This window comes from Mastacembelus armatus, chromosome 14 (assembly GCF_900324485.2).
Source record: "Mastacembelus armatus chromosome 14, fMasArm1.2, whole genome shotgun sequence".
Lineage (NCBI taxonomy): Eukaryota > Metazoa > Chordata > Actinopteri > Synbranchiformes > Mastacembelidae > Mastacembelus > Mastacembelus armatus.
In genome coordinates, this window is record NC_046646.1 from 8,114,092 (window position 1) to 8,167,715 (window position 53,624).

The following is a 53,624-nucleotide window of genomic DNA, read 5'->3' on the forward strand; positions in this document are numbered from 1 at the left end:
TGTAAACAACAATTTGGCTGTCCTCCATGGGAATTGAAAGGACAGAGTTGGTGGATTAAGCTGCCGTTTTGGCTGAAAGGCACCTAGTTTGTGGTAGCATGGACACAAATCCAAGAGCTGATTACCGGAGGCACAACCATTTGACACCATATACCATTTCACTTCAAACACCCAATTTCAGCCTAACAAATACATACCTAATGTGTGAACAATCTGCAATAATTGGGGAAAAGATTTTGTTGCCAATAGTAGGTTACAGGATAGGTGTTAATGAAGCTGCATCATAAACAATTTGGAACGTCAAGGTGGGTCAGTGATTTGCTCTCTTGCTTCACAGCATGAAGGTGTTGTTTCCTCAGAGGTGAGAATGTGACTGTGATTGTGTTAATCTGTGTAAGTCATGTGATGAGCTGCCTACCTGTCCAGTGCCTGCTGGGATACGCTCTTGCCTCTGTGAGGTAAAGTTAAAGCATGTCATGATCTCATTTTTAAACACATTTTCTTAGATGAAAAACAGTAAATGAAGTCAGGGTTTTTTTTGGCTTTACCTTGGCTGCTCTGCAGACCCAAGACTGATTCATCCAAAATGTATTCTCTAAGTAAATTACATGACAGATTTGGCACAGGTCTCTACCAAATACACACAGACACACACATACACACACACAGGCAAGTTCAATTTGGGCCCTGGCTTACACCTCAATACACCTAAAGCTGGATTTAAAGTTGGCTCACGTGAGATAAACAGCCTGCTCTGACCACTAAATTAAACTTACCCCACACTACTCCTGTGCAGTGCAAATCTCTAAAAACAGCACTCAGTGCAGCACGGATGGTGAGCTCTGACAAAAATTTGAAATAAACCCCCAGCACTTAATTCGTGATCAAAAAGATTTCTAACTAATCTCAAACCGTGCAGGCTTAAGACCCACAAAACAGACCTCAGCAAAACAACCAAACATAAAAGCAATCATCTCTCTGAAATTCTCCACTTAATATGTCAGGGGAGAAGACAAGAGTTTGCTTTCCTGATTTGTAGTGACAGTTACAGTGCTTTGAAAAAGTATTTGCCCCCTTACATTTTTTTATTTTTTTTGCATACTTACATACATAATTTTAACATTACAAAAAATACAATAATGGTTTTTAAATTATCATTTCATTTATTAATGCCATTTCTAAGGCTTTGGGACCATGATGAGAGCATGATGGAACCATTATCCACAAATACAGAAAACAGTGGTGAACCTCAGGAGTGGCTGGCCTACCAAAATTACTCAAGAAGCACAACAACAACTCATCCAAGAGCTCATAATAGAACCCAGAACAGCATCTACAGAACGTCAGGCCTCACTTGCCTCAGTTAAGGTCAGTATTCATGTTTCAACAATAAAAAAGACACTGGGCAAACATGGCATCCATGGGAGAGTTCCAAGGCAAAAGCCACTACTGACTAAAAACACACAAAGGCTTGTCTCAGATTTGCCAAAAAACATCGGGTTATCCTTATGTAATATTAAAATTTGCTTGATGATCTGAATCAGTAGTATAATTCAGACAGTACGACAAATATGCAAAAAAATAAAAAAAGTCAGGAAGGGGGCAGATACTTTTCACAGCACTGTATTAAGCTTCCTTTCACATGCTATTTAATTGTGCTTCACAGGTGGGACAGTGCTTGTTCAGTGACCTGCTAGGTGTGTCTGACAGAGCAAACAGGAAATAATTTTTACCACAGCCTGGATCTATGTGTGTGTGTGTGTGTGTGTGTGTGAGAGAGAGCATGTGTGCTTCTCTTCATATCACAGCAGGCGATGAATTATCATATGCCATCCAATTTGTGTTTGAACACACATGCTTCCTTGGTGTCAGTATTTCAGATTTTCAGTCTTCCAAAACATGACATAAAAATGGACCCAACCTGAATGAACGCAAAGAGGAGGCAGGTTGTGTCTGCTGTACATTATGTCTATAATCAATTCCACCAAAAGACATACAGTAAAAAAACTGGTGTTTACTTACTATTGCCATTTGTATTACAACTCCACTGGCCACGTGGACTCAGGCAATGAACATTTTCATGGGGTCTGGAACATGAATAACTGTGTCCTGCTGTTAACAGTTGCCCTAAGTATAGCCATATCATAACAACCCTTCCTTTACATCAGTAAAACAAACATAAGAGCCCATGGCACTGCCTCTGACTGGGCCATATGCAGGGCACGTAAGTTGATAATAACAAAGATCTGCATGGTCCGCTTACAATAGCACAAGCAAGCCCCCAGCAAGAGACTTGACTGAAATATCCATTAATCCGCTGCAGTTTCCCACTGGTTCAAAGACTGTCTTGCAGCAGAGCTCTATAACATCAAAGAGTATTCTCTCATGAAGGGAAGCAGTGAAATGTGGAACTGAGTTCAGAGACGTACCAGGCTGCAGAAAAGTCACTGGGATTCACTCATTTCGACTTGTTTGATTCAATTGACCTCTGTAATCATGATTTGCAAAAGGTGAAAAGAAACAGACAGCTGCTTCTAGTATCTAATAAAGTCACCAGTCTTTTAAGGGCACTAAATAGAAGTAGTGTCATTCAAATAATCTATGTTGTTAGCCAACTTAGCAGAGAGATGAGGTTCTCCTGGATAATGTAATGATCATAGACAACAGATTTCTGTTGAAAACCCAACCTTTCCTTTTTTTTAGCTTCTTGTCATCTTCTGTGGTAAATATCAGCTGCTGAATGCTCCACTACATTTACTACCTGTGTCTGTCTGATGTTTGGTGTTGGGCAGGTAATTCACAATGGATTTATGAGAACTTTTCCACTGCAAAGAGGTGCCTGCTGAAGCTGAAAATGAAGTTGCAGTAAGTGGTGAACCTAAATAGTAAAGCTGCGGGCTGGAGAGCTAAACAATCAGATGAAACTTAATATAAAGCTGAGGGGAGCTGCAGATTCGGCGTATAATTCTCACTAAGCTCAGAGTGACCCCTTTCACATTGTTTTCACATTGTCACTTAAGAAATTGGTACGCTAAAATAATGCAGATTATGGCTGCTTTGAGCTGCTAGTTTTCTAAAGGCATAATCTTTATCTTGTCATCAGTAGTGCATATAACAGAAATTTTAAGCTCAGTGGCAGGATGTTTCTGGAGAAAAAAGCAGATTTTTTATGTACAATTTTGTAAGAACAGTTGAACAGAATTTGTCCTGATGATTCAGCTGGGACAGTTTCATGCCCGTCTTAGATGTGCTCCAACTGTGAGTCACAGAACATTGACTACGGAGAAAATGAATCTGACTTTTTAACACCCAAAATAACTCCTCCCACCTTGCAACTCTATTTATGATCAGACCAAACATACTTTGTAATCTCATGCGGGTTTTCACAATTTTCTCTTATATGAGAAACATCAAGATCCATAGTATGTTTTGTAAAATATCAAACATGTCATAGAACTCGTCTCCTTGGCATTTGTTTTACAGTGTCTGCAACCTAAAAATGAAAAAATAGTGTCCTTCAACCCTTTGTACTTTGAAACCAAAATAATAATAATCATGTTTGCTTAGACACTTGAGGACTGTGATAACGAGACCCTAATTTAATAGACTGTTGATGCTATCCATTCAACAGATGATTATCTTGTCTTGTCTTGTAAAAGGTCAAACCTTCTCACTTTCCTCTTGGCTTCATCTCCTCCTTTCATTGCCTCACGCTTATAACTCCCCACATCTGCAAAGGTCATGTTTGTTTCATGAAAAGTCTTCCAATCTGTTTACACCGCTGTGCTGTACCGTAATCCTGCATGTGCTGCCTCACTGTGAAAACATTATGTCTCCAACTGTAATCTGACTAAAAAATGCCCATTGCTCTAAGCCTTGCAACCACTAATGCCTTTATATAAACCTTTCAATATATATTTAATAAAAAGATCAATTTAAAGAATGCTTCAGGACTTTTGCTAAAACACAGTATATAAACTGACGTGTTATTTTTAAAGAATACGTTGTGCTCTTGTTGAGAGAACAATCATTACACACTTATTTATAACAAAAGTGTAGACTAGTGCTGGTTTAATCAGGGTCACTGACCCCGGATGGAAAGGGAAAAAACAGCATTTGCCATGTTCACATTACAACCATCGAGGTGCCCTTGAACAAGGCCCTAGCTGCTCCATTAAGACTGCTTGGTGGCCAACACATCAGACAGGGCAGCCTCCAGGTGTAAATCTATGTAGCTGTGTGAATGTGAGCTGGGTATTCCTGCAAAAAAGAGCACCACTCTCAGTGAAACTACCATTGAAACATACAGGTGGAAAACTAAATAGCAAACATGCTTTGACCTCTCCTCACCTGCCTGTGATTCCACCCTGGGGACATCAAGAGTAGCACTAGAAATAATTACACGGGTGTGGAGACTCAAGTGGATTTGTTCAAACTCTGCTGTGACCACCTGATAAGAGTGACAGATGAGAAAGACAGCTGGAAATAGACTCTGTAGTGACCATAACAGAAACTCACATCAGCAGTATCAGTGACAGAGGAGCTGAGATCAGGGGTGTTAATGGGCACGTCATGGTGAACTGGGCAAAAGTTTTTCATCTTTTAGTATCATGACAATTGATCATTGCACACAATAAATCTGGAAACAATTCAGTGCAACTAATAGTAAAAAAACATCATTATTTTTATTAGATCTCTTTTTTGTTTAGGTGGTGGATGAATTGTTTCTATATCAAAGCTTGCCAGTTTTGACAGAATTAGATTAAATACAATAAATCATCGATAAAAATTTACCGTATTTTCCGGACTATAAGTCGCAGTAGTTGTAGTTGCTTTAAGCAAAAACAGCCTTGAACAGAAAATAACATAGTCTAAATTAAAACAACAAGAACAAAAAACAGTTAATGATCATACATATTCATTTCATTACTCTAGGCATTTCTTAGTGAATACAATGTCATAATACAGTGACATAACACATTTTTACCATGAGAAATGCAGTGTTCAGGTGCTTCTGTATATTTTACTCCATTGGCAGTTTCAGTTGTTTTAGGTTGAAGTGTTAAAGGAGGTTTATAATGATGTGGAAGTCACACCAGGATATTTCATCCAAATGCATTTACATATCTGAACAAAATGTGATCCCTCAATTACTCCAGCTGTTGAGATTTTTCAGTCTGGACCAAAGTGATGGACTAACTAACCAACAGACCACCACTGGCATCCCTAAAACCACATTGTTACCTGTATTCTGAGGTAAACTGCTACAAGAGCAATAACATATCTTTTCCTGACTTTGTTACATGTTAAGAGGTGTTTTACTGACTTACTAAGCCACACTATTCTGTCACAGATTTGGGAAGTGAATGCCCTTGTTTAAAAAATGTTAATGCTAAGCTAATTAGTAAAAAGACCCACAACATTGGAAAGAGCATGTCTAAACATGTGTGAGGACTAATGCATGAATTGAGTAAAGCTACACTGCTCTTACTGATCAACATAAGTTTTAAACAGGAGACATCGGGAGCACATTCTTGAGATTGCCTGACTCTAAACTGAGAGACAAATTTGTAAAATAACAGCAACAATCCAAAATAACTGCTCAATGTTGAGAGCAGCTGGGGTGGTTTTTGTGCCAGAAGTTTTCATTTTTGAGCTTTCTAGAGGTGTTATGATCCTAATTCAGCAGAACATCTGTGATGGGAGGTGTCTATCTGATAACCCCAAGGACATGCCAGCTTTTATCTACCACCTCTTTCCTCCAAATATGCATCTCTGCATCAGCCTCCCACCCCAAAATGGAATATTATTAGTTATATTACACCGTATGTAAACAACTACCAACAGCATGCACATACAGTACTGTAATATTAGCAGTATTTTATAGTTGCACTAAATTTGATATGGTTCGATGCCTGAGCTGTCAGTGGTATCACTGAAATGAGAAAAATAAGATTCATCAAGACAATATGAAATGATATGCCCTGAATCCTAAAGTAGTTATTCTGAATGAGTTATTCTTATAACTTATTGGTCTAGTAGTCAATTGCCAAAAAACTGTTGGAATACTTGAGAGGTCTCCAGAAACACAAAATCAATATTTATATTGAATCCACAGCCAATCTCAAAACCCACTTATGTGACCTCATTTTGCTGGCATTAAAACTGTTTCTGCATTCTGGCTTAGCTCTGATTCTCTGTGGATCCTCTTCTTATATGCATGAATACACCATTAAAGAAATCTGCAGTGATACAATATATTTGTGCATGCACACAAACACACATACACACACACACACACACACACTTTGATTTCTACATTTCGGTGCTGTTTGTGTTTACTGGGAACATTCTGGACGGATGATGAGATTTGATTCTAGCTAGTAGTTCATAAATCAGGAGTCATTATTTGAAGCCTAATACTTCTTTTTCATTCCTAATCCATGAAATGAAAGGTCATCCTAATCTGACATAGGCCTATTTCTGTTTTCATTCAGATTTAGAGAAATGATGGATGAAGATTGCGGAGCAGGGCAAAAGAGATTGAGGATTGAACAGCAGAGATCATCCCTGGCTTGTATTAATCAGACTAAACATGTTGCATCTGACTCGGTAGTTAAGCTTGTCTTCTACACTCAGCCGGTGGATTCAAACAAAACAGATGAAAGCATTTAGAAGTTTAGAGACAGTTTTGTAAGGCATAGTAAAGTGCTTCAAAAATGGCTACGATTAAACTGAATTCAACAATCCCTAATACTGACTGACATAACATAACAATTTCTTTTAGAGGACAAAGAATGCAACACTTGACATCATGCAGACCATGGTGTTAGGTCCTGGCTGGGGACTGAAACCCACTGGGAACCACTGGGAACCGCCTTCCAGTCGGTGTTAATTTAATAAGTACCTAAAGAGCAGAATTTTAATTCCCTGTTTTACTATAATTTAAACCAGTTTACAGTGTGCATGCAGGCCAAGGTGAGAAAAACTCCACATGAGCAGATCAGCAGGCATCACAGCAATAGCTGCCAGGTCATACAGGAGAGCGTAAAGGGGGTTAGGGTGGTGCTGATTCAACTAGCTGAGGTGACAATCGGCTTTAACAGTCTTCCAAAATCTGCATTCAGCAAGCAATCCATACATTCACCAATGAAAGGCAAGTTTAATCCTACAGAATTACTTGTTGAGACTTTACCTCAGGCAACAGAGAAGATGAAGGCACTGAGACAAGACAAGTTCCTGCTTGCAAAGAGAATGTGGAAGATCTCTTTTTTGATTTTATGATTAAAAAAAGCAGTGTTAGAAAACCTAATGTAAGAATGCTTTATGTTTTTAGCACTTCTATGTATGTAAATGCAAAATGTGGCTCATTTTGGGTATGCTGGGTACTTTGCTTTCTTCATGTTTGCCATATGGTTGTGTGTAGCACGTGTGCACTTTGTATGTAGTAGACGGTGGTGGTGGTGGTAGTTAAAGAGAAAGGGGATCAACAAAGTCATGGTAATATCCAGTAGATGTATCCAGAAATATTTCAGTCTGGACCAGATGAACCAATTGAAAGACAGAACAAAAGACGAACCAACCTACCAATGCTAAACATAAAGGACTAGTGACACTTTAATCAACTATGGAAACTTATATTTCATTATATAACATGCAGCTTCACTGGAGTAAAGTTCCCAAAAATTGGTATGACCTATTACCAGGAGAGACAGAGAACCATCATAAAATACCACTTTTTATTCAAACCCAGAAATACAGGTGGTTTGGAATACAAACAAAACTTAAAACTCTGCTTATCAAACAAATAAGCATTGATGTGTGTGAGTTGGAAATGGGAGAAAACACTGCAAAAAAAGAGTAAAACTAACTGGCTATAGGTTACTATGTTTGACTTTCCCTACACAGCTGGACAACATAAAATGGCATTGATAAAAAAAAAAAACAACAGCATAACCAACTTTACTTCAAGCATTTCAGTCATACATTATGGTACAAAAGTTTCATCAGGATGAGCTGCGTACAGACAAACAGCATCACACATCATACATCAAGTAATTCTCACAATTAAAAACTAAATTACCAGAGACTGATCTGCAAAGGGCTGAATAAAAAATGAAACGGAGAAGATGGTGCTGCTCATGGATGAGCAACTCACCCATGGGTCATGGACACTGGACATATTATTTCTGTATGCAAGAAGCGGGCCTCAGATTCCACATGGTCACATAATGGAAGGGGATTAACGAAGAATACCTCCTGTCATCTGTGGACAGCGTGATGAGCTGAGAGGGGATTGAAGGAGAGAGAGAAGCGAGAGGGAGAGTGATAAAGAGAGGAGCGAGAAAGAGACAGAACTAGGCCAATTGTTTTGATGCGCTTAACTCTTTTTGGCTGTGTGTGTGTGTCTGTGTGTGTTTACATAAACATGACTGTGTGTATAAACTAACTATTGAGTACAGCTACTTGCTGCAAAGACACTGTGTACATTGCTTGTAGTGAGTGAGTATGATAAAGCTAAACAAACAATTCTGCTACATTGGTTTTTGTCCTCATCAGTTCTGCAACCAGTTTTTCCATTATGAATTAACCTGTCAATGCTTAATCAATTAACTTGATCACCTACTGTCTACTTGACAGTTCACTTGACGGTGTAGGACAGTTTGTGAAATATCACAATTGTTACAAAATCCATTAATACTCAACTATATTATGAGAGAGAAAAACGAAGTAAATTATCACGTGAGCAGCTTGATAAGCAAAATATTTGCCTTTTTCCCAATAATTAATTTTCCACATAATTAGCTTTTAAATTATAAATCATGAAATTAAAAAAGGCTTCAATATTTTTTTTTAATTGGCCATTTGATTAATAGGTAAATTATACATTGGCTGTTCTTGTGACAGATGGATCAGTGGGGAATTTCGCTTTGCTGAGTCAAAGTGCCAACACAAAACTGTAAAAATATTCCATTATTTAAACCTCTCAGATGCTTTCATTTAAATAATTGTTTGAGGCATTAAAAATGAAATAATATTTCACATAAGCAAGGATTAAAAATTTCACAACCCCTCCGTTTTGTCTTGGGACTCTCTGGGACTAAACTAGCTAACTGTACAAAGCCTGCTAAACCTTAACCAGCAATCTACAATGCACTTTTACATAAGTAGATTACAGACTTAAATAGAAGTTCACTTGTTTGTAAGTGACAAAGAAAAACACGACAACAGACCTAATTAGAAACTGTATTTATTTAAGTGATCAAAAGCCAAAATCACTGTAAATAACTTGTTCAAACAATGTATTTTGTGGAGTAAAACATGCAATATGAAGTGGAAGTAGCATAAAACGGACATTGTACTCAGGTACAGCATATGAGTAAGTAGTTACCTGCATGCATGCAAGATGCACACAATTCTGTGTGTCTATGTAATATAGTACATAGACTTATAAGCATAAAAAGGCATGTTAGGCAACATAACATTTCAAAACAAAGCACTTCAAAGAGGATATAGCCTTCATATTCTCAGCTTCCATGTAAACTAATATTTAAACATGAACTGATAACTGATATGGGTTGTTTTCAGTAAAACATTTGCTTTGAATCCCATTGTACAATACTGAAATGATGAAAATGAATATAGATATATAACAGACTTTTGTACTATTTTAACATTTTTTATTTTTCATTTTGATTCATCCAATATTTTTTTCTCCTTTTAACAGAAAGATTTCAATAATGACAGTAGGGCTGAAGCCCACACTGTAAATCCTGAATGTGATTAAGCGTGAGTTTAACAACCTTATTGAAAAGTGAGAAAATAACTAATGGAAGTAACATAGAGCCCTGACATAATGGGTGCTTAGTTTGTAGTTGGGCTGTGTTCATAGAGATGAAGAAAGAAATGAAAAGTGGTTTTAGTCTTAATGAATGCACTTTGTCTTTGGCAGAAAATTTCATTAGAATGATGGAAACATTTCTTAACCTTGAGTCTGCATCGTATCTCAAGATTTCCCACTTAGCTTTCTTTTGGTATAACTTGGCAGGTGCTTGCGACAGGAGAGAGCAAAAAGGAGAACAACCTTTGCCAATGTGTGTAAAGCAATGTCCATTAGGAGATTGATTCTTAAACTAGAGTAAGTAGAGGAGTGCATGGCTGAGGATGGCTGGAGAATGAGGGGGGGACAACTCATTAGAAAAGGAGAAAAATATCTTTTCTGTTTTCTCATCAATACAAACTGTATTATCTCGTGTGTGGGTCCCTCCCCGCTTTGCCCTCGTCTCTCAGTGGACACCAGACATCCGCTGTCACCTGCCAGTCAAACCCCAACAATGTCCTTGCTCTGCATTGTTCAAAACAATCTGCACTGACCTTGCATTTTCAAGTTGCTTCTCCTATTGGCTTCCCTGGCTTGTGAAAGAAGTGCTATGCCAAATAAAATTGCGTTGATCGTCTCTGAGATAAGTTGATTTATTGGGTTTGAGTCTGAGGGGCCAAGCCAGATATGCTCATTGTGTTGTAATATAGGATACAGCTCTACTGCAGTCTCTACATCCACAATGATGAGCTTTTCACATTATGGCCATGATTGATCAAGCTAAGCTATGCATTTTATAAACACATGTTTTAGCAGAACTGCCTCTTATTCTGTTCTTCCAAACAAACTGTTTGTCTTTAAGCAGTCCTCTGTTTTGCAGAATGAGAATGGTAAGCATAAACCTTGTTTTTCTTCCAACTCTACAAGATGAGAAATGCTTAACTGCAGGGCACTGTCATTTACCAGCACCCGCTATTTTGTGCAAAAGTATGTCAGCATGATGTGTGCTCTCAACTGATACTTGTGGAAGTTTGTTTTGTGCCAAATTATTGAAAGAAATCTCTTATGCCAGCCCCTGAAATTGTATCTAAATCAAAGTAACACAAATGAAGGAGCTGCATGTAATCAACAAAATGTGTATTTGTTGTTTATATATGAGCAATTTTAAGTAGGGGTGGCTGAGTGAGAGTATAAGTGATGTGAGTGTGTGTGTGTGTGTGTGTGTGCGTGTGTGTGTGTGTGTCTCTCTCTCTGTTGGCAGCGTTCACTGTCTAACTCAATCTGTCCAAGCTCATGTTTCTGTCAGGGGTTAGCGTAAGCCAACAGTGAGCTATGTCAGACACTAAATGCCAATTTCAGGGAACAAAGTCCCATTTTTGCCTTCATTTCATATGTAGAGCTCCGAGAGACAAATCAGAGGAAGGTTACTGCTGTATGAGCAGATGTCAGGGGGGAGATGAAGAAAAATAGTGACGAGACACACAATTAGAGCACGGGAGACTACAAAATATGCTGATGTGCTGCATGTATGTGTGTGTGGCTGTGTGGGTGCGTGTGACGGGAAGGCAGCACATGGATGATGCTGTTGCTCTCAAAGAGACAACTGTCACAGGCTGCACCTTAAGAAGTCTTTCTTTCTCTGTCTGGTGCAGTCTCTCTGTTTCAGGAAGGCAGTCAAAATGAAGGGTTTTTTGCTGTAGAATAACAAAACTGTAGCCTGTGTTACCCGTTTCTCTCGCACAATTTCCTGCCTTTCCCAAGTCAAGCTCATTCTCACACAGCCTCTATACCTCCCTCCCTCTTGCTCTCTCTCTCGCTCTCTCTCTCTCATGAATGTCACCTCTACTGATGTGGTGCCTGCTGGAATTCACACACACATACTCTCACAGCCACTCGCTGACTTTGGATGGGAGGAGGGGGAAGAGAAGGGGGGAGGAGGGGGCTCGGTGAGGGCTGTGGGAAAGGAGCGTGCCATCGGAGGCAGAAGAGGAATCTCTGTCTCTGTGTGTCCATGTCTCCGCTCTGTTCCCGGATTCATTCCCACAAAGGCCGTCAACGTCCCGCCTGCTGCTCTACCTCTGGATTTAAGTCGGCTGGATTACCACTTGGACTCCCAGCTCATTATTCCACGCTGCCACATTTAAATGGGAGGCAAAGTTGGACCTCCGTGGACTGCACAAATGGTGACAAACAGTTTGATTTTGCTTGTGCTTTTAAGAGCTTCCTAGCAGTCAAAATGATTTCACTTTTCTTCAGTAAAAGTGTTTTTATATGTAAAATATTTTGAGCTCATCCTCTTCAGTATTGTGTATTTAAAGTAGGCTAGTTATTTGGCAAGATAATGTTTTGAACTTGGCTATAGAAGCGCATTTTGATGTGAAAGATGAGTGGGGAAGGGGGGTAGAAATATCTCCCATCTTCTCCTTTTTAAAAGTCCGTCATTCTAACCGTGGTCTATGTAATTTTTAAAATTGAAAATGGTAGCACTTTTATGTGTGCTCTGTTAGTGTCAGAGTTTTTTCTTTAGTCACAGTGGAGGCTTTATGTTGGACTGCAGGTGAACTTGCATCTCTTCCAGTTTCTCCCTCTCCAAGGGAACCCTCAAACTAAACTCTTCCCTGTTAACCCAGTTAGACGCCTGATTTCCCCTGTGGGGGATTCTCTGAAACGTCCGTCCTACTCTAGTTTTTTTGAGGAAAGCAAAAGCCACAGCAGTAAAAGGGGGGACTGGGAAGGAAGACACCCCCCTCCCAAAGGTGAGAGGGGGGGAAGATGGCAGCTCTCGCCAGCTCTCTCATTAGACAGAAACGGGCAGTCAAGGACGACCAAGCCAACAGACCAGTAGCCAACAAGCGCAAGCCCTGTCCTAAGAGCAACAAGTCCTTGTGCCAGAAACAGATCCTGGTTCTGATCTCCAAAGTACGACTATGCGGGGGCCGAAAAGGTCGAAATGACAAAAGACCAGGTGAGTCACTGCTGTCGTTATCGCTTTGGTTCCTTGTTCCTTTTCTTGCTCATACACTGGAATACATGTGGAATATGTTACGTTTACACAAGTCAGAATGGAGTAAATGAGTTTGCAATTAACTGAATACAAAATTAAATACACAAATTATGTGTATTTTATTTCAGTCTAGTCAATTGTTCTACTTAAATCAATATGAAACCTCCAAATACATGTTCATATCATTTTGTTCTTGGATTATCTCATGTGCAAAAAAGGGGCAATTAAAGCTGCAGATCAACATTATACCACTGTTTAGGGTAAGGGATCGTTCAACATGCCAGATTTTATGCACCAATAATCTCACAACGTTAAAAATGTAACATTTGTCGTCTATAGAGCTCATAAAACCTAATATTTTAACATTAGTGTTTGTTTTCAGGGCAGACACCTTTTATAGCTTCACTTGCTTGACACACTGACCAATGGTAACTGCTGCCCTCAGCCCTGCAACGTAAAAATAAACAAGCTGTTGAATAAATGCAAACCTCAGCTAAAATGACTTCCCATACCCCCTAATGGAGTTTTTGCAATCCCAAACACATAATTATGCAGAGACTTGCAGGAACAATAAATTGTGTAATTTGCTGAAAACCATCATTGCACTTTTATGCTCCAAGCACTCCCTCTAGTTTTATGCACATCTGCAAGTTGTGAAATCTAATGCAAACTCAACTGCACACATTTTTTCCAATAAAGCAGGATTTGGAATCAATGTGTACATTGAACACACATGCACAGCATTTTTTTCATGCACGGAGCAAAATGTTTGCAAAATGATTTCTGGTTTTCATTTATGAATTGAATTGAATTTATGCAGCACCCAGTGAGTGACACACATCCACACCAACATATTCATACATATTCGCACAAGCACAAAATGTTGCCGGAGGGAGAAAATCATTTGTTTGATTGAGATTTTATATTTATATTTATATTTTTATGATACCACTGAATGCATATAATAACACTTCAATTAAACCATACTAAAGTCAATAATATAACATGTATATGGATATTAATAATGCATGTGTCTCATCTGTGAATGAAGAAGAAGGGAGATATCTAGAAGGGATTGTAAGAAGCTATATCTCGGTGCTCCAGGTTAAAAGAGAGCAATAAAAAAGGATGCATTTAGAAATCATTGAGTGACAAAATTGTGCCATGTGACATTTTATTAATTTTTTTATAATTAAAAACTATTTTTGCAAATAGCAATGTAGTACACACATTAGTAAACACATATAAAACACATAAAAATTAAAAAAATGCAGTTATACACCAGCCCTGAGTGGTTTACAAAATACTTTATATAAATATACAGCACTGTGCAAATGTTTTAGTCACTAAAATACACAAGATGATTTTAAAATAAATTCTAAAAATAGTTTTTCATCACCAATTAGCTAAATTATTTAAACATACAAAGTGCAGTAAAAGGAACAAAACCTAAATCACATCAGTATTTGCAGTGTTTCCCCTGTGCAGCACCTTGTAGAAGCTGCAGCAGTTCTTCTGTAGATTCAGGTTGTCCCAGTGTTTCTGTCTCTTTATGTGATCCCAGACTGACTCCACACTGCCGAGATCAGGGCTCTTGGGGGTCAGATCGTCTGCTGCAGGACTCCGGGCTTGTTGTCCTGCACAATGAACCTTGGATCTGATGGTGTTGTGTGATAAGAATATAAAGCATCTGAAGTACCTAAAACATCTGCACAGCACTGTATAAATATCTGTAAATAAATATCAACCAGTTAATCAATTATTTTTAAATGAACTTCCTATCAATACTACCAAAGTAAACGTGTTGGTCATCATGGCTAAACCAAATTTTTAAGAATCTCTATGCACCTCTGACTCAAGATTGTAAGTTTTCCAGTCCATCCACTACTGCAGGCTTGAGGCAAGATTATTTTCAAGGGTTAGGGTTAGGGTTGTTGCCACTTGGACTGAAAAGCCTGTCTGGGGAGAGGTTTGTAGCAGGAGGGAGTGCTTCTATAGTTATGGAAGGCTCAGCAAGTATTGGAAAGTTTTGTGTGTTTTTCCATCATGTATATCTTCCTCTTTGTGTATGGAAGGTGTTAGCAGGCACAGCATCCTTAAAGGTCAGAGAGAAATCACCATTTGCTGCTCTCTCTCTGCTCTGTTTAAAGAAACCTTCCATGGACTTCTTGGCTTTCACGCCTGGGGTGTGTCAGCAACTTTGAGGTCCACTTCAGTGCTACAGCAGTGCACGATTTTTGGTCAACATCCTTATATCTGTAGATGACATGAATCCATACAACTGAGATTGCATTTCTTTTTGCAACCAAACTCTTGTTTTTAATGAGAACAAGTTGTAGCATGATGTGCTTTTCCTTACTTGATATCACGTGTCCCGCAATGTGACTACTGCTCGTGCACACATTGCAATGCCAATGCTACAAATACACATTGTACAACTCCACCTCAAACACAACCAAACCTGCGTAAAGCATGTCCTGTTATCCATGCTGGGTAACTGTCAGGTTCTCTTATGTTTTTTCTCTTTGAAAGCAGAGCTTCGACACTGAGACTCTGAATGACAAGTAGTGTCATGTGCTGCCATCATTACCTTCTCTCTTATCAAAACCTGTCAAGTGAAAAGACAAATGTGCACCACAACAGGTCAAACAATGCATTTAAAAAGTATTTAATCTCCTTAATGTTGGGGTTGCAGGTGCAGCTTGTGTTGCTCCACTGGTTACATATTAATAAATTATACAATGTGTCATGTTTCTGTGTTTAACATTTTTGGTTTAAGCTCATGTTAAATCCCTGTATGTAATCTTTCCATAATTCTTTAGTAAACACACTGTTGTATTAATTCAGAAGACAGAACAATCTAATTTCTTCATTTGTGTTTGCAGTATTCTTTTCTCCTTTGGTGTCACTGGTAGACTGCTGAATTATTTAATTCATGACTGAGAAGTGTTTTACTTTATTTATGCACAATTAGTAAAGTGTAGTATGCGGAAGTTAAATTATGCATAGTACAGAAATGTCGCTGAACAAACATCCTTCATAAAGAGGCTGCGCACTTTCATGGCTGATTGAGGAATGAATTTAGAGTGTGTCCCCCCCGGAAATAAAGACTGCATCTGAGCAGACTGAACGTGAGAATAATGAGCGATGAGCAAAGATCTGTGCTTGATGACTTTCATTTCCTTCTGCCCCACTCTGGTCATATGTGTCTACTAAGCTTCAAAACAGGATTGCAATTTGAAGTCCAACACATGGCCAAAATGACGATAAGCTGTCTTTAGTTCAGCTTGTATTGTGGCATGTGTGATACTGTTAGGTAAGAGAAATAGACTTTCATATAAACAGTTTCTTGGTAGTGGCTGAACACATTTAGGTCTCTCTGTCATTAGAAGGGATCAACTATCTTGCCACCAATGGCAACCAATTAAGTGTCATAGAAACCTTCATCTCTATGTTGCTAACACATTACCCTGATTTTCACATTGAATAACTGTGACATAACAATAGTAGTAGAAAACGAGTATTCATGTTGCATTTGTTCTATGCAGATGATCCCTTTTTTTTTTTTTATAATGAAACTGGTTATGATTTGTTTACATAACAACACCAGATGTTTGTGGTTCTTTACATGTATGATGTTCAGTCATGAATTGCATTTTTTCCTTATTTTTGCCAATAAATGGAAAGACAAGACAAGGGTATGTTCAAAATCACTCCCTTGTCACTATATTTACTGCATTTACTGGTTACCTTTTTTGACTGTTTAGATTATAGGTTATGCAAATGTATCCACAACATAGTGCCCTCAAAAATTCCACTTCAAAAATTAGAATATTAGTGTTGTGCATCTCAATAATTGACAGTGATGACCTCTCTAAAATTAAAATGTAATGTTTACTTCTCACAGTGAAAAAATAGCAAAAGCATGAATTTCGTGGTGGGACAGGGGCCAAGAACTGGCTGTATCAACATGTACACAATGATGATGCCAACATGCTGATGTCTACCAGGTACAAAATTGAAAATTCAACCTGATGAAATATCATAACACATATTTCATTTAAAAAAAAAAAAAAAAACCAGCAGCCTAGTGATAGTGCTAGTAGTGAAGTCAAGAAATCACTATAGTTAGATTCATCTTCTGGAGAGCATAGACGTAGCATAGACGCAGATTTTCACAGCTATCCATCCAGTTGTTTTCATATTTCAGTCTGGATCAAAGTGGGACAACAGACTGAGCTTGTCATCAATAAAACCGCACTTCACTAACATGAAGGTGTAATGGTGAAAGATTGGTGTAATGGCATCTAGTGGTGAGATTGTAGATTGCAACCTTCTGAAAACCCTTCACACCTTACCCCAAGCATTTCCAGGTGCGAGAGAGTACGGTGTCCATCATATTTATTTTTTTATACTTATTTAACAAACTGCGTTTCCCTGTCTAGACCCAGTGCTTGGTTTGTCCATTCTGAACAACATGGCCGCTCTCTATGTAAAGATTAAGAAAATGCAACGGTTGGTATATTCTGGCGATTAAACACTAATGAATATGATATTACATTTCTGCTAATAGATTGCTGTAAATACTTCACACTGAACACCTTTAACACATTTCTAGAGTGATATCAGCTGTCACATCATAAAACATCTGCATGTATATCCCCAACTGTCGATGTCCAATGTTAGGAAGTGTCTGACACAGTAGCACAAAGGTGCTAACTTAGTTAACATTTTATGTATTCAGCATATCTTCAGGATGTGAATTGACTAAAAATTGATTTGATAAATAATATTTTTTTAAACAATGATGGGCATAGTATATAACAGTATATAGATGCCAAGCAACACTGACTTGCCAACGCAATTATTCATGACTACTCAGTTACAGATTCTCCACAAGAGGGAAGTAATTGATCAAAACATACCGAGAGTACAGGCAAGAAACGTGTAACTGCCAGGTCATTTTTGTTACTTCTTATTTAATTTCAAATCAAAAAAAACTTTGCAATTCTGATCATACGTTGGTTGTATAGATTTAGACAAACTGTGATTACAGTCAAATGTATGCAAGACAAGTGCATAGCGTTTGTGATGTATGCATAATAGCTTGCAAGTCATTTGCAAGTTAATACTGGGAAATATATTTTTCCTAACAGCACAGGACTGTAGTTCCTCTACTCGCTGTGTTTTTTGACTGACTTTTTCTCATCTTATTTTCTCAGCTGTCATATTAGCATTACAGCACCACATATAAGCTATATTTACTACTGCCATAGGCAACAGGCTACTGAAACGATAGGACAAACCCTGCTGCTGATACATGTGGCTGGCACAAATACTGGATGAGATTGTTTATCATGGAATTTACCTGCCTCTCTACTCCTCATTCCCCTTTACTATAAAAGAGACGCCTTCAGGGGCTATACTGAACCCCCGCCCCGGCCCCCATCAACAATGTTAGTGATTAGCACTAATGCGCACTTTTCAGATTAACTCAGCTAATCACTGTATAAAGACTCATCAATAATCACCCCCTTCATTTGTTGAAGGTGGAATCTGACCAATACCGCCAGCTTACCCCTGTAGACAAGCACATTATCTTACACACATGAAATCTGTTTGCATTTAGATTCAAAATTGGTCAGATACGTGATATGAAGAAAGAATCGTTTAACTACTTGGGGTTCAGAGAAGAGAAATGTATCCAGATTTTACAATAACAGTACTATGATAATACAAATATGCATTAAAAATAGCAATACTATTAGCTGAGTTATTAGAATCTAATGCATACAATAGTGCAAACCTAGACATATTGTAGCATTGAATGGTTGTTTGTAATGGAGGTGCACTGTAGTACGGTGTAAGAGTAAGCAAACGAGGAGCCAGTCGACAGTTGGAGCACAAACGTAGGCTCCGGCTGGCGAGCGGCAGACCAGGTTACAAGGAGAGCTGCAGCAGAGGATAGCATTAAGCTGACCCCAAGAGATCAGGGCAGCAAACCTGCTTAGTCAACAACACCTGATCAGACAATGCAGTGTTAGGTAGCTTCTCATCACAACTTTACTGACTGTGACAGGGGTCAGAGAGAGAGAGAGGAACAGAAAATGAGACAGAAAGGAAGGGCGGGTCTGCAGAGATAACCACAGGCTTAAAGACAAAAAGTAGAGATATCACTGATATCAGAGAAAATGGTTGTAAATGGTTAGAGGTGGATAGCAATGATCAGATGTGAAAACAGATGAGCAGGTAATCAAAAATATGGAGAAAAAGTGGGGGAGATAGCTGTGGAGCTTAAAGGGAAGGTGAAGGGAATGAAAAAATGCTGTGAATCAGCCTGTCACAGAGGTAGCATGTGGAGAAGAAGATGAGATGAGAAACCATGGGGCTGGAGATTGCCACTGCAAAACAGTCATCACAATCATGAAGTTCTTCTATTGTTTAATAATCTGTCTGGAAAGTAGGTTGTCTTTAATTGAAAGCTGAGGATTTGGCCTCTGTGTGAAGGTAGAGCTGGCGATTCATTTCAGAAGCAATTTTGTTGCATTTCTTGAATTTCACTTTTCATTTTAATGGCAGTAAATAAATTAAATGCACTGACAACTTCTGTTGTTTGAATGTCATGCAGAAGTGTCTATAGCAACCGTCAGCCAGCTTAAATGACTTCAACGTGCCCACTGGGGGTATGAGGAGACAAGTTTGTGAGAGGGCTCCCAGCTGAACATAATGTTACAGCAGAGGATGGGTCTTCATCAATTCAAAGCACAGCTTCCAAAGCAAAGACGAAAAAAATATGATGAAGCATACATCATCCTTGGCTTCACCAGTACGGTGGTGGGTAACAAGGAGAGACCACAATGTGTTGTATCTGAAAATACTAAGAGTTTTGACAGTGTTAAAGTGAATAAGTTATTTTGTTCAATAAGCATTTGCAGTTTTGCATGAATTATAGTACTTAAATTAAATCAATTCCTTTGGAGTTTGGAAGCAAAAGGCCGATTTTCAGCCTTGAACAACACTTGTTTCATCCGAGGGATCTAAAATATCTGGTACCAAATGGTGTTGTTGAGGATGGGGATGCAGCTGTTCATGCGTAGGAGTATTTATCTAGTTCACTGCTTTGTCCAAGATGTACTCAGCAGATTAAACCACAATGAAACAAATGAGTTTCACACTCTTTTTAGGGTTTCTTATATAATTTATTTTAATTTATAAGATTTATCTTTGTGCCTCTGGCTAAAGGAGAGCTAAATTCTCATTAACTATAGTCATTTTCATAGTATTATTTCAGTAGAGTTCAGAGCTGGCTTGTGAAAAGACACTTAGCTCTAGAAAGGCTGCTGACATGGCCTTAAGTCCTATTCAGATCGAGAGGGGAGGATCGAGTATACAGTGAGCATGCTTTTGTTTTTCTGTCAACTTTCCAACACCTCCCACACATACCTGCTAAACTGAATGTGTGGATGCTTTGAGTAAAGCTGACAAGGACAGATTAAATTTTACCTCTAATAAGAGAAAGAGAGTGAGAAAGGAGGACACCTAGAGATACGTCGAAAAGGCAAACAGCTAGCAGAGAAGAAGAGGGCCATCAACGGGAGACGTGGTGCAACAGAAGTAGGAAGTACTGAGTCTGGTGAAATGTCAGGATGTGCAATGTCAAGCAGGAGGATTATGGGCAGAAACAAACTTCACACGTGGATGCACATGACAATGGCAGGCACCACGTGTCTTGCTGGTGAACATAGTTGACATATGCTCCTATGGATTAGTGCAGGTGATCAAGCTAACCAGAACATTCCCATGGTTGTATTGAGCTGAAGTTGACCCAAACAGAAGAGGTAATCTTTCTTTTGTTGATGAAAGAGTGAGCATGCAACATGTAGAATTTTCAGATGATACACTCAAGAACACAAAACACATCAAACCAGCCTCATAGTTTGAAGCTTATGTGAAGTACAGTGGCAGGGAAAAGTATGTGAATTACTTGGTTTTCTACATTAATGTGCCATAAAATGTGATCTGATCTTCATCTAAGTCACAACAACAGACAAATGCAATGTACTTAAGCTGATAACGCACAAATATTCCTCAGGCCTTTGTTGAACATACCCATTAAACATTCACAGTGCTGGAGGAAAAAGTAAGTGAACCCTTGGAGTTAATAGCTGATCAAACCTCCTTTGGCATCAATGACTTCAAGCAAGCACTTTCAATAGCCCTGGATCAGAATTTTTGATCATTCCTCTTTACAGAACTGCTTAAGATCAGGCATGATTGTAGGACATCTGGTGTAAACAGCTTTCTTGAGCTCATAGCACAGTCTCAGTATGGGGTTAGGGTTCTAGGCTGTGATTGGGTTTTATTTTTCTACAGTGGATTTACTTTGATGTTTAGGGTCACTGTCCTGCTGCATCACCCATCTTCTACTAAGATTCAGCTAGCAGACAGCCTCCCTGACATTATCATGTAGGATATTTTGGTAAACTTGGGAATTCATTCCCTCTCTAAAGGCAATTGGTCCGGGCCCTTTGGCAGCAGAACAAGCCCAAATCATGATGCTCCCTCCACTTTACATCACCTTTCTCTTCATGTTGGTAAGCTGTAACCTATTTGTGCCATACACAGTGCTGAGTATTCTTCCCAAATGATTAAACTTTTTTTCATCAGTCCACAAAACATTTTCCTTGTAGCGGTGTGGATTGCCAAAGTGCTCTTTGGCAAACATCAGGTGCACAGCAATGTTCAAAGACTTATGTATGTGAACACAGATGTTTGCCAGTTCCAGTGATGTTTTCAAACCTCTGGCCTCCTCATTGAGGATTCTGCGTCGTGCCTTTGAAGTAATTTTGGCTGGGCGGCCACTTCTAGGAAGAGTGGCAACAGTAATAAACTGTCTCCATTTGTAGACAGTTTGTCTAGCTGTTGACTGATGGATGCGCTAACACTTGGAGATGACTTTACATCCCTTTTCCAGCCTTGTGGAGATCAGCTACTCTTAATCGTATGTTTTCAGAGATCTCTTTTTTGAGACGTAGGTGTGCAAACACCTGGACTCCAATAAGCTTTAGTAATCTAAAGTAATCAGTGTATAGGTTAATTTACTATTTCCTCTAGCACTATGAACGCTTAATGGTTGTGTTCAATAAATACAAAAGAAATTAGAATTGTTTGCATATTATCAGCTTAAGAACATTATGTTCTTAGATGAAGATCAGATGACATTTTATGGCAAATTAATGCAGACAAGCAGTTAATTCCAAGGTGCTCACATACTTTTTCTTGCCGTTGTATGTTTCTGCTGTTTTTGTTGATGTTTTTGTATGTTTATTCTTGGATACACCGAGTTAGTTGACAAAGAGTGAAATGCAGGCAACAGCAAAGTGATCAGTTTATTAAAAATACCAAAGCATGATTGCCCCCACTACTCATTGATCACACAGAAAAATAAGCAAGAAACAGGAGAAAAATTACTGAAAACAAAGATTTGTTGTAAAAAGAAAATTTGTAAAAGAAAAGTCAGTCAGAGACATATGTGTCTCTGTACAAAGAATGTGCTCATTAAAAAGTTGCAATTAAAATCTAATTATTACAGTTTACTGAAATGCAAGATTAAAATCCCACATGACACTGTTGACACTGTCAGAATCCAACCATTTTATTACAGTTCAAAATTTGGTCTGCTACACGTAAGTCCCCGACTGATAGGCATCAGCTTGTTTGTTGTCGTGAGTAGCTTTTCCACTAAAAGAACTTAAACTGTAATCATACAGCTTCCCACAACACCAACTAGTTCAGGCTTCTTTTATAAAGCAGAACGTCAATCCAAATCTATACTGTATGGTGACATGGATGGAATAAACAATGTAAATTTTATTTGCTGTTTGGGAGGTGAGCCTGGTATATAAGAACTAGTATTAATATAAATTTCATCTTACACAACACTCAAAGTAAGAGGTTGACATCTGCCGCTCTTGCAGTTTCTCTGCTTCACATCATTAAAAATCACATCCAGCTGTTTGATTCACTTCTGAATCAGAGAACAGAAAATGACAGTGAGTAATCTGGTGGAGAACAGATTCCAAATCATTTCCGAGGGCAAAAGAGAAAATAGAAAATGAAGCATAGCTATGTTGGGTTGCACTGAGGCACTGCTATCTGAGGGTAAAATAGTAATTCACTACTGGAAATGTTACGATTCCCAAAATACCTACACTACTTAAAAATGTACTTAGACCTCCAATATTGTGCAATTTCTACTGAAAAAATCAAAACTAGGCAGGAAAACACATTCTCATATTCTGAATCAAAGCCTGTGACAATGTCAACACCTTAAGTCACGTTTAATGATCAAGTCCAGTGGCGGAATACTTATTTCCTGTTTGTAAGAGTAGCATTTTTAAAAGAATTTTAATGTAAATACATTGTGTTTGATGAAATATTTGATTTCTGTTTTGCTCACTGGCATGCATGTTTGCATATCCCATGTGTACTGTGCAATATTTTGTTAAAAGCATATATATGTGCCTACTTCTTGGTGTTTATATCTGTTTCTGTAGTCTCTATTCAAATACAGCTGTATGATTATCAAAATGGGTCAACTCAACTTAACCTCAGACAATTCAGTCCTCTAGCATCTCTACTCGTGTTTTCCCTGTTCTTCCCTGTGGGAAAAACACAGTGTGTACAAATTCTACCAAACTGTTTCAACCAAATCCTTGCAACCTCAGATTGTGAGGTTTTTTGTCCATCACTATGCTGTTTAGCTGTTTGTTTATTATTTGATCATCACGCAATGTGACAGAGGTCTAGAGCCCTGCAGGGGTACAGAGGAATGTTTGTGTTTATTTGTCCTGCATATATTAAAATGCCTATTTGTGTCCTTGCTGGGGTCTCCGTGGGAAAAAGGATAGGTGGGTTCTGCCTCAGTGTTTTTCTATTTCCTGTGTAAAAGCACAAACAATAAAGCAGACTTCAACATGAATAAAGAAAAATTTGGTTTTCTAATATAATGAATGAAGCTGTGAGATCACCGTATGATACTGCCCCACATCACTGAGTCTCTTGTAATGAGCATGTTAACTGTCAGTGATGTGTTCCTATCATAATGCTAATGCAGCTCATATGTGATTATTGAATGTGTGTCAGGGAAACACTGTGAGTCCTATTTGCTCCTCCTCGTGTTTGACATGCTCTTGTCAGCACCATTAATAACCAATGATAGCTCTGTCTCACTTATATGAACTGCTGGCAGACACGTGAAGTGATTTATGAAACCTTGAATTTAAATGAAGAGGCCAGTGTTGTTGGAGTTGCAGGCTATGTGATACACCTCATTCATTCCTATTCAATTCTTTGACCTCACTGCCATCCTGCCATCCCTCTTGCTCCTCCTCTACAACATCATTTTCAATGTGTCCTCCCCTGTCTCCCCTCTCTCAGTCACGCTTGTCACACTCAGTATCTTTACATCGCTCTCTATTGCTCCATCATTGTCCCTTTTCTGTTTCTCCTGCTATCTTTCCCTCTTTGATTTCTGGACAAAGCTTGGGCACTTCTCAGCATTGCCTCCATGTGGTTAACTAGCTTTCATGACTTCATTCCAACCTTGCTCCTCTCCCTCTCTCCCCATCTATCCTCCCACAAGGTGGATAATTACTAGCAGCACTGTAGAGCTCATGGCCCAGTTTAGAAAAGAAAAAAAGGAGGGACCATGTTCTCCTTTTATTAGAAGCACAATCAAACTCTACACAAGAGACAGGCTCTCACTTCTTTGCCTGTATGCAGTACATACACATATATGTGCTTGAATGCATGCAAACACACATGCACTGTATGGATGTACAAACGGTGAGAGGGATATATATATATATATATATATATATATATATATATATAGATAGAGAGAGAGAGAGAGAGAGAGAGAGAGAGACAGAGGCAAAGACAAAGAGACAGAGAGAGAGAGAGACAGAGAGACAGAGAGAGAGAGAGAGAGAGAGTAGCTGAAAGTGAAAGAGAACACCATGAGAAAGGGAGAGTCAGGGAGTCCTGAAAATATAAGCCAAGGAAAACCCCTGTTGTTTAGTTCTATCAGAGCAGAAGAAGAAATGCCCTTGGCTGCTCGGTCATGCAGGCCCCCAGTAATTACCTCCATTATCAATATGAGTTTGGCTAGAGGGAGATCAGCGACCGAAATACAGAGTTCAAATAAAGCCAGATAAATCCTACAGTGTAACAATAACCAACAGCAAGACATACACTGATAAGTGATAAACTTCAACCACTGCTGAATTTCAGAGCAATTACATTACAGTGAAGGGTTTAAGTATCTTTGATGGCAGCCATGATGTATGAAGTGATTACCTTGGGTTCTTATGTGCAATGACCTCAGTTATACAGACACACAAACATAACTGCTGTGTGACTAGGCTCCAACTCCCAATTGTCCCTGCTGAATGTGAATTGACGAGAGGTATGTCTGTGTAAACCATGAAGCGATTACTGCTGGGAATAGGGGAAAACCCGGTTTAATAATTACATAATTTTTCACGCATTCACAAAACTTATTTACTAATCTCTTTGAAATTGTCTCCTTAAATATAGCTCCCCAATATGATGGAATCACAAATTTCATTCATCAAATATGGGCCATTTTCCAAGTGTCTATTTTGTGCGTGGCAATTTGGGGAGGTCACTAAGAAACAGACCTGCTGATGTGTCAGCATGTTGTCTGGTGTGCTGACAGCACCTGTGCGCTAATGTATATAAACAGACAGGGAGCTCTCTGACCCACACTGACCTGGATCAGTGAATGCTGTCTGTCACTCAAGCCTACAGATGTCCCAGGAGTAACGAATGTAATCACAAGCCTCCTCTCCAAGGGAAATACCCAGGAGAGTCAAGCTTGCAGGATGTGTTCCCGGTGTATTTTGTGAAATTTCTGTGAGGCAGATGTAGGTGTACTCAACCTGTAAGATAATGCGCACTCCCCGCTGTTTCCCAACATGCACTTCACCTTAAATTACTCACAACAAATAAGATATATATGATTGGATTAATCATGACTAATGCAATTATATAATGAAGTAATACTTCACAAAGGACAATTTTGTTGCCTTTATGGTAAGCTGTCAAAAAATGGTTGAATTATTCTCACTGGTGCCACACGTCAAAACACCAGGTGTTTTAAAAATTATTAAGCATTTAACACGCACATTATTTTACACTAGAGCTGCAACTGCTTGTTAAATATTCAACTGAACAACCAAAAAAAAAGAGCAACTATTTTGAGCTTTCAGATAAATGCAGGACATTTAGAAGTACAACAGTTCTCTAAAATATAGTGGACTGCAGTAGAAGCAGAAAGTAGCAGAACATGGAAATATTCAAGTGAAATACAAGTACTGCAAAATTATAGGCTGCTTAAGCACAGTACCTGATTATATTATTATTATGATGATTTAGGCACCACCACTGCATTTTAAGATGTTTTACTCCAAACAGTAGATTATTTTTTGGGCTATACCTCTTAAAACGGTGCTTCTGGCCCCCTGCCACATACAACATGCTCTTACTATTTGAATACAAGTAAGCCCTAACATACCCAAATAAGCTAACATGACCTTTGAGTCAGTTGCTTTCTAAATTGTCATATTCTCTGTTTACCCTTAAGTAATAGAGGCTACCTGTCCATACCATGCCACCTTCATAATACAAACATCTGCTTATTGTTCATACAGACTGCTGTCACTGTCAGTGTACTTCACCAGGGGTTATAAAAAATATAACATTAGTCCGTTTGGTAATATTGGCTCACTATTATGTGGCTTTCAACACAAACAAGTAAGTTAAAAAGGGCACTGCACAATTGGACACGTGAAATTTAGTTTGCAAGTCATGAAAGTACCACACTGCCTGAGAAAACAACCTGCATAATGTCTTTTGTGCTTCTGTAGGGAGCTTTCTGGAGTTTAAAAAAATAACCCTGATGATGTCGTCAGGGTTATCTCAGCTTGGGCTTGAGACTTTTAATAGAAATCCTGTTCTGGAAATTCACATTCTGGGGTTTTAAGGAAGGCAAGGAAAATTAAATGAAAGATGTTATCCAGCTGCGTTATGACAAATGTAGAATCCTGTGTTTTTGGTTTGAGTCATTATCATCACTATGGAATAAAAGTCTGCAATTTTTCTGCAGCTTCAATTATGATTGTTTTTTAATAATCTGTCAACTGGGAGTCCCCTAACTTTATGTCATGCAGCGCCAGAACTCTCAAGTCAGCATTTAAACAGCAGACTGGAGGTTACAAAAAGGTGGGTTCCATTTCAGTGCATATATGACAACAACATAAGCCATAAATATCCAGGATAAAAAAGCATCGTTAACAATTTTCCATTAAATGCTGTCAAAACGAGTAAAGGTTTTAAAATTGATTGTGGAAAGAATATACATGTGCACACAGATCTTCAATGTTATTTAGAGAATATGTATTTTCAAATCTGACTCCATTTGTTTGTGATTTTGTCCTGACTATTGATGAAAGGGCTGTATTACACACATGACAATGTGACATGTTTGTGTGTCTGTGTGTGAAAACACACTGTGGAGATGTAGATCATCAAAACTGTGAGATAGGAGCAGTTTGCACATGGGGATGTACTATTTTACTGGTATTTGATGACAGAGTCAAGTCAGTGTTATGATTACGCACAGTTTTGCTCATTGGCATGTTGTTCAAAGATTTGTTGGTGCACTGAACTATTAGAGCCAAAAATTAGCCAAAGCTATATGTATTATTTGTGCAGGCAAATGCAGCTGAATACTATAAAGGTCAGGCTCCAACTAACAATTGTTTATATTATTTTACAATTGTGAAATAAATAACCATCACAACTTCGCAAAAAACTGACAAACCATCAACTTAGGGTTGCATCTAATAATAATTTCCTTTATCAATGAAACTGCTTATTAGTTTTTCAATGTATTTTGTTTATAAATTGTAGGAAAATTGTAAAAAAAATACACTGATAATTTTCTTTTATCTTTTATCAGACAACTTAAATACATACCTATGCAGTTGTCAATCATGCATGGCAAAGGAAAGAACTACATCTTCACATTCAAGAGGCTGTGACAGCTAACACAGTAATGAATCAATTAATAAAATGGTTAATGAATAATTTTATGTTGATCACATAATATATTAATTGACTAATCGGTGCAGCTCTGAATCAGTAATCAAGAAAGTTGCAGATTATCTAACTAGTGAACTGTTTCAGCATGAATCACAATGTGACTCCTACTTCAAAATCCCCACCACTACTCATAGTTCAGTCCTAATAGCAAAACACATCATGCACAAAGTACAAGAGTATTATGCACACACAGACTTCTGAAGTGCACTTAACAAAAGAAAAAAAAAACAAAACAAAAAAAAAACATGACTTTGGGCTTAAATATTTCATTGTTGCAATATTTGCATGTTAATAAGAAAGAGTCCTACAAGAGCTGTTCTTTAAAATCATCTATGAATCTCTTATGCAGCTGCAGTAAAACACAACTGTTACGACTGTTGTTGGAAGTGCACTTTCATTATACTGGATGAGAATTTATTGTGTGTCAGTGGTGGGATGAGGGTTTTTAAGTTTGAGCCAGCTCTGCTAAGTGAAACATTAGTTTTAATGCTCCTGACACCAAGCATGGGAGTTTTAATTGGAGCCATGTTGCAAAAGCTGTCTATTGAATTTCTGCCTAAATGTGCTTTTTCTCAAGCATATACAGCCATCACTCTTAATGAAATGACAGTGTCATCTCATTCATTCTGTTCTTTGGATGCTCCTCTGCTCACTAGTCTCCTCCCTGATCCTCCCATTTCCCTCTCTCTTTATTATGTCTGTCTACTTTGTATCTGTGGGGAAAAGCAATGAACAGCTTCCCTGCTCTGATTGGATGATGTATGATGTTCTTAGGTGGGATGAAAGTGTACATAACTCAAAGGATATGAACTAGAATGAGGTGAAAAGACAAAGAGTGCTGAAATGTTTTTTCCAAACAGCTTTGAAAGAGAGAACACAGGGTGTGCTACAGATGTATGCCTGTAACAATGGGAGTAGGTCACAGTTTCACTGATTTTTCACCTCTGGCAAACTTCCTTTGGGAAATAGTCCTCAGATCTCATAACTGCATATTGTGCCATACCCTGGCTCCCTGTGCTAGCCCAGAGAAGACAGCCAGATTGCGCAGTGCCCTAGGTCACTCCCTGGGGAGTGTGTGTAAGGGCATGGGTGGAGTTTTGCGGAGAGGGAACTCTCTGATCCCCCAGTTCTCCAGAGGCTTTGCCATAAACTGCTCCTTCATCCATGTTTCATCTCTCTCATTAAAGCTGTGCTGAAGGAGACTGGTCTGTTGACTGGGCCTGACCTGACTAAGCAACTGAGCTTTAAGCTACGTCAGGGGAGTTACAGGGTTCTCCTTGCTGCACGCTGAGGCAGCAAGGCACCGAGCTCAGGAGACAACTCAGATTTCCACAACACACCAACTGGGGGCACATGTGATGTCTGAGAGCTGCTGCAAAGATTCTGTCTTAAACGAACACGAAGCAGGCTGCAGGGACTCCACTCATGAAACATTCAACCCCTCTCTTCACCGTCTACCCAGCCTCCTTGAGTATACATAATTTTTTAACAGGCTACAAACTTACTCTCTCATTTAACTTCATCCTCTGATGGTCCCAACTCTTGCTAAAAATAACAGCAGTAGCAAAACAATGATGTGTTTAAGTTATACATGCAGTTTATTAATCAGTAGCTGGATAACCTGCTGCTACAGAAGTAGAAATTGCTTATATAATATTTATTCTCAGTGTTAGGTGAATTAGTCCAAAATATACTTTGGGCAAATCACTAATTAATTTAAAAACTGTTATTGAATACTAATAGTCAAAACTCTCTTTTTTATGATGAAAATATTTCTATTACCTCTAGAGAGAAACCTCTATTTCCCAATAAGAAATGTGTAACATAAATGTATTCTGTATTCTTTTCTTTTGTTGACTGTCAAGTGTTTTAAGGTTAACTACGTCTTCCTCTATTATGGAAATGCCCTCAGAGATCAACCATCAGTTCCGCAGGGCATCTTTGCTCCTTTGTCAAACTAAAAAAAATGTGACACTGATGCCCAAAGGGCCTTTTATGTGACTTTTTCTTTAACTAGACTTATTACAAGAAAATAATTAGTGAGGCAATTTAGGATTTTGTTATTTCTATATTTTAAAGAGCAGAACTACAAGATTGTATTTGAGCAGTGTAGTCCTTTGTGCTAAATGGTTGTGTCAGCTAACATGCTCACAGTGCTAACTTGACTTTTAGCAGGTACAATATTTAATACTGTCTCTACATTACTTCAGTGTGTTAGATTGCTAGCATTTGCTGTTTAACACTAAAGAACAGTTTTAAATTTTGACTTGATAATGGCGCCATGAAAAAAATCAGAGACTACGTGACAATAAGGAACAATCTATAACTAATAACACGCAAATCATGACATTGCTCTTATTGAATATGTCACTGAAACATTCACAGTAGAAGTTGGAAGAAGTAGTGCTGTAAATACTACACACACTTAAAAACTCCTCTATGGTTTGTGTCTTTAGGCTTTTTTAGGGTCTGTATAGCATTTCTGCTCTTTGCTTTGAGCCGCAGCACCATTCTAATACCATGATGTTTTCTTGTGCTCCCTTTGCAGAGCCACAGCTGAAAGGCATTGTTACCAGGTTATACAGCCAACATGGATACTACCTGCAGATGCAGCCTGACGGCACCATGGACAGCACAAGGGATGAAAGCAGCTCATTTTGTGAGTGCGTTTCTCTTTATAGCCTACATGTTTTTGCTTGTGGTAATGGCGTGTAATTTGAATCAAATTATTTAGCGTCTAGTCTCTACCTCCACTTAAAGGAACTGGCTAGAAGCCACACTGTTCTAGACGCATGGACAAGAACACCTGCAGACTTCAGCTCAAATATAGAGCTGCTCAAACTTTTACAGGAAGCCAAAAGTCCAACTTTGGCAAAGTTAATGCTGAAACAGAACCACAGTAGGTTTCACACTGTGCTGTACAGGTATTGTGTCTGAAAAGTCACAGCAAAAGTTAGGATTATGTCAGCCCATCTGTCAAATTTCCAATTTGTACATTTATTTTAGTTTTTTAACAGGAAGAAACATCACATCAAACTGCCATTCAAACTTTGGCAATTTGGCTCATACGCAGAAGTACTTGGCAAAGTGTTCATTCTTATTACTCATACTGAGATTGAAGCCACAAATAATGATTTTGATTAGATCTGCAGTTTAGTATTTGAAGCTTATAAAATACCAAAGTATAAAATGCTTCCAAGTGTGTTGAAACAAGGTGAATATTCATGCTAACCTTTAAGCAATCTAAATTTGGTTTTCAGACCAGAAACTATGCAGAATTCTCTCCCTAGTATCATTCCTTTGTTTTTTCCTATTTGACCTTGTAGACTCAGCCCTTATTCAAGGTGTAATTTCAATGTGGCAAATTTTATAAATGTTACTCAACTGAGTCTCAACAGGTTTAAAAAATTGTTTATCTAATAGTTTACTGAATCTGTCTGGTTTTCACTACATTTGCTCTCAGCTCCATTTGTCATGGTAGAACATTTCTATTATTATCCCGGTTGAGAGGCAGTGTAAAGTACATTGAAGGTGACATGGTGTAGTGTTTACATAAACATAAACTGAGAGGTCACAGCATTTGGGCCTAAGAGAGCTACAGCATTTGGCAGTGACACTGCAGCCACTGAGCCTGCTACAATAAGGACAGAAAAGCAAATTTTGTCAGTGCTTTGATTTCACAATCTTCTCTGACTTTGTCAAACCCTGCCCTCCTCTTTTCTTTTTGCTTCCCAATTAAGCACAGTTCAACTTAATTCCAGTGGGACTGCGGATTGTGGCAATCCAGGGGGCAAAGACAGGGCTGTACCTTGCAATGAATAGTGAAGGATACCTTTATACCTCGGTAAGTATATTTTGGCAAAAGCTGCTAATTATGTGTTGTGTCTACAGTATATGCTTTGCATTTTTTGTGTGCCTAATTGCTCTAGCATAGTTTGCACCAAAGTTATGGATTGCTTGAAGGGACAGTAATGGTATTCAAAGACCATTAATAAATTAGTGTTAAAGAGGCAGAGGTGATATACCGAGAGATAGAGAGTGAAAGACAGAATGACAACTTGTTAGATGGCCTGTGTGAGTATTCTAATTAAAACTGGAAAGACAGCAAGGGAGGAACAGAGACAGAGTCGTGTGCATCTTTAATCTTTATTATGTCTGGGGTGTTTCAAATTCTGAAGCTTAGGAACTGCTGACAGATTATGGGTCGAGGACAGGCACATAATTATTGGTCATGCAAAAATATATACATCTTAAAGGGTGCAAGTCTTAATCATTTTCGTAATCTGGGTGATGTGGACCTGTATGAACAAATTGTTTTCTGCCCTATTTTGAATAGATTTCATGAGATCTTTGCATTTGAAATGGATGAGGTTCAGCCTGAAAAATATGATGTCACATACATTGAAAAAAAATCTGGATTTAGCAACATTTGAACAAAATTTAATTCAAGTAAAGTTTCCAAAGCCTTTATTAGCGGCAGGTATGCACATCGCTATTGTTCAATTTTGTGTTTCATTTTACGGTTTAGGATTGTACAGCCCCATAACCTTTAACATTCATTATTAGAGTTTCACCAACATTTAATACATATGCTAAACTTAGTTCTCAAGTGCTTTTAGGCCAATCAAGGCTGCACAGAAGCAAGCAGGCTTACATAATGAATGTCATCAGGTTCTGCACTTAATTACCTAATGCATAAAATGCTTCCGTTCCTGAATCACTGTGTCTTTTACTTAGCTAACTTCTTTGGAAACTTGAAAGATACACAAACTTTGTGCAACTATGTACTGTACACTGTCTTAAATTCAAATTTTATTTGAATTTGTCAGATAAATCTGAAAAACTAACTGATTAAAAAAAGTTGATAGTGAACATAGAAACGGTGGGGTATTAAAGTCAGTATTGCAAAGTAGACATGAAAACTAGCCAGATTTTATGTTTAATAAGGGGAGGATTTGTGGATGTTAATGTATAAAGGTATGAATGGCATGGTTATTCTATATATATTTAAATTATATATTTCTATGTATATGTATAACCTTAGTTATATAAAACTAGTCTTCAATTTAAACTTGAGAGATAGAATATGTACCATATTTTCCGGATTATAAATCACACTGGAATATGAGTTAGTTTTAGCAAAAACAGCCTTGTTAAACAGAAAAAAATTTATGTCGCTTCAGTTGCATTTCTAATTATACTAATTACAGTCTAAATTACCCTATGAAGAACTCTGAATTCATTCATCCTTGTCAAGTAATGTTAAGCAACTGTGTCAGTGTCAGGGAGAAGTTGAAGCGGCCTGTCTACCGTCTCTCTCGGGTTGCCTTAATGCCAACACTCACTCCAAACTTTGTTTCAGATGAATACTTAGCTAGAGTTTAGTGTGAACATAAATGTTTTTACTTTTTTGGCAGTACAGTAGGGCTGCAACTATCTATCATTTTTGGAGTCGAGTATTCTACCGAATATTTCAGCGATTACTCGGCTAAGTTAGCTTTTTGCGTTTTTTTAAACAATAATACTATTGTGTAATTCACGACAGAAACGACAGGTTACCTTGAAATGACGTTACCTCCGCTGAGTGAGCTGGTCTGGTTCACAACTGGATGTTTTCTGTTGAGATGTAGAAGCATTAACAAAGTGCTGTTGTGGTTCGCCAGTTCTTCTTTACAATACACGCATTGCAACGTGTTGTCATCTTCTTTAAGTTATAAATGATCCCAAACTTTGGACATTTTCTGCCTTTTATAGACGGTTTCGTTCTCTGCCAGAGCGCCAACTTTTGATACTGAAATGCGCTGTGCGACAGTGATTACAGTCCGTGTGGAACAATGATCCCCAGGCACAGCAGGACCGATAACGCAAGTGATAGTAATTAAACCAATCCTCGAGGCAAAGAATTTGCTAATTCGACTTAATGACAGTAAATGAACCCATATAAGTCGCATCACTATATAGGTCGCAAACTAAAGCAAAGGAGTAAAAAAATGCACAACTTATAGTACGAAAATTACGATAGGTATTTCCTGGCCAGCTGTGCTTCCAGTGTGCAGAGTAATCAGCACCTTGGACAGCGCAAATGGCAGTTTCAGTGGTGTACAATCTGATCAGCATCATGGGCAGAGCCTGAAACATAATTTTAATAAGATTAGTGTGCCTTAAATTTGGTGCATCACCTCTATGGACAGAGAGGAGTAAGGGCTTCCACAGCAGTAGTTAATAGCTATACTGCATCTCGTACTGACTTTTTCAGAGCATTTCCTCTCTCTAACACACATACAGTAATAGGAATGAGTTTCTAGTTGATGATAGGTGCTGTACAAACAGAACAGCCGTCTCGTTGTGTAATATCATGCATTATTGATTTCATGACCCCACATTATTCTCTATGGCATGTTTGATGTACTAATTTTCTGGTGTAGGCGGGAGTGCAGGTGCTATGATATGGCCCTTTATAGAGAACGTAGCTATTTGCATTAACATTGAAATGCACTCCAAAATAAAAAAAGTAAAACCAATGGGGAAATAAGCTCATAACAGAAGTTAAGGGTGAATGACTGTGTGACCCGTCCCTTCTTTTCAGTTGTTTTTTCATCTTGATTATGCCACCTCTCCTGCAGCCTATTGGTGGTTATTATGTTGTTTTATGCTGAATAATTCAATTATTGCATGGCCCTCCCAGATATGTGCAGTGATCAGACTGAGACTCAGAAATACTTTATTAATTCCCTGCCTATTTTCGCAATGATATATGCTGTTGGGCCAAGCTCTATAACAAGCAGAGCCACTGCTGCCTTGTTTTAGACATAAATCCCAGCCTCACTACTTATAGGTGACAAAAGGAAATGGCTGATCCTGGTACAAAAATAGAGCTTGGCTCATCCGTGCCCCATTTTGTAATCTATGTGCTCTGGAGAACTCCTCACAGACTGAGAAAGACAGAGGAAGAGAGAAAAATGCTTGTGTTGAAGAAGGCTGACATGACTGTTGACAAGTATTTACAGAATCGACTTCTCTGCCAATCAAGATTGAGACACAAGCTTTGTTTGTTATTGTAAATATTTTGTGCCTTCATCCAGAGCTTTGTGCAGTTTACATATTTTCACATAGCTACAGTCACTGTTGAATTGCGGTAGTGTTTCACTGCTGCTCTCTTATACCACAGTGCAAGTTAAAATAAAGAATGTGTGATGTAAAAATAATCTGTGCAAGTGAGTAACCCTGAGCTCAGACACAGGGATCAACAAAATACATGCTATTTGCTAAACCCAGATGCTAATGAATCTCTCCTATTAGCACAGATCCGTGTAGAAAACATTCAGGTAGCAGCTTCTCAGTTTTAGCTGTGACGTGACATGATCACTTTCCCTGGATAAAATGATAAATATCGGCGGCTGCAGGTCATGTCAGCTGTCATGACATAGTTCTGTACACAAGTTGAAGGGAAAACCAGTAAATTTACCTGGTTATAGTGCTCTCTGAGCACTCTGTAGGACGTCTGCCCTCAGCCAAAGACTGTAAGAGCAGAACCGTCACTCTGTTGCAAAGCTGTACAATCTTCAGCACATCAAATTTACTGAAAAATTTTGTTTTGTTTTGTTATTTTGACTCATATTCAATAAACATTTAGGTAACATTCCTGATACTTGAAGTATAAGTATTAAAATCAAACTTGCATTAGGAGGATTAGAGGCTAACAAACATGCCTTTATTTGGGTTTTAGCAGCAGTCACATTGTGGGTATGTTTAATCAGGATCAGTATTTTTTAACTGACCCAAGGCTTCAGTGTGGTTCTCTTATGTTTGTCACCTCTGGCTTGAGACAGGACAAAGCTGCAGAGTGTTTATGGTAGTTTAATGCATTTAAAAATACTCTAAGGACAACAATGCAATAAATCCTATTGTTGGTGATCTGTGTACGACACAGAGAAAGACAGACACGGAGATTAAACAAAGAGAAAGAGCAGGGGATCCTTTTGTTGTAAAGCTATGTCCTCTCTATTCTTTTAATGGGAGAAATACATTGACATGCAGGACAACACTAGCAGCTAGACAGCATCATTCTTACCACAGGACAGGAGAAAATGTGGACATTAGAAGAGTGCCAGAGAGAATAATTGGCCAGAGCAAGAGAACGGTTGAGGTGCAGAAATGCAATGATAAAGAGAAACATTTTGCCAGGAAGCCAATTAAGAGCACTTAGGCAGGGCAAAACTTATTCTTTCTGACAGATTCATGATCTATCTTGGATCAGCACTCTCCTTCCAAAACTGTCTCAGGGCTATATTGTAAAGCTCATGATTTACAGAGATATGAAACAGCTATGGGATGGTGGTGGTGATGAGACAACTACTACAATGAAAGCAAAGGGTCTTTTTTCATAAGGGCAGCAGGCAGTGTAGAGGGTCAGTTGCTACACCTCACTCAAGCTGCATTATATTGACAGGGGCCTTCCAGCTGTCAGTCAGCTTTACAGAGGCACGAGTCCATGTTCATTATCATCCACTCTGCTCTTATCATGTAAGCATCATGCCTCCCTGGGGTATCACAAAGCATCAGAGACAGACCATACATGTGTGGTGTTAGACAGTATTAACTGCCAGTCTCATCCTGTATAAAGCCCTCTTAATGAGCACGTCTATGCCCTACTGACTTACGTAACACGCCGTGTCACAGTGCATCTACATCTGGCTCAACAACAACATCAGCAACATGCTCTGCTGGTGACTTCCTGTGCTACAAACCCACACACACAAGATTGTTGTGAGTGAGCTTCACATTTCAGTGGGTTGCTGCAACAGTAACGCAGCACTATGGGAATATGGTGGGATTACTGCAGCTGGACAGATTTCACAGCTTCCCATAGATTTCCCAGGGAGCTAATGGGAGGGTCAATAGATGCAGGGAGACTGCATGACACTGTGACCCCTGCTGTCTAAATAAGGGACTGCAAATAACAGCACGTCAGAAATGCTTAAACATCTTCGGAATTCTAGAAGTAGATCTGCATTTTCAGGGGCATTAACTGTGATTTCATGTTTGTAGATGCCTGATGAAATGAAAAATAAGTAAGATATTAAACATTATTCATGAATTTGCTATATTTTTAGTCACAACTTTTCTTCCTGTTCTTATATCATATTTACATGCAAGAAAACGCATTTAAGACTTAGCGAACTCTGTCCTACAAGTGATTTAAGTGTATTATTAGCACTTCATTGTCTTTATTTGGTCGTAGGTCCAAGCCCAGTGTATAGTGGCATGGAGAGTTAAGCTTTCCAATATATGTAACCAGACACAAGGGATAAAGGAGGTGGTGCGTGTGTGCATGTGGGTGGGTTGAGGTTGGGATGTTGCTCTGCATCATAAAAGGGTTCTTCCCATCTTAGGGATTCTCAGCACAGATGTTACCTATTAACTTCCTCTGCTCTCAATTTATTTTTGGCTTGAAACACAAAAGGGAAACTACCTAAATCTCTCAAAAAGACCCTCTTTAGGTTTTTATTTCAGTTCAAATCATTCAGCCATCACACTTTAAAACGAGAACCCACATCTGCAGCAGCTATGTAGGTAAATCTGGTGGTGAGTGATGTCATCTGGATGTAAACCCTGGGTGGTTTCTGTAGTTCTGCAGCAGTCTGGAGGTTACCTCAAGGTCACTCTCAGATAATGGGGATAATTACAACAACATATCTGGATCAGTTCAGGACACACAGATTGTCCACTGTCCAACTCATGAAAACTCACATTACAAAAACATTTAAAGTTCTTGATTGTCCTGTTTGCTCTCTTAGAATCATTTTTTCTCCAGAACTTTGAAGACTACTTGGATGAAACACAGAAGATACAGGTTCGTCATTAGTTTAATTTCAAGGGATTGAATATGACGGGTAGTTAAAGGATGACTTGGGAGAGGGGCTGGTATTATTTTGGAGGTTGAGGAGAAAGATATCTTCTGGAGTAATCGATTCTTTTTTTTCATAGCATCAGATTGTGGATTGCTAGTGATTAAAGTCATTGTCAGATCAACCTTTTAGTCCTAGTGGAGAAGCAAAGAAGCCCGTCTATGCCTTTCTATCACTTACCCAGCAACCCCTCTGTCCTCTCCAAGTGATCTCTTCATCCTGTCTCTCCTACCTTTCCCCTTCTGTCTCCCGCACTTCCCAGCCCTCTTGCACTCTGGCCTGATTAATAATGAATGAAGCGGATCATGTATCGATCCCATCCTTTTTGTGTTAGCGCAGCAGAAGATATCAAACCTGTCAGAGGATCTTAAAATAACTCTGCAATGTGGTGGCAGTGGTGGTGGGAGAGTTTGTTGAGTTAAGGATAGGGGCTTAAATGGGCATTGCTGGGGTGAAGCAGAACAGGGGTGGAAGCAGAAAGGACACAAAGTCCTAAATGTCCATCTCAGCTAAAGGATGATGTCTCCCTGTGAAGGGGAAAGGTGATGATTTGTGATAAGTGTGAAATTGAAGGTCTCTTCTACTTTCTCAATCTACCTTCACTTTATTAAAACTTGTCTATGCCAAGTTGTAATCCTTTGGCACTCTTCTGTTGTCTTGAGTCTCAGAGAAATTCTCCACTCAGCCATTTCTGCCCTGCTGCTCTCACTTAATCAATCCAACAGATTAGCTTTGCTCTCTGACAGGGGAAGGACCCTATCGAGACCCTGATGGAGATTAAGAGGGATGTACATCTGTCGCTATTGGTTAATATCACCAGTCAACAGTATGCAGGGTTCAGTAGTCCTTATGTGGAGGACAGAAAGGCAGGGGAAGTGATATGGGATCACTTATGACAACTACCTGAACTGCTGGATTTCAACAAACCCCAGCTGACTTGGGCATGAGGCAGGGTAGTTGAGAGATCACCAGTTTATGACACAGCAATGATAGACAAATAATCATCTGAAACTGAAAGGGTGCTTGAAGAACATTTTCTTTTGTATCACCTCTAAATATCACCTTGTCTAACTCTCATTTTTGGAATTACTGTTCTAATGCCTGTGGGTCTACCTACGTTTGAGCAAATAAAGTTTCTCTCAAAAGAGGCAGTGCACTTTGATAAAGGTGGATGATAGCTCAGCTCTCCATGCAACCTTCTGTAAGGAGTCACCAAAATCATTAGTTTTTGTGACAGAGCAGTAACATATGAGCATTTACTTATAAATGCTTAGATGAAGCACAAAAAAGGGGTGGCTTAGAGCAGCCTCTGGAGCAGTCACTGCTGTTTGACGTCAAACTTAGTCCTTTACATGGGCAGTATATTACTTATTGGATGTCATTTGTCTTTTCATCTTCTCTGCTCAGTTTCTTTGGAAAATGTTACACTTGGCAGAGTTATTTCTTCATATACTGTATACTATGCATCTTTGTCTTACTGTCCACAAACGTGTAAGATGGTCATGCTTTCAAAGAAACACACAACCACATTTAATTCTGTTCATCCTTTCTCTTTGGAAACTAGAAAACTAGAACTACAGTCAACCAGTCGATGTTTTTCACTGTAATGAACTATTTTCTAGTGATTGTGCCTCCAGTTTATATTCAAGGATTCAAAAGTTTTGTCATCACATCAGCACATTACTTTCCCTTTCTGTCCCTTTCTTCTCTTCCATATTTATTTTCAGGAGCACTTCACTCCAGAGTGTAGGTTCAAGGAGAGTGTGTTTGAGAACTACTATGTTACATACTCCTCCATGCTCTATCGCCAGACCCAGTCTGGCCGCTCCTGGTATATCGGTATCAATCGTGATGGCCAGGTCATGAAGGGCAACCGAGTGAAGAAGACCAAAGGAGCCGCACACTTCCTGCCTAAAGTTATAGAGGGTTCGTGTCCTTCATGTCACTTAAGCACAATTCAGACCACTTTATCTTGGTTATTATTTACGTCATTCTATCTTTGTCACACAGTTGCAATGTATAAGGAGCCATCGCTACATGAGCTCACCATTGAACCAGTGAGCCCTCCTCGGAAAACAGTGAAGACGTCAGATTCGCCGTCCCTTAAGAACGGACAGAAAGAAGCTCCCAAGGCTGATGCGTCATAGCACAGGAGACTGAGGGTGGGACAAAGGGTAGCAGTGACACTGGGAACACCGTCGCCTACTATGCACTGAAGGCGGCTGTGGGAATGGCCCTCGCTGGCCACCACGTTCCAGAAGTGCACTGCAAGATGCTGAGGGATAAAGGGTCAGCAGTTCATCAGCAGCCATAGCGGCCTGAGGAGTCCCCCCCTCACCTGTCACCACAGAATGAAAGCCCAGGGCCTGAGCCAAAACTACTACCACCTCCTGATACCCCTGTTTGTTTCTCTCTCGCTAGCTCCCCCCTGTGATTTTATAGTGCAGTCTTCTTCATTTCTCTGTCATACTCAAGCTTCTTTGTGCCACTGACAATTTCATCTTTTTTTCATATGCTTACCCACCAACTGCTCTATTGTACTGTGTATTCACCACTCATGCATTTCCAGTGCTGACTTGGCATCATAATCCTCACCCATGAGCCCCCTTTTGAGCACTAAAGTTGGTGACAGAGTGGCTTAGCCAGCTTTCCACCCACCAACAGCAAACAAGCTAAGTTAATCAACAAGGGCAACTAAATCTCCAAGTGAGAGGAACGGTTTCTGCAAAAGCCTGGGTCAGGCCAGGTCAGTGCAAAAATGAATCTAGGAGAAACTTAAAAAAAAAAATATATATATATATATATATATATATAACATTTTTAAAAGAGCAGTTTAAAAACATATCAGCCCCGATGGAAATACATATGGTTATAAAATCTGTCTATAAAATATAAATAATATGATAACAGAAATCAGATTAAAATAATTGTATGGATGTTATAATGTAATGATGGTCATGATGATGGCAAAACCTGGAGTTCAGAGTATGATCATAAGAGAGTTAATGAAGTTATTGCTTACTGAAGTGTCATATAAAACAAAATAATATTCTTCCTGGGAAAATGAGCCATAAAATCGATCTTAATTTATTATAGGTCTAATCCAGACTCAAAAGGATCACAATGAGCAATACTTGTACCAAGGAGCCAGAGCCAGATGAAAAGAAAAGACTGAAAAAAGAAAAGACAAAAAATCAAATACGTGTGTGTGAATGAGTGAGCGGCACCCTCCTTCCAACCTCTCTACCAGGTGACGACTGAATAATTCTTGCACTAGCTCATTAAAGGCCACAAATGAACAACTGGCTCATGTTGGGTGTATCTGAACTCACCTGAAAAAGGCGCTGTACTGTACACTTCACTCGGCATCTGCTGTCAGCATAAAGCCAGATTTGAAGCCAAACATCAAAGCCAGAGGAGCCTCTGAGCTGAAGCACTTGTTATTCTGAGGATGTCTGGCAGCTTATCCACTCACTAGCTTTATCAAATCACCTTGGAAGAGTCACCCTCAAAAATGTAGTTTCTGAGCAAATGTCTTGGTTTGATTGTGTTTTAACCCCTGTGTTTGGATGTCTAGTAGAATGCGGTTGCACTGTTTCTGATCCTGCTAGTGAATGAGTGCCCACACAGAGGTTAGGCGGCAGTATTATTGGTAACCTCTAACATGTCCTTCAGACAGAACACAAAAACATTGTGTGATATGTCTGTGCCTGTGAATAGGTGATATGCCTTGTGCATCTTTTTTACTGACTTTAGAGAGTCCAAGAAATTTCGAACAGCAGGGAAAAGGATCTCTGGGCAACCTAACCCCAGTAGGGATTGCAAACAGTTAATGTTTTGATTGCACTGGGTTTTTCAATCAGGAAGAATTGTTTGAAAAATTGTGCCATGACGCAATAGAAGTTGAGCCTTCTGAATGGGAGCCGTCGGGTTATTTCAGTGCTGTCTGCATTTGGGTACTGTCCTCTCTGGTAAGCCACTGAGGGGGAAAAAAATGTCACCACAATGTTCTGTCAAAGTGAATGCGTATGGATACCACAAACAAACACAGACAGCAGTAAGTCCCTTGCTATGCCAAGAAGAGATGTGGAAGGCAAATTTTAAAAATGCTCACAGCCTCAGTGCAGCGAAATTAAGTTCACTGCACTGGGCAGGGTATCAATTATTGATGGTAACATAATGTGAAGACAGGTTACAGAATGTGAAACGGAGGCTTTACGAATGTGCTGTATTGAGGGTGACAGGAAGTCTGACATTGTGTGTTGATAAAGAGGTCAGCGCATGGAGGCATTTGGCAAGTGTGAAGGATTAGCAGGTGTATTCTTGAGGAATGGTGATAAGGAATTTTTGCAATAAAGTAAGCAAGATTTCTGGCAGGGTTTTATATGGCATGTGGATATGATAATGAATATATATGACAAAGAGGCACGTAAGACACTGTGCACTATTTATGGCAGGAGGTCTATGGAGGAAATTAGTTGGAAGGCTTTCCATTTGAATCATTAAGCCTTAATATTCTGAGGTTTTCCAGGGGGAATATCACTCAGTCCAAATTTGGATAGTTTGCCCTTGTAGCAGATTTTGCATTCTATACCAACAAATCTTCATTTTTGATGAGCCTGTGCTTCCTCTCCCTGTTGAATTTGCTACAGTCTCGTTTACTGTATAATATCAAAGTCTGACCCCTGCAGGTATTGTACAGTGCTATTTTAGCTGCCAATACTTTTGAGTATATTCATGCCAGTTCCCATTTCAATGTTGGGTAAAGTAGAACTGCAACTAATAACTACTTTAATCTTCAATTAATCTTTTGATTATTTTCTCAACTGATCATTCTGTCAAAAACAATAACGAAAGGGAGTGTTATAATTCCCTACAGCCCAATACAATGCTACAATTAGACAAAACAGAGAACATCAAGTCACTACGTTCCTGAGGATGATATAAAGTGTTGCAGATTAAATTTTCTGTCAATTACATTACTAATAGTTACAGATTTGTGATACATTAGAACAAATATTGAAAAACTAGACTTAACCCTCACCATAAAAAATTGCTTTACCATTATAAATATGAGAGAAGGAAAATTTCTTCCATAGATCTCTTAATCACATAAATGAACCAGTGCTCAATGCCATAATACTGAGGAATGCCATAGTAAGTTGCGTGACAGTTATGTTAAGTAGTTTGACGTGGAATGTAAAGTGAAGAACAAAGTAGAATGTAAAACAAAGTTTTTTCAATGAATGTAAAGTCAAAGACGTTGAGACGTTAAGAGCAAAGTAAGTGCAGCTGTAGAGTGAAGCTTGATATTATATTAAAGTGCAAACTTTTAGGAGAAAATGGCACATGAAGGCCACTGGAGATAGTGAACTATAGAGTATTAGAGTTATTAAAGGATCTTTGTTCTAGTGTGAAGTCAAGAAGTGTTCTGTTTTGCCATTGAGAAGTCATTTATAGAAAATCAGGTCTTGCAGAAGCAGTAATGTGGAAAATAAAAGTATCAGTGTAGTAAGTGTGCCCACGCATGAGAGATTTACCTTATTTTATGCCCTTTTCTTCACATTCCTCTGACCACATCCTACACTATCTACAGCCCATTAACTTTTTTTTGTCAACACTTTGTTGTTTGTGTAGGTGTATGCTTACTGTGTGTGTGTGCGTGTGTGTGTGGGCGTGTGTGTGTATCTACGATTAAGACTAAGGTAAGACAAGACAGAGGCAAGGAGAAAAAGAAAGGGCATGAGATTGAAGCAGTGATCGATAAACTCAATAAAACACAAATGCGATAACAACCACCCTGTGAGGGGTGCAAAAATTTCCTCAGTGTCTATCAGCGAGGGAATCCATTTGTTGTTTGACTTCTACCTGTAAAGTCGACAAAGCTGATGGAAAACATCAGAAGGAAGGAGTTCTCATTTCCTCCACACTGCACCTGACAAATAGTTTTCTCGTGTTTGAAACAATGTGTACTTCAGCAGCCATATTGACCTTTAAAATTCATATCTGTAAAAGGTGCACCACACAAGCCACCTTCCCATATTTAAGACCCATAAAAAATATTGTAATTCATTGACAGACTGGACACATTTTGCACCTTATAAGCATTGGGTATAGCCAAAATCTTAATTCAATGCCTTGGGAGGTTCTTAAAAGATCATGACAAGCAACCAGCGAATCCTCCTACTTTATCAGTGCTAGTGGGACTAATGGGAAATAACATATATTATACTGCAGCTAGGCAATGATCAGTCATCGAAACAGTGGACTGTTAATATTTTTATTGCACTGTACAATAGCTGCAAACATCCTGAGAACATGTTTGAAACAAATGATGGCAACGTTTGATTTGAAAAGCCAACGAGGCATTTTAATCACAGCGAGTGCGGTTACCACTACACACTGATATTTAACTGTGTTCGACAAGTCACCACTCTGAGCTTTTGACTTTAAGGTTATACAAAGTCTTTATGTGGGTTTCTGCTGTCTGTTTGTTTGTCTCACTCTAGAAAAAATCTTATTCAGAAGTTCAAATGATTCTCTTCTGTGAATTATCTACAAACAAAAAAAATCACAGAACTAAGACGTGGCTGAGATGTTCATACCTGTGCTGCTGTTATTTGCAGTCAATGTCAGTACATTGTCACACATACTGCTGCTTAAAATATGCAGACTGAAATGTGTATCATGCAGTTTGTTGAGTTATAGTAGGGAAACTAGCTCCCTCTAATGGAAGTAGTTGGTTGCTAAAAGGAAGCACTGGTAATGAGGACACAAAGAAACACTGGTTGGTGTGAAGTCATTATTTCTATTTCAGGTCATTTACTGATATCCTAATTTTCACATAGAACATCAAAAACATTCTGCTATACTTGTTATTTATGTTTGATTGGTGCTTTCTGAATGAATTGTTTCATTTTTTACAACAAAAACATAAATGCTGAATCCCTAATGGTACAAGACAGTAAGGGATTTATCCAGTTAAAGGGGCTAGGAAGAGTTTGTGGCAGCTGAATTATACTACCTATCAAAAACAAAATGCATGAAAGTACAAAACAGATGTTCACTAAATCACAACTAAGCTGCAACACTGTTTGAATATTTGAATAAGCTTTCATTTTAAAAGGGCACAACCCAGAAGCCATTTAATTTATAATTGTAAAGTAATAAGCTTGTACACATCATATCATAACCACATTCTGCCACTTTACATGTATACAAACAGTGTATATCTAATATACTATGTAAGGTCTGTTATTTTGAAATGTACTTAAATATTCAGCGTTGGTGGTTTTTATTGTCTTTTGGTTGTCATGTTTTGCTGTGTTTTTGTTTTTGGTCAGCACTGTTGTATCCACACTGATTTGTCTCAAGTGAACCCCAACTGAATCCCACTGTGTGTTTGTGAAAGATGTAAGGTATTCAAGTGGAAACAGCAGCAGAACAACTCTTCAAGCCAACATGTGCCCCGGCTTACCCAGCAATGACCTTGGTGGTCTCCAGTGTTATGTCACACAAGTCTTCCAGAACGTTCCCACAACCTCCTTCTCTTACGGACTTTTGTTTCTTTCAAGCCAATTTCTTGTCTTCCAAAAAACTAACAAAAACATTATAAAAAAAAGAATTTTAAAAAAGCCATAAATTAAAAAAAAACAAAAAAAAACAAAAAAAACATGGGTCTTGGCATTGACTAGCCACAGAGGAAAGGCCTGAATCCTCAGGCCCTTCTTGAGTGTTTCCAAATGTTGGACTCCTTGCAGTAAGAGCCAAAGGAAGCAGCAGGAGCGTACTGCCTTTTTTGACCACTTTGGGAAACAGCAAAGCAGGAAAGAAGCCCAACAATATGCAACGAAAGCTCCCAGCCTGCACTGAAAGAGGGGAAGCTAATCCAACAGGCTAACAAACTAAAATCAGGATTTGCAGACTACAAAGGCAATCAGTAGTCTGCAGCAACAACTGCTGTCTATACTGACATGGGACTTTTATTGCAAAGCATGCATATATCATTGTTCTTTGGCTTATTGATTCCCTCTCAATGTTACAGACACAAGCCCTAAATTCACTCTCTCTCCCTGTTTGCCATCAGACGTGTGTACATTTCTACAATAACTCCTACATGAAATGAAAGGAGATGTCTTACTCTGGAATATTATTCAATAAAATAACATATATTTGTATGATTGTAAGTACTGCGCTTTGATGTTTCGTCTTCTTTACCTCCCTTTCCACCCATTCCTTCTTCACAGCGCTGTAAGTTAGAGGTGTCTAATTTTTGCTGAGAATTTCTACACAAGCCCAGTATTCATAATAAATGATGTTTTGACCAATAGGCTTCAGCACAATTATCGGACTTTGTGGTTATAAATCTGCTGCTTTTGACTCCTTTGACCCAGCCTTATATCTACATCGTATCTGCGAAGACAAAGTTACCATGACTAGCTTGGTGTACAGTTATATTAGAAAATCAATAGTCTAGTCCAGCATCGTAAGAAATATATATTCAAGAGGAGAAAGACATTTTGAGAGGTCATTACATCTAAGTTAAAGTTAGGATTGCTGCTAGAAAGTATGTCAGTGTTTTTAAAATAAGTGACTGGAGATCCCAGGTGAGCAAAGAGAGACAGGTGACAGATTTGGCAGGTCTGTGTCTCAGCAGGGTAGGCTGCCCCGATTCTCTCTTTTCTCTATCGCTATAGGCGAGTTTTGTTTTGTGGAATTGTAATTTGTCCCTAATGATCCAGGACACAAATAAACTGTAATGTCACTTTGAGCAGTTTTAAGGAAGGTAGATGTGTAAGTGTCTGGTTTTAGGAAGAAAGATAAGCTTTTACCCTCACTAGCTATTTTACTGGGAACATCTGTACAGTCTAAATCTATCCAGTGTACTAGCATCTGTATTTGATTGCATTTAGAAGTGGGAAGAGCAAGAGTGGGCAGTTCTGGGCCTGAAGGGCCACTTCCCTGCTTGTTTTCAACAATCCCTGCCCTACCCACTGCTGATTACCTGGATCAGGTGTGTTCAGCCAATCAGAATCTGGAAGATACCATCCCAGTTGAGGGTGGAGCATAGTGAATTGGTATCTTGAATAAACCTGATCCAGGTAACCAGCAGTGGGCAGGGCAGGGGCCCTCGAGGAGCAGAACTAACAGAGAGTGTCATAACCCGTCTACAGTTCAAATGAACTGATCTTTGACAGTAGCTGGTGGTCTGTGTGAAACCTATGCAGCTTCCCAACCAAAACACATGAATCTTTATCAAGGTCAATAAAACGCTCTCTCACAGATGTTTCTCTCATAGAGCATCCACCTGCATCACACAGGGTCACAAACTAGCCCCAAACATTCATCAGTTTTTGGACAATGATGCATTTTTCATCCAGACAACCACATTGTCAAAGCAGCGAGCTTTACACCTACGGCACTAAAACCATCAGAAATGTGCATGTGGCGCTGCTACTAAAACATTAACAAACAACTGCGCTGTCTTACCTGAACCCAGGTGTTTCATCTTTGCTTTCTCCTGTACAGAAGCACTCAGCTCCTTATTAATCCCAAACTGGGCTGTGCTAGGAAAACCCAGGCTGAGTTAGGGCGGTTCCCTCTTTCTTCGGGGTCACAGTCTCTCTCAGGACCCGCTAACTAAACTATTCGCTTGTTTGTTTGTTCCCATCTAAATGTGTGTGTTTTCACCATCCTCTGTCTGTTTCTTCTTTTTCTTCTGTCTTCTCAAAAACGTCTCAAATTTGTAACTTTCTTTCCACCAACTCCTCCAACAGGACTCCGTGTGTTTCTGCCTGTGGAGTGAAGGCCTGGGGCTGTGGTCCATGCTCATGCGGTTGGAGGCCTGTTCATGATCCTGAAAAACATTTTTAAAAATAATTATATTAAATATTATATGGAGGTCTGAGCAGCTCTGATCGAGACTGAACATGGAAGCTGTGTGTTTGTTTTTGTTGGTGGTGTTTTTGTTATTTGTTTAATACAGTGGTTATTTGGTGTCTGTACTTGCTCACAGTTGTCAATTTTGTTTGTGTGTTAGAATTTTAAAAGTATTGCTAAGTTTTTTAATTAATATCAATTTAGTTATTATGTTTAAAAAAACTTCCTTCTGAGTTTATTTCATTTCATTTCATATAAAGTTGTCTGTGGAGCGAATGCTGAGGTACCCACTGTGTACATCCCATAAAAGGATAAAACCTCTTTGCAGAAACAGCCTGCAAACCTTAGGGGATTAACATGCAAAGCTTTTCCTATAGGCTTTTCTAGTCGATATGAGAATTCATTTCGAAATACTCATGAAAAAAGTGAAGTATAGATGTTTTGAATTCATTAACATGCATACACAGAATCCACTGCTGGATAGTCAGGTAGTTTTTGAAACTCCCTTCCCCAACACTTTTTCCAGCACTGGATTAGGGTGGTATGTGTGCAGCCATTTCTGCAATTTTCTAAAACCAATATTCTCAAGTATGCAGCATTTGAGCTACTGATAATTTTGTGAGCTCAGCTAGTCTTAGTCCTGAAAGCAGAGGTCCCTGCTAGTTTTAGTCAACCACATCCACATCAAATAAACTGTGGGCATTTTGGTGTCATCTTAGTCAAAAAAAAAAATAGATTTTAGTCTAATCAACATTGGAAAAAAAATAAATTTTAATATTTGTCATCAGAAGATTAATTGGAAAAAATTAAAAAGGTTAGAAAACATTATTGTCAGCAAACACTTTCAGATGGGATTTCATCCAACTCATTTTTGGTTAAAAAAAATAAATAAATAAAAAAGGCATGATACGTGGTATTATTAAGAATGCAGCTTTGCAGAAAGGGTGTCTCATCTGATATTATTATCTTAAGAAATACATCCAGACCCTAAAGAAGTTAAATCTATGAAGTCTTGAGAGATGTCACAACATTAGTAAATCCAGTGCAATGTGATTCCTGTATTTATTGCTATGACCTTAATTTTCTGTTGTTTTTTTATTTGTTGTTGTTGTTTTTTGTTTTGTTTTTTTTTGGAAATATTTCATTAGTTATTGTTTTGTGACACCACTTTTGTCTCTTCTTCGTGTTGTCTGTCAGATATCGTTCTCTCTCTCACAGGTATGTAACACTGGTTGGAACATCTCACGTGAACTTTTATTTTTTTCATTCATTACTATCTGTGGCAGATTTCATGTTCAACAAACAAGTGCAACTCTATGAATGTCTTCCTAGAGACTGTTTGAAAATGTGTTACATGGTGATTTGGAACAACTATAAACACTTCTGTCATGCTTGGACAACTTGGAGTACTAATCCCTTCTTTTCTAGTACATAGTTCTAGCCATAGATTTTATTATATGACATAACCCTCTCTCTATATACTGTCCACTAAAAGGACAGTCCTTTAGACAGTCGCCACCTTGTAGCAAGAATGCCAAAGATAGTGATAGTAATCTTTAGGTAACCTCTATGACCCTACTTCTCTGAGTAGCATGAGTCATATGTCACCTTATAGTCAGATGGGACGTCTCACTCATGCTGTAGAGTTGATTGAGTGAAAAACACGTGACCCAGATTGGAATCACTCCATCTATGCAGGTGGTAGTGAAGTTGCTCTTGTGTGCTCACTCATGGTCCTTTCAGCTGGTCTCTTATTCACTTGGGCAAATATTTTGCCCCTATGCAAAACATCTTGCTTTTTACGACTTGGTCACAAGTGGTTTAAAAATAAGAACTATTGGGCTATTGCAGAGTGTTAATAATACTATCCAAAGTGCATCATGCACCAGGTCACTTTATGACTGTAAATGAAGAGTGTTTGAGGAATGGGGCTTTGAGGCAGAGAATATTCACTTCCAGGACTCAGTTTGTGCAATTTTGTTGTTTCTGCAGGACTCACTGTAATCGACAAAAAGAGGGCTTTTTCTGTTATCAAAGGATACTAAGCAGCTATTTCAGCTTCCCATGTCTGGTTTAATGGAAAAACTGCATCCCAGTGTCCTCTGGTTTTGTCATTTAATGAATAGAGCAAAGAGACAATTACTTTTTTTCCAAGCAGAATTCTCCATGGTGGAATCTGGCTTTACCAGCCATCCTTTTATAGCTGCTTGAACACAACGATTTGAAAATCTTTCAAGGTTGCTTTGCCGTTCCATGTGAGTGCTATTCACTCACTGTCTTTGCATCCTGCCTGTAAGCTTCAACCTGGGACCCTTAGGGTGCCCTTAGGCTTAATCCTGCTGCCTTTCGTAAGGTGGGTAGTCCATACTCACCTGTGGACACCTCTAGGCATTTTTGTGTTTTAGCATGATTGACAGTGTAGTGCCAGATAGGGAATCAGAAAAGAAAGTGAAAATGACATCCAGTTAATTCCCCAGCATGTCTTGAATCTTTTTCAGTGGACAGTTCCTTCACAGTTCTCCTCTAGGGCCCCCTGAAGCCTTGGACTCCTGGGTCTGTGCCCGCTCAGCCCATACAGCAATCCATTCATGAGGATATTACAGGTATTTGGTGTGTGGCCTTACCATTATGAAACAGTATCCAGTATTGTCTGATCATGGGCTTGTCCCTACGGGACATGATACAGACAACTGGTCTATTTGTATAAAGGCTGCCATCCTGCAGGACTGCAAGGGCATATGAAATGGGTGTAGTGATCTAACTAATGGTGCTTAACAATAGTCTCATTTATCATCATTATGTGTATTAATCATATTTCTCTTTTGTTGCTGTTGACATCTATATTAGCATGAGTAGCTCTGACAGAGTAAATAAAAACAAAACCTCTAAAAATCAAACTAATTGCAGTTACAATAATATTGAGTTTGTCATTAAACTCACAGCCTTTCACAAATGCTTCACTCCTGTTTGCCAAACCTATTATTAATCCCCTTTTAACAATAATAGTAGTTTGTCAGATAAAGATCTGGCAGATAAACAAATGTTTAGCATGATAGAGTGAATGTAAAAGTTGCAATTTCATATTTTATATTTTGCACCATATATATATATACACAGAATGATGATGTTTGAATAAGTTGATGTAAATCTGCAAAACTAAAAAAAAAAAAAAAATACATCTGGCCCAGACAAAATGTTCATCTGGTTTGAGATTAACAAACTGATCTGTCTGATCTACTGAAAAGTCATTTATCTTTTCAAAGAGCCCAGATTAGTTAATCAAAATGTATCAGATGGTTGAATAGCTGCAATTACTTCTCATTCACAACTCAGCAGTCAATTAGACATGACAATTGCTCAGTGATAACTGTGGTAAATGGATGATGGCTTATGTCCCAGAGACTGGGATAATTAAGATACAAGTCATACTCCAGAACAAGATGAAGTGAGTAGCATCTGATCTGGCAGATTACTGTGTGCTCTGGACTGTCATGGACTTTCGCAACAAGTTCCCCTTTGAGACGTGACCTCAGCCAGTGTCAGACAGTCTTGTTTCCTCCTCTGATCCTCCTTGTGCTTTACTGGGGCATCTCAAATCTCATGGAAGCATGACTCGTGCATTTATATAAGATTATTCTAACTAAGCCCACACAGAGTGGAACAGTCTGCGCTCAAGCTGAATGGTGCTTTATATTTCTTAATGTAGCAAATAAGGATTAATGTATTAAACCAAATATAGCTCTCACCAGAGCTAGAGGAAAAGAAATTACCCTCAGTGTGAGCATGCTTCCATTATAAGCATCTACATGCTAAATTTGAACAAGCACCACAACAAAAAAATCACAATCTTGCAGTTCTTGAAATTTGTCAGCATTTATTTGGGATCATAATGTATATGATATTATTAACACTGTTAATATAGTATAAATACTGTCAGTGCAGTTCACCCCTTCACAAACACCGCTGCTATAAACCTGTTACTGATCGTAAACAAATGCTGACAAATTGGTACATCCAAGGTCGCAGGAGGCAACCCCACCTGACACTGGGCAAAAGGTGTGGTACACCTGAACAGATCAATCTATAACAGAGCTCACACACAGGGACAGACAAACACTCACCTGTACATGCCAGAGACACTTTTGGTCCCAGGGTCAATCACGATTTGAACCAGAACTTTCATGCTGATAGGGGACATAGCTAACCACTGCTCTAATATCCAAACATACAGTACGATCAGCCATAACATTATGACCACTGACTGAGAAAGTGAATAAAACTGCTTATCTCATTACAGTGTCACCTGCCAACATGATGGGTATTTTAAGCAGCAGGTGAACGTTAAGTCCTCAAAGTTGACGTGTTGAAAGCAGGAAAAACAGGCAAGTGTAAGGATCTAAGTGGCTCTGACAAGGAGCAAACTGTGATGGATGAATGACTTGGTCACATCATCTCCCAGACCGCAGGTCTTGTGGGATGTTCCTGGTCTGCAGTTGTTAGTGCCGACCAAAAGTTGTCTAAGGAAGGACAAACAGTGAACAGACGACAGGGTCATGGGTGTCCAAGGCTCACTGATGATGAGGTTAACCTACTGTTGATTAAACTTTCAAATTTCATTTAGACTTTTCAAAAATTTTGTTTGAATCTTTGTTGCAGTGTTTGAAAATGTGTACATTGAAGTCTATGAAGCGAAACCTTCAGTGGCTGTGGTTGCGATATAATAACTAGAGTGGGGAGGATGTTGAATTTGTTTTAAAAAATGATATCTAACTTGTCCTCATGATCACAGTTTTCACTCCTTTTGATATGTTTTTCACTGAAGGATGAAGAATGCACAGTGAGCTGCAGAGTGCCAACCTACTGCTGCACTATTAGGCAGGTGGTCACAATGTTATGGCTGATTAGTGTATGGTATTTTATTTAAGGTCACTGAGATACTAAAATGGCAGCATTCATCAGCTTGTCATGTAGTCACAGCAACCACTAGATGGCAGAATTACATGTCAGCGTTATATTAGTTTAATTTCTCTTTGTCTAACCTTTGATCCTCTATCCTGCTCCACTGAATTGTGGTACAATATGCACACTCCGGATAAAAGTATTACAAGTAATAAGCATGATAACATCATCAAACCAGTTTTAAATGACAAGGTTAAACTGTTCTAGTGATCAGAGTACAAAGCAATTTAACTAAAAATTAATGAGAATTTGAGTTACTTTTTGGGTAGCTACTAACTTCTGTGTGAAAACTTCAAATATTAACAGTGTGGATCAGTTACGAAGTTACACTGCCCACACTATCAAGGTCCAACCTAAAAAACTAATTTTTATTATTAATAAAGGGTAGATACAATATATGTCTCATTCTCTATTTGGCGCTTCCAGAGTAATAGTCCTAACAATGAAATGACCTTCAACTAATTGTGTTATTTTCTGTGGATTTCTTTTGAAAAGCAATGTAAATAAACTCTTGAAAAAAACAGAGATGTCCTAGATTAGACACGCCCTGTACTGCATGATAAGCCAATAAATGATTTAGTTCAGTGTCATCTGTTTCTCCTAAGATGAGTCATGTTACTGGTCAAGAAACCTGTGACAAGTAAAAAACATTTACTCTTTATTTCCTGTTATGTCTATGTGTGACTCAGTGTCAGAAGTCTAAGTGTTGCACAAGTTTCATGGTAGCCTGTTTGAATCCTGATAATCACTGCATACATTTAGATATTATAATGCAATCTAGGAAAAGTGTGAATGAAAAATTCCCTGGCCTATGGTTGTTAAGCTTGCCTGTGCATAAAATTGTTTATTCGCAGCATATTTTATG

The 53,624-nt window shown here is 38.8% G+C and overlaps 1 protein-coding gene across 3 annotated transcripts; it reads left to right on the top strand.

Moving 5' to 3' along the window:
* The first annotated feature begins 12,592 nt into the window (after window positions 1-12,592).
* On the top strand, window positions 12,593-40,291 carry fgf11b (fibroblast growth factor 11b). Of its 3 annotated transcripts, XM_026328416.1 has the most exons (7): window positions 12,593-12,795; window positions 14,621-14,625; window positions 27,080-27,120; window positions 30,564-30,672; window positions 31,754-31,857; window positions 39,649-39,847; window positions 39,932-40,068. In XM_026328416.1, the coding sequence occupies exons 1-7, from the start codon at window positions 12,593-12,595 to the stop codon at window positions 40,066-40,068; spliced, it is 798 nt and encodes a 265-aa protein (XP_026184201.1). The 3 variants fall into 3 exon arrangements, with proteins under 3 accessions (XP_026184201.1, XP_026184203.1, XP_026184202.1); XM_026328418.1 differs by lacking the exons at window positions 14,621-14,625; window positions 27,080-27,120 and adding an exon at window positions 40,280-40,291 and having other exon boundaries at window positions 12,593-12,785; window positions 30,562-30,672; window positions 39,932-40,044; XM_026328417.1 differs by lacking the exons at window positions 14,621-14,625; window positions 27,080-27,120 and having other exon boundaries at window positions 12,593-12,785; window positions 30,562-30,672.
* Window positions 40,292-53,624: the final 13,333 nt, after the last annotated feature.

What these genes read in the sequence shown, in the direction of transcription:
- fgf11b (XM_026328416.1), top strand. Translation starts at nt 12,593, where the DNA reads ATGGCAGCTCTCGCCAGCTCTCTCATTAGACAGAAACGGGCAGTCAAG. An exon ending in ATTTAAACAGCAGACTGGAG is followed by an intron (nt 27,121 to 30,563) that starts GTTACAAAAAGG and finishes CCCTTTGCAGAG; the next exon opens with CCACAGCTGAAAGGCATTGT. An exon ending in CCTGCCTAAAGTTATAGAGG is followed by an intron (nt 39,848 to 39,931) that starts GTTCGTGTCCTT and finishes TTTGTCACACAG; the next exon opens with TTGCAATGTATAAGGAGCCA.